General features: G+C 43.9%; 2 protein-coding genes across 5 annotated transcripts; one reads left to right on the top strand and one right to left on the bottom strand.

The window, feature by feature from the left end:
• Positions 1 to 20698: 20698 nt before the first annotated feature.
• On the bottom strand, positions 20699 to 36928 carry ZNF275 (zinc finger protein 275). Of its 4 annotated transcripts, none has more exons than XM_087813481.1 (5): positions 36797 to 36928; positions 33781 to 33948; positions 27807 to 27915; positions 26915 to 27132; positions 20699 to 26700 (listed from the first exon to the last, which is right to left on the bottom strand). In XM_087813481.1, exons 4-5 carry the CDS (start codon positions 26961 to 26963, stop codon positions 25544 to 25546), a joined length of 1206 nt encoding a protein of 401 aa, XP_087669607.1. In that variant the 5' UTR covers positions 26964 to 27132; positions 27807 to 27915; positions 33781 to 33948; positions 36797 to 36928; the 3' UTR covers positions 20699 to 25543. The 4 variants fall into 4 exon arrangements, with proteins under 4 accessions (XP_087669607.1, XP_087669610.1, XP_087669608.1 ...); XM_087813484.1 differs by having other exon boundaries at positions 27037 to 27132; XM_087813482.1 differs by having other exon boundaries at positions 33781 to 33875; positions 36797 to 36827.
• Positions 36929 to 44652: 7724 nt separating this feature from the next.
• On the top strand, positions 44653 to 47032 carry PNMA6F (PNMA family member 6F). Its single transcript, XM_087813381.1, has 7 exons — positions 44653 to 45016; positions 45230 to 45301; positions 45338 to 45427; positions 45608 to 45733; positions 45806 to 46485; positions 46532 to 46745; positions 46878 to 47032. Exons 1-7 carry the CDS (start codon positions 44653 to 44655, stop codon positions 47030 to 47032), a joined length of 1701 nt encoding a protein of 566 aa, XP_087669507.1.
• The last annotated feature ends 19350 nt before the right edge of the window (positions 47033 to 66382 follow it).

The following is a 66382-nucleotide window of genomic DNA, read 5'->3' as shown; positions in this document are numbered from 1 at the left end:
AGGGTACTCAAGGCCAGTCACAGTGTCTGACATTGGCCTGCACCAGAAACCAAACACAACACTGGGAGTCCTAGCAGATCTACCTAATACATAGAAACAAACCCAGACAGGCAGCCAAAATGGGGAGACAAAAAAAGAAGCCTCAAATGAAAGAACAAAAGAATTCTCCAGAAGAAGAGCTAAATGAAATGGAGATAAGCAATCTATCAGATATAGAGTTCAGAATACTGATCATAAGGATGCTCAACAGCATGAGAAAAGAAATGGAAACTATAAAGGAAATTAAGAATGACATAGCAGAAATAAAGAATACATTGGAAGGAATGAACAGCAGATTAGAGGAAGCTGAGGATCAGCTCAACGAATTAGAAGATAGGGTAGAAAAAAAGCCACTCAATTAGAGAACCAAAAAGAAAAAAACAATTAAGAAACAGGAGGACATTTTAATGGCAGAAAACTTTCCTAACCAAGTGACCAAGCAGAAAAAGGGGGAGGGGGGCAAACAATTAAACAATAGTAGGAATGAAAAAGGGTATGTGGCCACAAATACAGTAGGGATTTTTTTAAATCATAAGAGAATACTATGAACAAACTATGATAATATATCTTAAAATCTAAAGAACATGGGAAAATATAGAAAACTATAAATAAGTTACCAAAATTGACTCAAGAAGAAATAGAAAGTCTGAATTAAAAAGTCACAATTAAATACCTTAAAGCAATATTCAGAAATTTCCTAGGAAAAAAATAAGCTCCAAGCATTTAAAAAATTTTTTACCAAGATTTCAAGGATCAGATAATTCCTAAGTTATATGAACTGGTCAACTACTAAGAGAAAAATATATCAAATTAATTTTTATGGACTAGGATAACATAAAAACTAGACAAATATAGCAAAAGCAAGTTTTAGTTAAAAAATCATAAAGAAAATATTAGCAATTGAATTTAGCAACTAAAACCACTGGTTTGTATACTTTTAAAGGGTGAATTTGGCGGTATATGAATTGTATCTTTAATAAAATGGTTATGAAAACATGAATCCAACATATATTAAACCTGCACACACACATTACCTCTAAGTAAGATATATCCATGAGCACAAGGATGGTTCAGCATCAGAAAAATATCTCATTGTCATTCACAGCATAACAGATTCATGGAGAAAAATCATATTACCATCTCAATAGATCTAGAAAAGGGATTAAAAATAAATCAAAACCTGTACATGATGAAAATTCTTATTAAACGAAGACTAGAAGACAACTTCTGTAAACTAATGAAGATTAGCTACCAAAAAATCCTCTAGCACCCATCAGAATTGAGGCAGGATCCATTCCCTCTCCTTGCTATCACCACCACTGTTGGCCTTTCATTGGAAGGACTATGCAAATACCAAAAGAAAAAGAAATGAACAGGATGGGGAATACAAAAAGGAGACTGAATGACTAGCACTTTATGATTATTGGATTATGGATTCTATATTACAAAAAAAGAGAAGAGAATCAATGAACAACTTATTAAAATTAATAAAAAGTGCACCAAGTAGCCAGATAAATGATCAGCATATATGAATCATTAGTATTCTTATGTACTATCAATCATCAAATAGAAAATGAGATAGAGACAAAGGATATATAATTCACAAGAACAATAACAAAGAAAAAATATCTGGGAGTAAAACTAACAAAAAATGTGCAACCCCTTATGGAGATAATTATCAAATTTAAGTGAAGGATATAAAGATTGTACACTCTAAAAGGAGAACAATCATTTCCAGAGGAGTTAAAGATGTAAATGTGAAAACAAAATTCAACTACCATTAAAACAACATACAAGACAAATGACCTTGTAGTAGGACATTTTCTGAAACTTTCTTAAATAAATAAGGCACAAAAAGCACAAAGGCAAAGATATATTTCACTACATCAAAATTAAAAACTATAGAGTAGTATGCAGCTGTAAAAAATAACAAGGAAGCTCTCTGTAAACTGATGTAGCATAATTTACAGAAGTTATTGTTAAGTGGAAAAAGCAAAGAGAATATACAGTGTGGTGCTTCTGAGTAATGAAGAAGGGAAAGTAAGAAAATATACTCACATCTGCTAATCATTAGAAAAAGAAACAGAAGAAGGATAATCCAGAAAACGAAGAAGTTGGTTACTTATAAGGGGTGGGCAAATGGAACAGAAGGGGTACAGGAAGGAGCTCTATTTCTCTGAGTATGCCTTTTTGATTAGTTTTGACTTTTCTGATCATGTTAATGTTCTTCATATTCAGAAAATAAAATCAATAAGAATGGGGAAGAGAAAAACCTAAAACTAAAAACAAATGAACCTAATTGTATGTCAACTGAATACCATAACCACACTGAGGGGGAAATAAAACACCAAAGAACTCGTAAACACTTTTTAAAAAAATTATTTTTAAGCTCATTTGACTACCTATCTGAAGTCTTGGGCAAGGTTTCAGGGGCAAGGGGAATGCCAAGTGATTCCAAGCTCTTAGGTTGGTTTTTGGTAGTGGGAAGTGGGAAACAATTTTGAAACGATCTTTGATGTACTATAAGACTGGGAAAATGAGTAAAGGTGTTGTCAGGAGGCAGGGTTCTCACTGCGGAGCAGGGGAAGCACAAATATGAGATGGGGGAGCAAAAAAAAGTCTGTGGGATAGAGGTAGAATGAAGGTATAGATATGTATGTAGGCATATGTGCACATGGATATGTGTGTGTAAATTTGTATGTGTGTAGACATACAAGTACATGCATATATTTCTTAGCTTCTTTCATTGGAAAATCTGAGTAGCACCAAGTATGCCCAGCACCCAGATCTTGGTCCATAATATCATTCCTCACTAAAATAAAACAGGGTTTCTTGGAGAAATGGCTGATCTCAGAACTGGGGTAGGAAGTTAGGAAGTGCTCAACAGATGATGGCAATATGTCCAAAGGACACTGGAGCTAGCCTGAAAGAGCTTACACTGGCCAAATCTGGGACAATTTGAGCACCAAATAAGTAAGAACAGTAATGAATTGTAAACCAATAAAAAAAGGGAAATCTGTGAGTCCAAACAAATAATAAAGAGATAAATAAATGAGGGAGAAGAGAAGACTCTTGCTTTCAGCAGCAAAGATAGAGAGGATGAGAATGATAAAGGGGGCAAAATGTTCATAATAGTTGAATCTGGTTAAAGTGTATATGGGTGGTTTTTGTACTATTCTTGTTACTTTTCTGTAATTTTAAAATTATTTCCAAATAAAACTATAAAACATTTAATTTATAACAGCATCAAAGATTATAAAATATTTTGACATGATGAAGGTGATGGGTTGTCACTCCCATAAATTTTAAGTATGTATCTCAAAAGACAGACTCTTTATTAACATAACTACAATGCCATTATCACACTAAAAAATAACAATAATTCTTTACCATCAACAAATATCCAGTCAGTGTTTAAATTCTCCATTGTCACACTTTTTCTTTATAGTTTGTTTGAATTAGGAACCAATTCAGGTGATATGCTATTAAGTGTCTTTTCATCTTCAGGTTCTCTCTCTATCTCTTTTTTCCCCCTTGCAATTTATTTGTTCAGAAAACGATGTTGTTTGTACTGTAGAGTTCCCACAATCTGGATGTTGATGATTGCATCCCTGTGGGGTAGTTTAATAAGTTCCTCTGAGCTTCATATTTCCTGTAAATTGGTAGTTGGATCCAAAGGGCTGCTGAGATTTGGGTTTGGAAAAAAAAATTTAAGAAACACTAATTCATATGTGGAGTTGGAAACTTTAACACACCTCTTTCAGCACTTGGCAGATCAAGCTGACAAAAGATCAGTGAAGATACAGGATTGAACCATTGGCAGCTTAATCTAATGGGCATGTATAGAACACCAACTGCAGACTACATATTCTTGTGGGCACACATGGAACCATTACAAAATTTGACCACATACTGGAACCTAAAATAAGTCTTAACAGGTTTCAAGGGATTGAAATTATTCAGAGCATGATCTCTGACCACAGTGTAATTAAGCTAGAAACCCATGAGAAAGTATTAAAAAAAAACAAAACAGCATCCCCTGGCATCTGCAAGCTGGCCTGGCACTCACAGCTAGGCCATGTTGTTCTCTTACTGGACATAAACATTCTCACAGAATACCAACCTCAGACAAGTTTACTTTGAGACTATAATAAAATGAAACAAAGCAAGTCCACTTCATGATTTTTTTTGAGCACAGATAAAACCAAGGTCAATGTTTAAGCTACAAATACCAAACATCTTTCACTTGCTTGGCTAACATAGGGACCTGCTGCTGCTTTCCCAGCCACAGCTTTAGCCTGGCAGTAGTCTGCCCTCTCTATAGAGAAGATAGATTGAGATCCTCAATCAGAGAATTGCTCTTGCTTTCTGACAGCATCTATAGCAAACCCTTGCTTCCTTGGACTCTCCCCAAGATCACCCAAACAAAGCCCAAATGTTACAATAGGTTCTTTCTAATATACTCTTTCTGAGATGCCCCATAGCTCCCCATGGAGTAGGCCCAACTTGTTCACCTACAGATGTGTTCCTGGGGGGCCTTTGGCAGGAGGGTATTAACACTCGCTTGTAACAAAAAGATAATTAGAAAAATCTCTACATAGTTAGAAATGATGAAATACATATTTAAATAACCCTTGGTTCAAAGACAATAATATGACAGAAATTGGGGAATGTTTTATTGAATGATTTAAAAAACTACTACACATCTGAATCAGACAGTAGCCTGACAGGAAACAGATGGTACATGCAAACTAAGTAATTTGAGAGGAGTTAAATAAAGTGACTGGGGAGGCTTTGTTATGTGTCAACTTGGCTATCCTGAACTACACTTTCCAGAATTCTCTTTCCTATGTTTTTCAGTTAGGGTGCACTACCTGAGAGATTCTGATAGGGATTTGGAAGAGAGAAAGGAAACACATACAACTGAAAATGTTCCTGTAACTAGAAGAAAAGGACAAAATAACAAGAAAAAGACAAATGACACAATAGAAAAATGGGCCAAAGCCTTGAACAGACAGATGGTCCACAAACATATGAAAGGCACTCAACTTCATTTGTCCTTACAGAACCGTGAAACCAAAATGTCTGATGAGTCTAAGAGTTGGGAAGGCTGTGGAGCAATGGAAAAACTTTAACATACTGCTGATGGGGATGTGTTAGAAAACAGGTTGGTATTTTGTAAGAAAATTGAAGGCATACTTCTCCTGTGGCCCAGCATTCCACTGCCAAGTAAACAAACTCTGGAGAAACTAGTGTAAATCGTTGCAGTACGTTCAATAGTGGCTCTCCAAAAGATATGTGCACATCCTGACCCCCAGACCCTGTGAATGTGACCTTATTTGGGCAAAGGGTCTTTGCAGATAGGATTAAGTTAAGAATCTTGAGATGAGATCACCCTGGGTTATCTGGGTGGGCCCTAAATCCAATGACAAGTGTCCTTATAAGAGACAAAAAAATTTCCAAAATATACAAAGAACTCATACAATTCAACAGCAGGAAGACAAGCAATCCAATTAAAAAATGGACTAAGGACCTGAATAGACACTTCTCCAAAGAGGACATACAGATGGCCAGGAGACATATGAAAAAATGCTCCACATCGATAATCATCAGAGAGATGCAAATTAGAACTACAATGAGGTATCACTTTACACCTGTCAGAATGGCTACCATCGACGAATCAAAAAATGACATGTGCTGGTGAGGATGTGGAGAAAAGGGGAACCCTAGTACACTGCTGGTGGGAATGCAGACTGGTGCAGCCACTAGGGAAAACAGTATGGAGGTTCCACAAAAAATTTAAAATGGAACTGCCTTTTGACCCAGTGATCCCACTTCTAGGAATATATCTTAAGAATCCCAAAACACCAGTCAGAAAGAACTTATGCCCCCCTATGTTCATAGCAGTGCAATGAACATTCCAGATCTTACAATAGCTAAGATCTGGAAAAAGCCCAAGTACCCATCAGTAGATGAGTGGATAAAAAAGCTGTGGGACATGTACACCATGGAATACTATGCAGCTGTAAAGAAGAAGGATCTTGTACCCTTTGGGACAGCATGGATGGATCTGGAAAACATTACGCTAAGCGAAATAAGCCAGGTAGAGAAAGACAAACATCCCACGATCTCACTTTTATGTGGAATTTAAATGACAAAATAAGCTGATGAGCAAAATGGATCCAGTGACATAGAAGCGTGGACTGATGAATCTCAGAGTGAAGGCGGGGGTGGGTGGGTGGGTAGGAGAGGAGAGATTAACCAAAGAATTTATATGCATAAATGCATAACCTGTGGACACAGACAATATTGTGGTGAAGGTCTGGGGCGGGGGGTGGGTGCGGGGTAGAAGGGGTCAATGTGGAAAAAAATGGGACATCTTTAATACTTTCAATAATAAAGATAATTTTTTTAAGATAAATTTTTTAAAAAGAGACAAGCAGAGGGAGATTTGAGACAGAAGAGGAGAAGGTCATGTTATCAGAGAGGTAGACATAGGAGTGATGTGGCCACAAGCCAAGGGAATGCCTCCTGCAGCCACTAGAAACTGGAAGAAGGAAGGTAAGATTCTCCCCTAGAACCTTCAGAGCAAGTGTGGCCACCTGACACCTTGATCTTGGACTTCTGGCCTCCAGAACTGTGAGAAAAATTTCTGTTTTAAGCCACCAAATTTGTGGTACTTCATTACAGCAGCCTCAGGACACTCATACAATGCTTCATTGAAGCATTTGCGTGCTGAAAACAAACCAGATATCCAGCAGGGATACAATAGATAAATGCTCTGTGGTAAAGCTATACAGTAGAATATCTACCAAAATAAAAAGGAATAAACTAATATACTAAAGCATGGATGAATTTTAAAGACATAGTGTTGAGTGAAAGAACCAAAACACAGAATACATAAATTATACTTCAATTTACATAAAGTTTAAAAACAGGCAAAATTAAATCATATTATTTGTGAATGGATGGATGTTTACGTGGCAAAACTCTGATAAAAGCAAGAAAATGGTTTCTATAAAAATAAGGGAGGGAGAAGGGGGTGATTGTGGGGAGACATGCTGGGGCCAGAGGGTGGGACTCTTAGTTTTTTTTTTTAATTAAAAGAAATATCTTTATTGATTGCAGAGAGGGGAAGGGAGAGGGAGAGAGAGATAGAAACATCAATGATGAGAGAGTCATTGATTGGCTGCCTCCTGCACGCCCCCGACTGGGGACTGAGCCCTCAACCCGGGCATGTGCCCTGGCCGGGAATTGAACCGCCATCTCCTGGATCCTAGGTTGATGCTCAATCACTGAGCTATGCCAGCTGGGCAGGGGCTCTAGTTCTTGACCTGAGGGTGATTTCAAGGGTATGTTCACTTTATATAAAATGTAGAAAATGCATGTAAAACGTATATAATTTACACCTTTCTCTGCATCTGTGCTGTATGTCACAATTTGAAAGGTTAAAACATTAAAATGCAGAATTAAAATGGTGGTTATTTGCAGATGATATGCCTGTATATCTGGAAAAGCCAAGGCATCTACCTTTTAAAATGTTATAAAGAGTAAGGAGAGCCCGGCCAGCATGGCTTAGTGGTTGACCACCCAGGAGATTGAGGTTCGATTCCCAGTCAGGGCACATGCCCAGGTTGTGGGCTCGATCCCTAGCAGGAGGAGTGCAGGAGGCAGCCGATCAATGACTCTCATCATTGATGTTCTATCTCTCTCTCCCTCTCTCTTCCTCTCTCTGAAATTAATAAAAATGTATTTAAAAGAAAAAGAGTAAGGAGAATACAGTAAATTGGCCAGGCACAAAGTCATTTAGACAAACAAAAAGTTAGAAGACATAATAAAAGACTTTATTTAACAAAAAAGATAAAATATCTAGAAATAAACTTAACAAGAAATATGCAAGATCTACGTAAAGAAACTTCAAAATGTTCCTTGGGAACATAAAAAAGGCCTGAATGAATAAAAGGATCTACCATGTTCTCAGACTGGAAAATTTAGCTCTATAAAGATGCAAATTCTCCCTACATTAATCTATCAATTAAATACAATCTCAAAAATACAATGATATAATTTTTTTGGAACTTGTCAAGATGATTCTAACATTAATATGAAAAACCAAAAGGGTAAAAATAACCAGAAATATTCTTTTTTTAAGAAAAATATATCTTTATTGATTTCAGAGAGAGGAAAGGAGAGAGAGAGAGAGAGAGAAACATCAATGATGAGAGAGTCACCGATCGGCTGCCTCCTGCACGCCCCCAACCAGGGATCGAACCCACAACCCAGCATGTGCCCTGACCAGGAATTGGACCCTCATCGCCTGGATCCCAGGTCGATGCTCAACCACTGAGCCACGCCCAGCCGGGCCAGAAATATCCTTAAAGGAAACTTAATGAGAGGGCCACTAGTCCTATAAGGTATTAAAATATAATACAGGTATAATAATTTTAAAAAATGTGGTACTGGTATATGACTAGAGTGACAGAACAATAGAAAAAATAGAAAGTCTAAAGTACACCCAAATACAAACAAGAATTTAGTATATGTTTAAAATATTATTTCTGTTCACTAGAGGAAAAATGGATTACTCAATAAATGGGGTTGGGACACGTAGGTGGTCATCTGGGAAAAATATAAAGTTGAATCCCTACCTCACAATACACAACAAACTAAATTGCAGATGAATCAGGTTACAAAAATGAAAAATAAAAATACTAGAAGCAACCATGATAGATTTAAAATGTAATGTTGGAAGAGGGAAGATCTTTTTAAGTATGACTTAGACTTCAGAAGCTTCCCACCCCACTGCAATAAAGCTTGATTCATTCAATACATAAAACCAAAAAGTTTCTTTAATACAAAAATTACTGTTAGCAAAGTCCAAGCAAAATGATAAATTGGGAAAATTATTTGCAACTCATATTAGAGAGAAAGAAGTACGCGAATTTTCTTATTATGTAACTAGCTCTTACAAAATAGTAAGAAAAATGCCAACAACTCTAGAAAAATGGGCAAAAGCTATGAATGTAGTTCACAGGAAAGAAATACAAATGATTTCTAAATAAGATAAATCAAAATTAAAACTATAGTGAGATGCCTTTTTTTTTCATTCATCAGATTGCCCAAAGTAGAAGAGTTTGCTAGCATGCACTGGTGGCAAAGGTATGGGTAAACAGGCACTCTATTGCATGGCTAATGGGAATTGGAGCTGACACAACTTCTATGCAGGTGCTTCGGTGACATCTATCAAAATTACAAATGTATATACCTTTTGCCCTAGCAATTCCACATCTAGGAATTGATTCTACAGATATATTTGCTTATGTGTGAAATGATAAAAGAATACTAGAGAGACATTAAAAAGAATGAAGAAACTATATACTGATATGGAATCATATCCAGCATACATTTTAATTTTAAAAAGGAAGGTGAAGAAGAGTGTAAATAGTATGCTAGCATTTGTTTAAAACAAGAACATGTGTGGGTGCATGTATATGCACAGAATATTGACTGATAGTTGTTGGAGCTGGGTACATGGAGGTTAATTACACTATTTGTTGTTTTTGTGCATGTCTGAAAATTTCCATGATAAAAAGTCAAAAATATACTTAGAATAATGAAAATAAAAAGAATATCTCTAGAAGGATACACAAAAAATTAACACTGGTTTCCTCCACAGGGCACTAGACCATAGGAATTGTGTTTGATGGAGTAACAGACATGCAACTATAGTTATTTAAACACAAAAAGTTTATTTTTCTCATGTAAAGAACTTTCCAGAAACCAACAATGCCTTTGCCTTCCCTATGACTTCCACTCTCATTTTACTGGCCACTCTTATCTCCAAGGGAAGCTGGGAAATGCAGTTTTGAAGCTTGGCACATTGCTATCTCCAACAAACTCAGGGTCTTATTACAAAACAAATCATTAGAAGGGTCAAAATAAATGGATTTAAAAAATATTCCAGGAAAATGCTAACAGGAAAAAAAGCAGGTAGAGCAATACTATTATCATGTAAAATAGAAACCAAAGCAAAAAAGCTTCCAAAAGGACAAATTTGAATATTCCTATAAATAAAAGACACAAGCCCAAAGAAGTTATAATGGACATAAACCTTTGTGCCAACATAGCTTCATAATATGTGAAGGAAAAAATGATAGAAATTCAAAAAGAAATTGACATTATCAGAGTGGAAGACTTGCTGTACATCTGCCAGGAATTGACAGACCAAGGAGACAAAGAATAAGTAAGAATATAGAGGATTTGGATAAAACAAGTCATGAGCTTGACCTAACAGATATACAGTGTATATATAACTGCACTGGACAATCAGATAGTACAGATTCTTCCCGATGTATATGGAACATTATGACAAGTTGACTATGTGTTTGGTAACAAAGAAAATCCTGATAAGTCCAAAAGCAGAAATCATATTCATGGAATCCAGAGCGCTGAAATTAGAAATTACTAACCAAAGGAAAGCCCCTAATACTGAGAGTAATAATTAATGAAAGAAATAAAAGCATAAAATCCAGGCTAGTTGAAAGACCAAAATAAAAAATGCACAAAATCATGGAAATTTTGGTCAGGAGAAAAGAATGTGAAGAAATGAATAAATATCATAAGAAACAGGGTGCATTATAACTTCATTACAGAGATAATTTTTTAAAAAATTATAAGAGAATATCATATAGGACTTTACATAAATAAATTGGAAAATCTAGATAGAATAGATAATTTACTAGGACAATATGAATTATAATGATTTGTCAAAAAACATAAAATCATAATAAACCAATATCTGTAGAAGAAATGTAAAGATCTATCCTTAAAAACTGCATCAGGCTCAGGTGGTTTTATGATTAATTCTACTAACCCTGAAAAGAAATAAGTAATTCTCATATTGTCCGAACCCTCCCCCACATTGGAAAAGATGGAAAGCATTCAAACCCATTTTATGAGGCTATTAAAATCTTGATAACCAAAATTGGATTAAGATAGCAGAATAGATGCTCTGTGTATACCAATCTTTCTTATAGACAAAAACACAAAGATACTAAATCATATGCTTTATCATGCCCAAGAGAGTTTCTCAAGAATGAAATGATAAATTAATATTAACAGAGTTATTAATGTAATTCACATCATTATTAGTTAAAGGGGAGTTGTAAATATATTATCTCATTTAATGTAGAAAAAGCACTTGATAAAATTTTACATCTATTCAAGCCATCCTTGCCACTCTTCCGTAAAGGATTCATCCTGATCAATATAAGACAAGAAAGAAATACATGATATAAATATAGTGTGTCCCCCAAAAATGTATACACACACTTTGAATATTTTAAAGACAGTGTTTATTAAAATACATTTCATTTTCAAAATTGAGCTGTCAACTTTTTAAGTGTATATACACTTTTGGGGACACTGTTGGAAGAGAAATAAAGTATTCAGAGATGTTGTCTAAATAAACAATCTAAGAAAAATGCTTGGGAAATCATTAGAGCTCATATGAGAGCTTTTCAGAAGCTCTCCCTTTCCAACAATTAGCAACTGGTAAATAGTATATTTATTTTGTATTTATTATTATTTTTAAAAATTTATCTTTGTTATTGAAAGTTTTACAAGTGTCCCATTCCCCCCCCCCCCCCATTGACCTCCTCCACCTGGCTCCCACCCCCTCCCCAGGCCTTCACCCCATTATTGTCTGTGTCCATGGGTTATGCATATATGCATATAACTTCTTTGGTTAATCTCTTCTCACCCCCCACCCCCCCTACCCTCTTTCCTCTGAAATATGACAGTTTGTTGCCTGCTTCAATGTTTCTGGGTCTATTTTGTTTGTCAGATTCTTTTCTTCATTAGCTTCTTCTTAAAGAAGACCCTTCAACATTTCCTGTAGTACTGGTTTGGTGGTGATGAACTCCTTTAGCTTTTTCTTGTCTGGGAAGCTCTTTATCTGACCTTCAATTCTAAATGATAGCTTTGCTGGGTAGAGCAATCTTGGTTGTAGGTTCTTGCTTTTCATCACTTTGAGTATTTCTTGCCACTCCCTTCTGGCCTGCAAAGTTTCTGTTGAGAAATCACCTGATAGTCGTATGGGTGCTCCCTTGTAGGTAACTAACTGCTTTTCTCTTACTGCTTTTAAGATTCTCTCTTTGTCTTTAACCTTTGGCATTTTAATTATGATGTGTCTTGCTGTGGGCCTCTTTGGGTTCCTCTTGTTTGGGACTCTCTGTGCTTCCTGGACTTGTAAGTCTATTTCTTCCCCCAGGTATGGGAAGTTTTCTGTAACTATTTTTTCAAATAGGTTTTCAATTTCTTGCTCTCTTTCTTCTCCTTCTTTCATCCCAATAATACGAATGTTGGGCCTCTTGAAGTTTTCCCAGAGGCTCCTTACACTATCCTCATATTTCTGGATTCTGTTTTCTTTTTGCTCTTCTGGTTGGGTGTTTTTTCCTTCTTCATATTCCAAATTGCTTATTTGATTCTTAGTGTCCTTTACTCTACTGTTGATTCCTTGTAAATTATTCTTCATTTCAGTTAGTGTAGCCTCCCTTTCTCACTGGCACTTTATTATGTCATTGATGATCTCCCTAGTTTTTTTAATAGTCTTACTAAGATCCTTGAGCAATCTTATAACCATTGTTTTGAATTCTGTATCTAGTAGCTTGTTGGCTCCATTTCATTTAGTTCTTTTTCTGGAGATTTCTTCTGTTCTTTCTTTTGTGACATGTTTCTTTGCCTCCACATTTTGGTTGCTTCCTGGTGTTTGTTTCTATGTATTAGGTAGAGCTGCTATGTCTCTTGGAATTGGTAGAGTGGCTTTGTGTAGTAGGTGTCCTGTAGGACCTAGTAGCTCAGTCTCCCAAGTCACCTGAGCTGGGCCTTCTAGGTGCTCCCCTGTGTGGGCTGTTGTGCTGAGCCTTGGTTGCTATTGGCTTTGCTGGGAGGAATTGACCCCCAGGCCAATCAGCTGTGAGGACCAGCTGCAACTACAGCCAAAGAGCTGCTGTGGTGGAGACAGCCCTCTGGAGCAGAATTTACTTCAGTGGAGCTTTGGTGCTCACCAAGTCTGCCCGTTGAGTGTGTCACTTATAGATGTGATAGGGTTGTAATCCAGTGTGGTCAAAGCTGACCACCAGGTGCACTGTCTCTGGGGCCTCCCGGTAGGTGCAAAGTCATCCTCTGCCTGTGCCTTGCGCAGGGCCACCCAGCATGAGCTACACAGCAATCCATAGATGGCTTCTATGTGTGCTGGGCTTGGAGGTGTCCAGGAGAGGCCAAGCTATGAACTTGTTGCTGGCTGCCACTAGTTCCAGGCCTGAGGCCACTTATCAAGAGGTATAGGGAATGCTGAGGCCAGCTGTTGCTTGTTTGAGAGATTTTAGGAAAGTTCTAAGCCTGAGGCTAGAGAGGCCACTTGCATAGAAAAGCAACTGGAAGTGGCTTGGATGAGCTTGCAAGTAGGGAGGGGCAGGGTCTCTGGGAATCACCAGGGTGGGGTGAAAAGTGTGAGTTAGGTTGATGGAGATTCAGAGAAGGCGCCTGCCTGCCTGCCGGCTCTGTGCGGGGAGGACTCACCAAAGGAGCAATGGCCTCTGCCAGCTCCTCTATCTGTGAGAAAGCTGTCTCTCCAGCTGTCTCCCAGAGTCCAGGCAAGTTAGTTCCTCCCCAAATGTCCCAGTTTCCTTCCAAGCTGCTGCCCAGTGCTGGAGCTCAGAGAGAGCGGGTCTGAGTGAGTTCATGCGTGGGCCCTTTAAGAAGAGCTGCCTGGGACTCCAACTGCCTCTGCGTCTCTTAGTGACAGTCCCTGTTGGTTTTCACATCCCAAAGTTGTGGGGACATCTCTTTCCAGGCCTGGAACCCTGGAGCCCTGGGCTGGGGGCCTGATGTGGGGCTGGGATCCCTCACTCCTCTGGGAAACCTCCACCCCAAGATATCCCTCCCGGGTTTAAACCACAGCACCAGGTGTGGGCCTGTGGCTATGTCTCTGAGATTCAGCCCCGATCTGCCCACGTCTCTGCCCCTCCTACCGGTCTGTTGTTCTTTCAGTTCCCTCCTTGTAGGGCTTCTGTTCAGTTCAATGGTTCAATGGTTATAAGGTTGCTCAAGGATCTTAGATCTCAGGAGGTTCTGAGTGATGGTTGTTCTGTATTTTAGTTGTAATTTTGATGTGGTTGTGGGAGGCAGCAGGTACCACGTTTACCTACGCTGCCATCTTGTTGTCCCAGCAAATAGAATATTTAAAAAACACCTGATCCCAAGAGCAACACAAACTATAAAATGCTTCAGACTAAAATGTATTAAAATGTATAAGACCGATGTGAAGAAGAAAAATATAAAAGCAGGCCTGAGTCAATGATGAGCTATATCATGTTCTTGAAGAAAAAGGCTCAATGTTGAAAGATGTCAGTGCCCCTGAAATTAGTCTATAACTTCAATGCAATTGCAATGAAAGTCCTTAGGAGATTTTAATGGAAACTGATGGGATGATTCTTAAATCCATTCTGAAGAAAAATTCACAATATTGGCCAAAAATTTTAAAAGAAAGAATTTACTAGATATCAAATCATATTATAATGTTATAGTAATTGAAACAGTATTGATGCAAGAGTAAGCATAGTTGATAGAATGACAGAAATTCCAGAAACACACCCAAGAAAATTTGGCAATTTAGTGTTCATCCACCCATCCTTTCATTCACTGACAAACAGTGATAGTCTCTGATGTGTCAGATTCTGTTTTAGTGGTGAATGAAACAAAACCTCTGTTATGGAAGCATAGAGCTTCTGTTCCACATAATGAATTTGGTATTTTGATTAATCAAGAAAAGTATGGTGTTGGGACAAGTGACTATGTAAGGAAAATATAACAATAGATTCTAACCAGATATCATAGATGAAAAGATTCCTGAATGGTTAAAAAATCTAAACATGAATATAAACAATAAAACTATAAAAACAAATTTATAAAAAGAAAAATAGAGGCATATATCTTTCTAATCATTGGATTAAGATCTTACTAAATGAGGCCCAAAGTGCACACCATAAAAGAAAATTCTGATACATTTGACAGCATCAAGGTGAAAAAACAACCTATGCATCACAATAAATGCACTAAAAACTAAGTTAAAATAAAGAACAGTGTGGAAGAAAGTATATGAAACATGTGCAATATGACAGATGAAAGGTTAATATCAAGCATATGAAAAGAATTATATGTCAATGGGAAAAACAAAGAATTTCAACAAGAAGTTTGCAGAAAATGCCAATGCTAATTGTCTATAAATATTTAAAAAGATGTTCAATGTGACTACCCTAATAATCAGGAATAATCAGGAAAATGTCAATGAAGTACAGGGCTGGGGAGAGAGGGCATAGATATGACCTTTCGGGAGCTGAACCCGCAGCTGAGGCAATGCCCTGCAGCTGAGCTCCTGGGCATGGTTCCTGGACTACAAGCCATGTATTAGCAGTTCACAATAAGGTGTCAGGAGGGAGCATTGTGAAGCATTTATAGGTATTCAACATCACCATGATATCTTATTGCTTGTTACCAAAGTCTTGTCCTGCAGTGGATTGGGGGATATAAACTGATCTTTTACCATAGATAGTTTGAGAAGCACTACTCTAGAGGAGAGAAGAGAAACCAGATGTAAGGAGCTGGGGTGCCTGAGTGACTGTGTGGAGTGGAACTGCCCCATCAACCTGACTGATCGGCTCTGACTTACATGAGGGAGGAATGATCTTGTCTTCTCTAAGCTGCTGCATTATAGCTGATTTCTGCTGAAGCTTTCCAGTGCTGTGCTACCTAACTCAGCACCAATCCCACTGCAGTGCTTGCACCTGTGTGATGGGGCAAAGCTGCCCATGCAGCATTGTTCCCATTGGCAAAACCCTGCAAGACCCCCAAATGTTTACCAAGGAGGCGAAGTGGGGAAGAAATCAAGCTACATTGGTGCTGTGCTTATCATACTGAGCTGTAGTTAAAATCTCTCTCCCAGGCATGTCTCATTATGTGAAGAGAGCAAGTTTCAGAATAAACATATGATGTGAGTAACTCTCTAGTGTATGTGTACAGACAGTGTATGTGTAAGTGTGTAGAAAATGTTTATACATTTTTAAAAATAGTACAACACAGGATAATAATCTTACTTGGTGGTTTGATATATGGGTACGGCATTTGTAGCACTATGTAATAGCACTTTAAGAGTGGAATTTAGGCCTGGCTGGGTGTGGCTCAGCGGTTGAGCATCGACCTAGGATCCAGGAGCTCAGAGTTCGATTTTACTCAGGGCACATGCCCGGGTTGCTGGCTCGATCCTCAGTTGGGGGCGTGCAGGAGGCAGCCTATCAATGACTCTCTCATCATTGATGTTCCTATCTCTCTCTCTCCCTTCCTCTCTCTGAAATCAATAAAAATGTATTTTTTTAAAAAGAGAAGAATTTAGTATTCAGCTGTTTGATTCCATTTAGGTCGTGAGTGTTTTCAGAAAAAGTCCTACAGGGAATTCTCATTTTGCAAGAATGAAATAAGGCAGAACCTTCAGGAGGAAAATCTCCAAAGTTGTATGCAATTGTGTATTTTATAAATCATCTCTGACCCTGTAATAATAATGTGGACATATGAAGAAAAGAATCAAGTTTTAGAGAAAAGTGAGGTTCTCAAAATACATTTTGACCTCACCTAAACTAACTTCAAGCCAGACTTCACAAAATACTTCAGGAAAACAGTTGCTGAAAAATGTAAAGGAAATCTTGTCACAAGGACTGCTATAGACACCAACTGTTTTCAATAACTAAAGAAAAGGGTTTTTGAGATTTGACCAAACTGTTAATCCAGGGTACAAAGTTCCTTGGAAAACAAGCTACTGAAACCTTTCATCTGAAATGCAGTGGGCTTCCCGAAAAGTGTTAGGTATTGCCACGCAGTGTATGCAAAGTGGGCAAGTGCACAACACAGGGACCCAAGAGTCAGCTGCAGGCTGAGACCACTGTTCCTGCACCAGAAGGTCAACCCTGAAAGTTGGAGGGTGACAGTGGAAAACATTATAATAACAGGTACATTTAGAGATAAATTTCAGACTTATTAAATCTCAGAAACTCACTTCCTGATAGTGAGATTTGGGATTTGGCCTTGGCCATCTAGCATTGGCCAAATGTGTCTTCCATGCTATTCAGTAGCTGGCTTAGTGCTGTGAATCTTCTCGAAGTTCAGGGCCAACAGTCCCCACCTCCACCATTAGGCCCCTTCCATTCAGCTGCCCAGTGTGCAGGCAGCTCCTGGCCTTGAGGGCCTTTCTGAGTCAAGGCTGAGGCTGCACCCCATCCTCCAGGCACCTGCCACCTCCAACCAGGAGATTCTACCACTGTAACCAAAATGGCTGTCCTGTAACATACAGAAGCCTGAAAGGATTTGAGTCTGGGTTTCCTGCTCTCTGCTGTGCCTGGAACCCTCCCTCCTGCCCTCAGCCCCACCCAGCTCCCTCTACCTTGAAGAGGGTCTTGGGCCTTGTCTCTCCCTGACGGAGCCTTCTTATGTCTCCTCATCTGTAAAGGGGACCAGCAGGGCCCAGGTTTATGGGGGTGTAGGCAGAGAAGCCCTGAGGGGTGGGGAGTGGGGGTTGGCCTGCCCCCAGCACTCAGGCCCCATCTGGAAGCTGGCGTCAGCCTCCTGTCCCCCACCTGGACATGCCACAGAATCCTCTGGATGCACCAGTCCCCAGCTCCATGTAGTTGCCCACCAGCTCCTTGTAGACTTCCACCAGGTTGCGCAGCATCATGGGCACTGCCATGGACTCTGAGGCTGGCCCAGCCCTGATGGGTCTTTTTGCCCCCAGTGTACAATCTGATCCATCATATCCACTGCTTTGCTCTTGGTTTGGAGGACGGGAAGGGAGGTGCATGCAAAGTGGGTAAGTGCACAGCACAGGGATCCCCAAGGAGTCAGCTGCCCCACCCTGCCTTAGGGGCTCCCAGTCTTGGGGTTTAGGCCACTCCTAGGCAGTGAGGCTGGGTATGAAAGCACAAGATGTCCCAGGGGGGATGGAGAGGCCCCCTCCCAGCCAAGGTAGAGCATGGAGGTCCTTGGAATGTAAAATCAGCAGAACCTGAGCATGGAAGGAGGGGGATTTGTTTGCTAATATTGTGTGTGTTTGGCTCTGTAGTTTTAAAAATTGAAGTGTAACTGGCACCCACTAAAGCACATAAATCCTAGGAGTCCACTTGTGGTGACATTTTCGCTACATCTGTCTTGTTCTGGCGCTCTGTGCTTGATGGCAGAGGTTGTCATTTGCTTTTGGAGCTTGGTATACAGCAGGTGCTCAATAGATGCTTGTTGAATGAGGGACAGAAAAGGGGTAAGGATGAGAGAACACAGGGTATTTCTGACCTGTCTTGCCTGAAAAAAGGTGGGGGGGTGTGTGTTTTTTATTATATACTTAAGTGTCTTTTAATTAAAGGAATAATAGGCGCTCAGAGGGAAAAATTTCAAACAGCTCACCAATGTGTAAGTAAAACTCATAAACACATAAATCCAAGAGAAGGCCAAGCGCCTTCATCTCTGTCAACAGTGGGCAGGGCATTCTTGCCCACATGTTTCTCTTTTCTTTCTCTCATCACCAGTGTGATGGTTTCAGGCCAAAGGAGCATTTCAATGTGAGGCTAGTGGCAGCCCAGCAGTCAGCCATTTGAATGAAATACATTTCAGCCCAGTATTCCAGTGATGACCTGGGCCACAGCAGATGCTCTTTTTTGTTTTTTTAATCTTCACCCGAGTATATATTTTTTCCCTTGCTTTTCAGAGAGTGGAAGGGAGAGGGAGAAACATTGATGTGTCTCACGCGCCCTGACAGGGGCTGGGGCTGGAGCCTACAACCAAGGTACGTGCCCTTGACCAGAACTGAACCTGAGACCCTTTAGTCTGTGGGCCGATGCGCTAACTACTGTGCCAGACTGGCCAGGGCACAGCAGATACTCTTGAAGGGGTTTGTGATGGTAGAAACTTGAGGATAATGGGTTAGGAGGATACTAGGTTAAAACACAGTGAGCTTCAAAGCAGAAGCCCTCTTTCTATCTACATGCCTGTTATGGACTGAATGTCTGTGTCCCCCCTCAAATTCATACACTGAAATCCTAACTCCCAAGGTGGTGGTATTAGGACTGGGGCCTTTGGGAGGTGATTAAGTCATGAGGGTGGAGCACCCATGAAAGGAATTTGTGCCCTTATAAGAGAGACCTCAGAGAGCTCCTCTGTCTCTTCCATGTGAGGACACAGCAAAATGACATCCATCTATGAATCAGGAAACAGGTCCTCACCAGACACTGGCTTTGCCAGCAACTTGATCTTGGACTTCTAGCCTCCAGAACTGTGAGCAATAAATGTCTGTTGTTTGTAAACTACCTGACTTATGGTATTTTTGTTATAGCAGCCCGAACAGTTTGAGACAATGCCAGTGGTGCCTCCCAGGTGGGCCACAAGCTGGACAGAAGTGGGTTAGGGAAGAGGGTCATGTGGTTGGGAGCTTGGACTAGGGCAACAAGGTGGGGTTCTGGGGACTGAACTCCCAGACCAGCAAGACTTCTGGGGGTGGGGGGGCTCAGAGGGTGATGTTGGAGAGGCTACAGGGCTCCCAAAGGCAGGGGCATAGAACATTCTCAAACCCCTTCTAGAGGCTCACAGGGCCCCAAGAGAAAAGCCCCAGGCTGTCACTACCCTGGGACCTGGTATTAGGTGTCCAAATGGATCTGTGGCCTTGACTTTTGTAAAACCAAAGTTTTCCAGAACAGAGTTTGCACATTTTAAGGAAAAATAGGTGGAATTCTCAGCAGCAAGCACATCACGAAATCAGCAAAGCAAATAAATTGTTTTTTCCAAACTTCTGGCTTGCAAGCAGAAATGGCTGGGCTGCAAGTGGGGCAAGGAGCTATCATACCCCTTGCTTAGAAGTTGTCAATTGACAGTGTGATCTTTGTCTGGGAACCTCCAGGGAGACTGAGCTGGTAGGGGGAGTCATGCTCCTTTCTAATGTTGCTCCCGCCTGTTGGGGTACATCATGGACCACAAAGGCTCAACACAAGCACCCCTGGAACCCACTCGGTGCTTATCCTTCCAGGATCAGATAACTGACTCCACAGCTGAGTTGTTTGCACTTGAGAGGGTCAGGAAGCCAGAGCCCTCTCCTCATTACCTGCCTTTTATGAGACAATGGTCATTAGAGAGAGGGCCAGCCACTGGCTACCAAGAGGACTGACCTCCTCACCCCCATGCCCACCCAGCCCAAAGAGGCTGGCCGATTCTCAAGTCCCAGAAGCTATTTCTGTCACCCCATTCCCAGCCCCTAGGGGAGGAGCTCAGAGTCCAGTCTGGTCTTCTGCTCCCACCTGGAATTCAGACTTGAGGGAGAGCCCCAGCCAGGGTGGGAGAAGGCACCTGGCTGAATCAAAGGCCCCTTCTGCCAAGGGGGAGCTCAAACTTCCAAAAAACAAAACAAAAAACCAGCCCTCCCTCATCAGGACATCTCTTCTCTCCTCTGAGTATCTAGGAAGTGGAAGTCAAGACAGCACCTGGACTTCAGGATAGGGGAGAACTCCAGAGCTTGAAGAAAGCAAGGGAAGAATTGATAAACTAAGCTTTGACAAAATAAGTCAAGGAGACCGAAGCCATTTAACATATATTTATTGAAATCTACTTGATGCAAGGCACTGTGCTAGATCTGGTAGGGGAATCAGACATTAAGGACCACCCCTGTCTTCTAAGAGCGCACAATCTAGCGGGTGGGGGAGGGCAGGGAGGGCGAAGCTCTAGTGCAAGGCTGATTATAGTCAAGTGCCATAAACAGACAAGTTAAGGAGATTGGGAGGAAGGAGAATAGAGTGCCAACAACTGAAATACGAACTGGGGCAGGACATAGCTAGTGTTCTCAGATATGCAAATACCGAGGTCAAGTTTAAAGAGACCATTCCTACTTTTGAAAGTAAACATCCAAACTGATGCAATGACAATTACAGAATGTAAATATACATAGTAATAGAGAAGTTATTAATTCTTCATCTGATGATTTTCTGGAAGTAGGGAGACACTTCCAAAAACAAAAACACGGTGGGTGGGGCAAACTTGGGGTCAGTACAGGAATACCAGACAGAAAAGCATTGGTCAAACTCACTGATATTAGAAGGCATATATTTTTTAACCCATTTTAGTGAACAGAACACGGTACCATATTTAAAATTTGTGTTTACTACAGTCAGGTGGGACTTGGGCCAGGAACTTGGGCAGGGTAGAACACAAGGAAAGCCAGCTACCTGATGCTTCTCAGGAAGCAGCCAAATGATAACTTGGCTTTTGACAGATTGCAAAACACAGAGACCCACTCAAGCTGGCTCAAATCAAGAAAGTCTGTGGTGGAGGGCAGTCCTCAGAAATCCCAGAACATGAGTCTAGGCCTTCCCCAGGGTGCTGGGAATGAGGCAGCTCTGGGGTGCCTAGCAGGAACCCATAGATATTCAAGCCAGTGTTGCCCAACTCTTTTAAATACCATGTGCTCCCTCTTTCTTCCAACACCAAATAGAAACTTCTTAGTTCCTTTCTTTGCAGAACTTCAAAGGCCTGGCCCATCATCTCCAGCCAGCTCTGATGACCAGTTGCTGCCCTTAAGTCAGGTAGTCAGCTGTGGTTTAATTAATGTGGCCTAGGAGGAGGTTGAGGGTCACATGGCACACAACAAGGCCCAAGCCAGGGGCACTCAGAATGCAACACCACATGAGAAGGATGCCCACTGTGATAGGATGAGGCTCATTCTGGAAATTTGAGAATGGGTATGGCACAACTAATCAACACAGTTAATTTCAAGCAGCAAAAATGGTAAACAATTACTTTTTTTGAAAATTTCAGCAAGTGTTCAAAACTTTAATAAAAGCAATGGAGGGTTTCTTTCAGAATATAAAAAAAGGATATATTTCTAATGAGAGCTAGCATTCTATGTACCCAACTGCTCTTTGTTCCCCTTGCAAAAAGGTCCGTGTGATTAGAAAGAAAAATGAAATGAGGTAGATACATGAATGCATAGACAAGCACACATAACAGAAAGCTCAATCACATTTTGCATCTGATGTAGCAGTATACCTAGAGAACCCCAGGAAATCCACCCCCAAGTTACCAGAGGCAAAAACAGGACTGGGCACAACTACAGGACACACGTGAAAGCCACAGACTGATTGTGTTTGGAGCACAGACTTCACCTGCAAACACAGTGATGGAAAAGATGAGGTCTTTAGTGTTAACTCCGGAAAAGGGTTTATTTGAGAGAAAATTATAGAACTGGAAATGGAAAAAAGTAAAGAAGGGCATGATGGGATGGCAGGACACCGTGTCCCAGCTGGAGGAAACAAGGCAGTGATGATGATGCTAAGTTCAGAGTTAATACTGCATCTGGATCCTTCATAAAACCCGACAAATGCCTAGTGAATGGGCAAGAAATGGCAGAGTACTTGCAGGTACAGGTGCCAGACTTGCCCCCCCCCCCCCCCCGTGGACGTTACCATTCCTTACCAAATGACACTTGTATCAAACACGTCATAACAGCTTGAAAAGAGAAAAACTGCTGAGAGAAGGAAGTAGTGATCTCAGACACAGATTCACAACTACTGCAAGAACTGAAGCCCACAGAGCAGAAGGAATTGCTATGTAACAAGTGCTGTTGGTGGCTCTCCAGCCTGAGGCTCAGGATGGAGATGTCACAGAGAGCCATTGGTGTGGCCTGGGGGGCATTCCAGAGTACCTTTTGGCTAAGGTCACAGGAGGCATTGTGGGACCCTGCTTCCCAGGATGGGAGCTTTTGGGAAGCTCTGCCTCAGACTCAGTGGGCCCATCAGAAGGGCACACTTCCTCTCCAGGCCCTCTAGTGCCCTCCGTCCCCACCTCTGACCCCAGGCACAGCTGCTGGGAAGTCACACCACAGCTTGTGTGGCGGCTTCTACCCGTGGGCTCTGCAGGAAGGGCCAGCTCCTGGCCAGCCCTTGCTGCTATTCTTCCTGGAAGAGGCTCCTGGAAGTAACAGCCTAGCCCCAGAATGACCAGCTTCTATTTCTATGCCACACGGGCCATCAGAAGGGCATCATTGCCCTCCTAACCCTTGTTTTACTGCCCCTCCTGGGCACACCTGCTGTAAGTCACAGCCTAGGCCTGTTGTGGCCAGCTTCTATCACCATGACATGCAGGCCATCAGAGGGGCACGGTTTCTCTCTGAGCCTTTGCTCTGTTGTTCCTCTTAGGTGTGGCTACAGGAGGTGACATCAGAACTAGGGTGAATTTCCCCCTAGTTGCCAAAAGTGGAAGCCACCAAACCGACCTCTTTCTTGTTCCAGAGTCACTAAGAGGAGGATACAATTCACGTGACATCATTGTCAGGTGAGTCTTCTTATGTTGGAGGAGATGTCTCTTGGGTGGATCTGCTGCTCATGCACTGAATCCACGCCAGACATGGCCAAGGCTCCCAGGAGCTCAAAGGATGGATGGCTGTTGCCAAGACCAAGTTTGGACCACCCCATTGATCTAGGTGAGGCCCAGCCCTGCTGCTGATGGCTAGGGCTATAATGAGGAACAGTCAGTGTTCTGGCCAATCTTTGATGGAAGTTTCTCTCGCGTGCCTGAGTGGTCAGGTTGGATAGTCAAGTACTGCCCACAGACATGCACAGAGTCTGCATCTTGGATGAGGAGCGAGCCTGTTTCTCTGGCCCATTCCCATCCAGCCTGCCCACTTCAAACATTCACCTTCTGGTGGGGCAGGGCTTTCAACTTTTCATTTATAATTAAAATTCTAGAAGAAAATGTCATATCTAACTACTCAACCAATGAAAATTACAATTTAACGGACAACAGTGAATGCTTGGATACATAAAAATTAAAAGCTTGCATAACAAAAAAATGTAATGAAACTCCTACAAAGAGCTAAGCAATAAAATTGAAAAAGAGATCATCACAATCAATATAGAAAGAACTTCTATAAAAAGTCAATATATTCAAAGGTAACTTGATAACTGGTCAAAGGAGATGAATGTACAATTTGCATGCAAGAAAACGGACAGTATTTAAGTCATCTCATGAGAGAAAAAAGATGAGACTAGGAGTTAGGAGGCCTGGGTCCATCTCCAGTTCTAGTACTAATGACCCATAAAATTATAGCAATAACTATGATGATGACAGCAGATGCCCTTCACTGAGTGTCCCTCCATGCTAGGCATGGTGTCACAGTCCTCACCATAACCTCAGGAAGTAGTCCTGTGATCATCCCTGTTTTACAAAGCCGGAAACGGAGGGTTGGAGAAGTACCATCTAGGTCCCATATGAGGAGAGGCAATTGTTCTCGAAAAGGAGGTGTTACCTTTCACTTGAGTCCTTGATATGTCCCTGTTACTATGGGGATGCTCTTTCAACTACTTAATTTTGAACAAAATAATGCTGCTAAGGATGACTCATTAACCTGAAACAAACCCCAACTGATGCTAGTTTTGTATATTTGTGGGGCTCACTAGACAGAATTGGTTTCAGAAAAAAGGACACTAAAGAAATTTAACCTAGGAGTATGATCTCACAATGACAAATTTTAGATGCTTAAAAAAAGGCTTTTAAAGGTCATTTAAAAAAGCAACACCTTAAGTGGTTATGTTGCAAAGTTATGGGACAAATTTAAAAAACAATTGTCCTAATCTTACATGGACATGTACTTATGGCTTGGGAGGAAATTTCTAGTGAGAGCCTTGTGCAGGGGTTGTCATAATGCTACATGGCACACAGCTCGAATGGATGGAAAACCACTGGATGTGCTTTGAAATTGATGACTCAAAGGGGGCTCCCAGGTTGGTGAAGACGGTGAGGTTAGAAATGCAGGTGAGGAGTTAGAACAAAATGATATGGAACGGAGCACGGGAAAAAAGGAAATTTTCTAAATTAATATATTATTCTATATAATATGTGTTTTACAATATGTATGTATAACTAAATAAATTAAATATTATAACACATTTGAGTATTCTATTTACATCCCTAAAATTTATAGATTCAAGTAGGCCAAAAGACTTTGGGGCAATCTTTTCTTCGGGAAAGTTGGGCTCACATTATATTGAAGCCATTATTGAATAGCTGTGTGTCAGTTTCCCTGAGGTGGGAACTTACAGGGGAGGACCAACAAGCCCCCCTCAACCCCCACATCCAGGTTTCTCTCATTCTCAGATTCAAGGCCTGCAGATTTAAATACCTTGAAAATATTTTATGCGAGCTAAACTAGCCAAAATAAATTAAAACGGAAAAGGCTACTCTCCAGAGGCAAAATGGGAAATGTATACTTACAAATTGCTGGTGGCAGTATAAATTGGTTTCAATCTTTCTGACTATAAAATATATAAGCGCTACAAAACTGTTCATCTCCTTTGACTCTACCATCCCACTCTAGGGCGAGGCAGGGGTGGGGGCAGGGACTCACTGACAGACAAGGGTCTGCGGGCCTCATCTACTCATGGTGGGTTGGCTGATGCTTCTGCAGCGCCGACCGCCTCTTGAACACGCGGCCACATTCACTGCACTCACAGCGTCTTGTTCCACTGTGGGTCCTCCGATGGCGACTCAGGCCCGAGCTCCTCCGGAAGGCCTTCCCGCACTTGTCACACTCATACGGTTTTAGTCCACTGTGGATCCGCCGGTGTTTAATCAGGTCGGAGGGCCCCCGGAAGGCCTTGCCGCAGTCGCCACACGCATAGGGCCGCTCCCCGGTGTGGATGCGCTGGTGCTCCAGGAGGCTGGAGCTCTGCCGGAAGGCCTTTCCACACTGGCCACACTCATATGGCTTCTCGCCCGTGTGAATCCGCCGATGCTTGGTGAGCTCTGAGCTCCTCCGGAACAGCTTGCCGCAGTGGGGACACCCGTAGGGCTTGGCCCCGCTGTGGATGCGCTGGTGCTCGGCCAGGCCATTGACTCCTCGGAAGGACTTGCCGCAATCGTCACAGTCGAAAGGCAGGTGGCCGGTGTGCATTCGCTGGTGCTTGAGAAGTTCCTGGCGATCCAGGAAATCCCTGCTACAGGCCTTGCAGGCAAAGGGTTTTTCCGAAATATGAAGCTTCTGATGGCGAAAGAGGTGGGTGTTCACTTTGAAGGAACGCCCACATTCCTCACAGTCAAAGGGCTTTTCTCTGCTGTGGACACGCAGATGTTGACTGAGACCTGCATTCTTCTTAAACCTTTTCCCACATTCCTCACACTCAAACGGTTTCGCCTCCCTCTCCATTTGCTCCCTCTTCTCCACGGCATCATCGAGGGCCCGGCTTGGGCCAGGACGGGGCTCTACAGCCACATGGTTCTTCCGGTGTTCGTTGAATTCAGAGACAGCCTTGAAGACCTTCCCACAATCCCCACACTCCCAGCCCTTCTCTTCACTGTGAATTCTCTGGTGCTGCACCAGAAGGACCTTAAGCCGAAAGGCATCCCCACACTCTTTACATGCAAAGTGATGTTCTACGGGCAGATTCTGGGGGCTCCCCCCCTTCCCCTCAGAGTTCCCATTCTGTTTGACTTCAGGGCTGGGCTCACTGGCCCTTGGGGAGCTCGTGGATGTCATCTCCTGTGGCTGGGCGTCTTCACCCATCCTCTGGTATTGAGTCACCAAGATGCTTTCTGAAATGAGAAACACAAGACACTGCAGTCTGCAGATGGAAGGAAGGGAGGGAGGGAGGGAAGGAGGTTATTCTCCTTTGTCAAGAATTGCTTTACTCCTGAGACAGCTGATGGACCTGGAGGCCACTGGGTCAGAACAGCTGGTGCCCATCCAACTGGAAGCAAGGACCATAGAGGAAAAGGGCAGAAGGGCCTGATTGATTGAGCTTCCTACCAAAGTGGTCCTGAGGAAGTGTCCCCTTCTGTGACTGAAGAGCAGCCATATCCTTTCTCCAAAGGCTCAGCTGGGCTTCCCCATGATTTCCTCACATTTCTTCAGGATTCTTTTTCACTCACCAGAACACTTAGCTCATCCGTGTTAAGGGTCTGATACCAATAGCACGTGTCCTTGCACCAGGTGAGAAACCAAAGCAGGATTCAAAACAGGGACTCCTGCTTATGGAAAAAGAAATGGGTTATGGCAGCCAGAAATGACATCAGAAGAGTACAGGGCCTTCAAAGGGGAATCTCTTTCAATCTTCAAAGTCTGGGTTGGCTGTGACCTTCAGAAGTCATTCATCCATTTCAAATGCCTTTCCTAAGGGGCGGCTCCTTCCAGGGGCTGGATGAGACAGGCTCTGGGCCCACCTCCGCAGAGTGCCAAGTGGTCGTCCTGAGGAGCTGACCCTCCCTTTCTCTATATCCACCTCCTCAGGGCCCCATACTGAACTCCATGCTCTTCCACAACTCCACACCTGACGACAGCGTCTCTCTTCTAAGAACCCTCCCCACCTCACACATGCAGCATGATGGTGCACAGGAACTTGCTGTTGCCAACCTCTCTCTCAACAGTAAACTAGAATAAAATGGCCACACAATTTGTATCATTTGTGGGTTTAAAAAGTATTCTAGATTATAGTGGCTGGTTTGGTTTAATTTCTTTTCCAATAAAAGTCTGAAGGGGCATCCTTTCCTGCCATTAGATGTTATGGAGGAGCCCTGTGAGAAGTTGAATGTGGCAGACTCTTGTATTTTCTTAGAGCCCATTCCTGGGGCCACAAGCCCTCTCACCCCACTCCTGCTGCGCAGGATCATGAAGCTGATGGAAGGGCTAGGGGTGTCCTTACCCACGGAAGTCAGGTTCCAGTAATACACCAGTGTCCTCTGCTCAGGGTCCAGCCTCAACCACTCCCTTTTTGTGATGTACTGTGCCACATTGCCAAATGTCAGTGAATTCTGAAAGAATTAAAAGGGATAATCAGTTATCTATCCATTCTAGAATGAGGTAGGGGCAGCACAGTAACACCAGGGACATGAGGTGAGGGGCTGGAATGAGTGTGCCTTGCTAACATGGAGATCTAACCACAAGTGTCAAGAAGTCCTGGAAAGAGAACCTGACCAAGTGCTAGGAGACCTGGGCCATGGCACTGGCCTCCCAAGGGACCTCAGTTCAATCACTTTCCTGGATTGAAACTTAGCTCCCCCAATGGTATGATGGGGATTACAAACCCCAGTGGGCATCCATTCCTCGGCAGAGTCCAGGGAGAGAAGCTGAAGAAGGGAGAAATGGAGGGAGGGAAGGCAGCAGCTGAGGCAAGAGGTGAGGCTGAGGCCAGAACAGGGAGTACTGACAGATCCCCAAGCTAGGCAGAGGAAAGCACAGTTCACCTGGGCCTTCAGCATCTCAAGAGGGCCTGCCAGGACCTAGTTTCCTGGGGCTCTATCCTGGAGAAGGACAAGACCTGGGGGAGGGGGGGCGGGAAGCAGGCAGAGTTAAGGAAAGTGAAAAGAGCTGCGAGTGACAGCAGCCCTGCCTTTGGGTCCCCTGGGATGAGACTGACAATTTCCTTTTCCCTGGATTTATATCTTGATGAGTCTTCTCTTCCACAGCAGCTGAGTGACAATCCAGAGCCTGAGTATGTATAAGAAAACATACCCCCAACAGTGGGGAAAGTGGACTGGCAAAGAATGAATACAGGCAGGCGAGAGGGAGCCCTGACAAGACAAGTGAATGTTAGCCCAGGCACAATCAGGAGAAGGCAAAGGCAGAGAGCTGATAGTGGGGAGTCTGGCTCTCAGAGACAGGCCAGCCACAGGCCTCCTAGAAGCTAACCTCTAAGAGGTCAGTGCTCACTCACACTGTACAGGAAGAAAGCATTCCCAAAAGAATATCAAGAAATATTTAGGAAGTGAGAGATTCTTTCCAAATTTGTAAGGGCAACAAAACATCAGATTGGCCATTGGAGAAAAGAGAGGCAACGAAGGGCAGGAGCCAGGACTTTCTGACCAGTAGCAAGGCCCTTTAACGGCCACCCCCCACCCCACTGAAACAATTTGCCAGGTGACAATGAGTCAGCTACAGACAAGACATTTCTGTGATACATTTGACAAAAGGAAAAGTTGAACAAAACAGCTCAAAAAAGAAGCATCAAAGAAAAGATCTTTAAACACTTAGTTGCTAAATAAATGAAAGATCTGAATAATAATATGTATGAGTTACCTTTTTTTTCCAGATTGCAGAATATGTGAAAAATTACAAGATCCTACCATAGACATGTATACATCACAGGCCTTCCACTTTAGTGAGTTTAAAGAAACAGGAGCACAGTTTCTGTTCTGAAGCCGGGTAAAGTCAATTCAATTTATAATTAAATGAAAAGGAAGCATTTTTATACCAGCTCAAGGAGTACAAAACCCAGATACTCCAGCAGAAAGACTTACATAAAATTAGATGCTATGTTAAAAGGATGAATGGTGATTTCCACTTCTGGCCATGATGGGGTAACAAGGAAAGACTTAATGTCCTGCCATAAACAAGCAGAAAACTGTACAAAATAGATGTGAAGCAACAGTTTTTAGACATTGGACAGTAGGCAACACAGGTTCAGGATCCCTGAGAGAAGAGAAACAAATGAGATGAGCCTTATCACCAGTTCTTTGGAAGCAATTTCCAGATTGAGAGTGTAGAGAAGGGGGACCCAAACAGAGCTTAGTGGCTTCAAGACACAAATCAGTGTTCAAGGCAGCTGGAAGTTCCAGAGCAGAGTTCCAGAAAGGAGGGAGCTTTGCAGAAAAAAGAGCTCCAAAAAAATCTTCGTAAGACTACTAAGCCATGCATGCATAGAGTGAAACTCCAAAAGATGGGGAAAGCAGGACCAGGAAGCTGTAACTGGAACAATTCCTAGGACACACAAAGGTAGAGAGATGTTCAGGGCTCAAACAACCAGAGTAGAGAGTCCTCCTCAATGATCACCCGGGACATTCAGTAAAGAAACAAAGGAAAAAGAACAGATGAGACAGATAGAAACAAATAGCAAGATGGTAAATTTAAATCCAACCATATGGATAATTAAGTTCAATGCAAATGGAGTCACAAAGGGTAAGATTTCCTTCTTTTTTACAGCCAAGTAGTATTCCATTGTGTAAATGTACCATAGCTTTTTGGGGGGTGGGTGGGGGAGAGCATTATGCTAAGTGAAATAAGGCAGTCAGAGAAAGACAAGTACCATATGATTTCACTCATGTGGAATCTAATGAACAAAATAAACTAACAAACAAAATAGAAAAAGACTCATAGGTAGAGGTAGAAGAGGGTAAAGGGGGGTAAATGGTGATGGAAGAAGGCTTGGGGTAGAGAACACACAATACAGCATACAGATGATGTGTTGTAGAATGGGGTAGGGGCTGGGCGGAGGGGGGAAGTGGGAGGAAATAGGGGACATCTGTAATACTGTCAACAATAAAAATAAACTTAAAAAATGTAAAAAAAGAATTGTGCACCTGAAACCTATATAATTTTGTTAACCAGTGTCACCCCAATAAATTCAATAAAAAGGAAACATGCAAATAGACTAAACACTCCAAATAAAAGATAGAGATTATAAGACTGTATTTAAAAAATGAGACTCAACTATATGCTGTATACAAGAAACTTTAAATATAAAGACTTTAAATATAAAGACATGGATAGGTTAAAAGTAAAAGGATGGGAAACAATATACTGTCACCAACAGGAAGTGTCTAAATAATCCCCATGTCATAAAAACAAGAGAGTGGGAGAATGCAACTCAGAGCTCTGGAGTTGTTACTGAAGAGTCCTAGAACTCAGAGCAGGCATGAAAACTGGAGAACTTAGGTATAAAATCAACAGGTGGCAGAAAACCAACTAACCAACAAATAGAATAAAAGTAAATAAAAATGGAAAAAAAAAAATCAACAGGTGGCCAATGAAGGATGACATGCAGATTATAAAAATGAGACTCCTTTGCAGAAGATGTAGAGAGGCAGAACTGTTTGTTAAATCATTGAAAGAGGGTAGGTAAAGGGGAGAGAATGGATAAGTATACATTTGCTTTTTGGAGATAAAAGGAATAAACTGAGAGTGACTTGTAGCTAAAATGAGCACACCTATAGTGCAGTGTGTGCCACACTGGGGTGGAGTCTGGGTCTAGAAAGGTCTGCTTTCTGTTTCTGTAATGAGTGAATTATTAGTAACCAAGCTGCATTTCTTTGGTAATCAGAAAAAAACAACCATTTTAAAAGATGTGGGTAGACTTTGGATAAAAAAGGTGGTCAGCATGCAAGAGGACAGGGCTGAGGCCTCGAAGCTGGGCAATGCCCTGAGGTGCCCACATGGGCAAGGCAGGCACAGGGAAGAAGGGCTGGCAGGAATGTGTGGGTAGTCCCAGAAAGCTTAGAGGCAGTACCACAGGGTTGTCCCCCCACAGGCTGTCAGTGCCATGGACAGGTGTGAGCAGGCCTTCTTTGGCCCCAACATCCACAGACGCCCCATTCTCATCTTTAACCAGCTGCCCAGCTCTTGTGTGTGAATTAACCCCAAGTGCCCAGCAGCCAAGACCTCTGTATCCCACCATCACCTGGGCAGGGCCCTCTCTGAGCAGTTGGATTCTTCCTGGTATACATTTGATGTCTGATTTGACATTGGCTTCCAATTCAAAATGAACTGGCCATAGATTACTTATACAATTCATTTATTAAAATTTACTTCCAATTGACACTGAGGTTTTGTTGCTAAGTATAATGGGGGTGAGAACACCTTGCATTCACCGTATGAAAAAGATAGCCTGTTACAAACCCTCAGGCCAGAGAGCTAAGTAAGTCCTTATTAACCCCCTACAAGGCCCTGGCCTAGCCCACCAGACCCATATTCTGCACTCCAAACCTCAGTCATTCCTTCCAGACACTCTGACCTTCATTATTCCTAGATATGCCAAGGCAATACCTTTCAGGGCCTCTGACCATTACACAGGTGGCTTCTTCTAAGAATTCAGACCTCACTTGAGTGTCACCTCCCCAAACATCTTCACTCTCCAGCCCCATCAGGGTTTACTTGTATCACTCTTTACTACCTAAAAATTATCCTCTGAAATTGCTTGGTTTTACCTGACTCTCCCAGGTGAAATGTCACCTCCTACAGGACAAGGGCCTTCTTTTTCTTGGTCACTCCGACCTCCAACATCTGCAGCAGATCCTGGCACTGAGTGGGCAGTGATAAACTGAGGGGGAGGGGCATGCTAAATAGAGAAAATTTCCATTTACAGAGTACCTACTAAGGGTTTGGCAATGTGCTTCTCCCTTCCCCAAATTTAATTTAATTATTGCAACCTGTAGTTATTTCACCCCCATTTTACAGAGAAGGAAGTCATGGATCCAAGAGGTTAAGTAACTTGCTTAAGGTCCAGCTCCCAAGATTTTAGACTTTTTGAACCACAATAGAGAAAAGAGAAATAACATGTGACCCTCTAACACCAGAAGATAGGCAGTCACCAGAAGATAGGTGAGTCCTGATGGTATATATGAATTTGGGGTATTGGCTTTAAATCATCCTATTAATAGGCCCTCACTGCACTATAGATAACACATCAGATACCATACATCATCCCCTCTCTCTCCCTCAGTTCTTCCAAGCCACCCACATTTAACTGAGCAAATCCTCTTGAAGTGTTCCATTTAATTGAGCAGATCCCACCGAAGTGTTCACTTAATTGGCCTGATTAACTGTTGAAATTCTGCAGCCACAACCCCCAAGTGAATCGTTCATTATTCTTTTCCAGGTAGCAACAGGAATGGCCCTTCCTGTACCAGGTTTGCCCAGGGACTTCACCTGAGTGCACTTCAGATCACCACCCACAGAGACAGAGCACACAGACACAGAAATAATTTAGAAGGTGCTCATAAAAACAGGAGGGGAAAAGTGAGCCCTGATTTCACAAAAGGAAGCTAAACTCTGCATAATTAACTAAGTATATCGGGTAAAAGCTTTAGAAGAAGCAAAGATAAAGCATTAAAAAAGATAATACACATTAACTCCCACTGCAGTTAAAAATACAATTATCATCAATCCCAGAGACAATCTGATCATTTAGAAGCCATGATGCACAATGGCTCTATTTTAAAATGGTGGAACTAATCTGGAAAAGAAGCTGGACCCAGTGACCAAAGTGACAAAAACAGGTGTCTGCTGCCTTCCAAAAGTGGACCTTGGGAAATCAAGGTCAAAGCAATTCTAGGCAGAATATGAAAACCATTGTAGTGTACCCAATGGATACAGAGGATGAGGCTGACCTTCGAAGTAAGTCACCGTGGAAAAGCATGCCCCAAATCTCATAAGGCGCACCCCTACACAGCCAGGAAATGCAAGTTCAGAGAAAGATATGAGAAGACAAATCTCTGCCTCTTAATATAAATAATACTACCTTCCTTCTTTAAGCGAGATGTGTAGTGTAGTCTAATGACTATATGCTCCCAGAGACTGAGAGCCCTTAAGTTGACTTCAGATTCCTCCCTGAACCTAGTCAAGTGCCACAGCCACTGCAGCTGTTTCATGAACACAAGGAAATCTTGTCCACACTAACCCACTGCCTGGCAATCAGAAAAACCATGCTTTGTAAAATATGAGAGAGCATCACGTGAACAAGTGGTCCTGATAGTGCTTTAGATAGCAATGTGAATTTTAACCAACTTATTTAAATTTAAATAGACTTTTCAATAGGGAATCAGAAACATTAAGAATCAAAATAATTATTCCACTTAGATCAGAAAGAACAGAAAGAGTTGAATTCAATGAAGACAAAAACCAACCTGTATCACAAAAAGTATCAGGTGTCTTCTGGTCGACTTTGAGCTGAGGATCCCTCTTCTGGATATCTGGCTACTACTAAAGGTCGATTTGTAGCCTAAAAGATGAGTGTTTGACCAATTCCATGGCACAAATAGCCAAGCAACCTCCTCAGCAGGTGCTGCCAGTTCCTGGGCAGTAGGGACAGAGGGCAAGCAGCAAGGCCAACCAAATTAGATCTGACAGCTTCTGGAAATTTCCAAGGGGTGCCAGAAACACCTGGACTCCCTGGAGTATCTAGATAAGGACCTGTAGCAGAATGTCCACAGGCCCCAGAAGACAACAGGTGGCTCATGGTATTCAGTTTGGTTCTGGGCCAGAGCAAAAATGTCTCAGGGGGATGTCTTTTTAGGTCACACAAGAGACCTCTTTTTTCAGCATCTAATTCAGATAGGTGTCTTCAGCTCCCTCTCCCATCCTAATGATCACCTGGATTCCCAGTTTTCCTTACTGAATACATGTTCTTCCTTGAGTTGTGTCACTTAGACTGAGAGAACTGTTTCTGGACAAAGACAGTGCAGCAACACTGGCATATATGAAAATATAGTCACTTCCACAATGGAAACAATACTTCTCACCATCTTGCATCCCCACCTATGGGGTCTTCTAACAGCAAGGCCAGAAGACATGGTCTGTAAACACCCAGACTTACCCAAAAGGGTCACACAGGCATGGCTCACCATGTCTTGGAACAATTCTGAGCAATTAGTCAACCAGATAAGGTTCTACCTGTTGGACTGAAATAATTCAAGGGAACAGAAGGAGACTTGGGAACATATCTTTTGGGGTTGTGAGTGCTCAACCAAAGGACAGGCTGACACTGAACACACCCTGCAAGATCCTGATCCCCCCAAACCAGGAAAGGCCAGGACACTGAGCCCCTGGGCTAAAGCTGGGCCTGCTCTCTACCTGTCTTGCCAGGATGGGGCTCCCAAAGGCCCCATTTGGGCCCACCTTATACTGTGCAAATGTGCTGCTACTAGAAGTGGCAGAATTCTAAAGGGCCAAAAGAGAGGGTGTTTCACCAAGAAAAGTCTGTTTCTCTTGGGATGTTTTTGTCTGTGTGTGTCTTTTTCTGTGTGCGTGGGTGGGAGGCATCTGTCTCTGTCTTCCTCAGTTTTCCTCTCTCACTCTGCCTGGGCACCTGTCCCTCTCTGTTTAGGTTTCCATTTTCTTTCCCTTCTATAAAAAGCCAGAAGGTAGACCAGAAGGGGATTTTGTAGTGTTTGTTGTTCTTAATTGAGGAAAAGTTTATGTTCCCATTTCTCCAAGAAGATGCATGCCATTTTAGTAAAAATAAAAATAAATTGTAAGCATAGCTTCATTTAGGTTACACTGCCCTGGATATGAAAGAATCTAAATGAGGGTGGGGGCAAATCCCAAGGGATCCCTGGGCCATTTGAGGAGCTCAGGCAGGTTAGGGCTAGGGTTGGATCAGTGGGTTAGAAACCTGACTTGGGGTTTGCTAAGAACTCAAGGGGCAGAGTAGCAGGTGTGGGTGGGGCCAAGGAGTCTGCATTTCTAATCAGCACTGGGTTTGGGACACAGAGCTGCTTCTCCTTAGCACTGGGCCATCTAAAATCTGGAGGCTTCCTCACCTCAGCTCAGCAGACAGGATTCTAGCCCATGAGCCTCCTGAGTGGAATCTCACTCTATGCTGTCAGACTTCTGGGAAAACAATTCACATTTTCTAGTGATTTTCCAAGGGGTCTCTCACCCAAAGAAGGCTGGAAATCACTGCTCAATAGGATCCTAAATATAGCTCCAGGGATTTTTTTGGGAATGGACTGGACTGTGCCAGGCACTGTGCAAGCTGCTTCTACTTAAAGGCCCAATGGGGGAGGGAGGATGGAGGATGGGGTGAGGCAGCATTAGTGCCCAGAGGAGGTACTGTTCTAGCAATCCCATCTGAAATCCTTTGGTAAAGGAAAAATGTTGCGTCTGAGGTTGAAGAAATATTTCACTGACCAAGGAGACTGGAGGGGGCTGGCGGCTGGCAGCTGGGCTAGGCAAACGCTGCCTGGAGGGTGTCAGTTGGAACAGGGTGGGACCTCCGGGAAGAGGGCCAGTATTTGGGGGTGGTGGTGATTGAAAGGGACCATGGGCTTTGGGCGGCAGGCGAGTGGGGGGGATGGAAAAAGACATGTAATTAATCACCCAAATATAGACTAAAGGAGGCAGCAAAGGAGCTTAGGAGCGGTGGCACTGGAGCAGGAGATGGTGGCCCCCAGAAGGGCGACAGATAAAGCCCAGATCAGACCGAGGGCCTTGAGCAAGGGCTGCCCCTCCCCCTCCCTCAGAGACCTTGGGCTCTAGTCTACCCGTCCCCATCCTCCCCGCCAAGAAGAGGCTCGACCCCCACCCAAAAGAAAAGGAAGGACTCCACTAGCAGGAACCTTCCCCAGCTCACTCACCTACGCCCCAAACTGCGGCTCAGCCCCTCCCCCAGACTGGAGAAATGTCCTTTAAATACTCACCAAACGCCCCCTACCCCTCGGCCTCCATTACACTTAGGGCAGTCCTTTCCTTCCCACACTGACCAGTTCCCACTCCTTAACGTCTTCCAAAAAGCAGGGTAGGCCTCCGCACGTCGGCGATTCCCGCCCCTGACCACCTTCGCCTGCCCGCCGTGGGAAGGCCTTCGGGCCCCCTCCTACGGGCCACCCCGGACCCGTTTTCCCCTCTGGCGGGCCCCAGGGCAAAACAGCTTATCGCGGGGCCCAAAGACGTCCCCCCAACAAGGCTTGACTGTCCATCCCCCACCTCACAATCCCCGAAACACTCATCCCCAAACCCCACATTCTCCCGGGTCATCCCCCTGCGCATCCTTCCGCGGCCCAAACTATCACCCCGCACATTCACCCGCGGCCCGCGTAATGTCCCGAGCCTCCAGGACATCCCCTTGCGGACCAACCGATCACCCATCTCTGCACACCCTCCAGTGCTCTGAGCATATCCTCCCGTGGTCTGCACGCTCACCCCAGCCCGGCGGTGGTCGACGCACGGCCCTCGGCTAAGCGGCGCTGGGTCGGCCCAGGCAGGCCCGGCGTGGCAGGAAGCGCTACGGAGCCGCCCGCGCCCGTGCGCCGCTGAGCCCAACAGCACCACGGCGCGTTTCCGGAGCCCCGGGCGCAGCCAGGGGTAGTGTGGAAGCGAGGCCCCGCCCAGATCATGGCCCCGCCCGGCCCACCGGCTCCGATTGGCCCAGAAAGGGGGCGGGGAGGGAAAGGAGCTGGGCTGGGGCCCGGGGGGGGAGGGTCAGGTCAGGCTGGAGGAGTGGTGCTCGTCCGACCGAGGCGTGAGGGGGGGAGTGTATTGAATGTAATAATGAACTAATGAATGAGCGAGTGAACGAACTGACAAGCCCACGAAAAAAGGAAAAGAAGGAATGTAAAGGACCCCCCCCCCCCCCCAGGCGCCTTCTGGACCGAGGTGAGGGTGGCGAGAGGAGAACCTCGGGTGAAGTAGAGCGAAGTCAGGCCCCAGTGGAGGGGTCAAAGTGCCTCACTGATTCATTAAAGATGTGAGCCCTGGCTGCGCCAGGCACTGAGAATACATCTGTGAGCAAAACCAGGCCACATCCCTGCCCTTAAGAGCTCCTGTGAACGTATCTGTGTGTGGGCGCACACTTGCGGGGGGCGGGGAAGGTAGGGGTGGAAGAGAAACGCACTTGAATTAATTTCAAAATAGCAGGTTATGCTGTAAAGGAAAAGAACAGGATTCTTGGATCTGGGGTGCTGCAAGTAGTGACAGATAGTTACAAATGAATTTGCTACCAGTCTACCAAAATCTAGGAAACTGCAGCAGCCCGGCAGTGTGCTAAGCCGGTGGATGCCTTTCTGAAGATGCCAGTTTCGAAAGGAAGACGGTAATCAACAAGGATCAACATACAACACTTAAGAGTTATCAGAATTGTGAAGAACATCAATTAGGGTGATGTTTGGGAATGATGGCTTGGGGGACTTAGGTGAGGCTACGGTTGAGATGAGGCTTGAATGACAAGGACGCAACCATGTGAAGGTTGTTGAAGACAGGAAGAGTGTCCACAGGTAGAAGGAACAGCAAATTGGACATGTTCCAGGATCAAAAGGAAAATGGTGGAGTGCCGTAAGTAAGCCAAGGGAAAGAAGACTCATGCTGGAAGGGTGATGCTGGGCACTGAAATTGAGCCTGAAGGACATGGTCTAACTTTTTTCTTCATTTTTTAATTAATAAGCATTTAATGCTTTATTAATAATGATTAGTTAAATGATTACCAACTTCTTAAATATTCTCATAACAATTGTATTCATTAGATGCTAATAACTTTTTAAAAATTTCCCCTCCACATTTTATTATGAAAACTTTACAACATACAGCTCAATTGAAAGATTTGTACCCATGTACCATTATGCTCTACTTGCTTGATTGCATGGTCATCCTTATGTTACTGAGCCATTTCAAAGTAGGTTGCAGACATCAATCAGTACACTTCACCCCTAAACACTTCAACATACACAGCATTAGCTACAAATCAATACCTGCTTACTGTTCTTTTTTGGAGGTAAAAGTTCATACAGTGAAACACACATTTTAAGTGCACCATGCAGTGACTTTTGACAAATATGCACTCCAAGCTCCTGTCAAAATACAGAACACTATCAACACCCCAGAAATTTCCCTTGTGTCTATTCCCAGTCAGTCCCCACCACAAAGGCATATACAAAGGCAACCACTATTCTAATTTTTTCCCACCACAGATTACTTTTTTCTATTTGAGAACTCCGTATGAATGGAATCATATAGTATGTACTATTTTGTGTCTGGATTCTTTCATTCATTATGATGATTTTTAGATTTATCTATATTGTTGAATGTTATTGCTTCTTTCCTTTCATTACTGAGTAGTATTCCATTGTCTGGATATATCCGAGTTGGTTTATTCACTCACTACTTTATGATCTGGGCTGTTTCCAATTTGGACTACTATAAATAAAACTACTATGATCATTTGTGTACAAGTTCATGTAGACCTATGCTTTCATTTTACTTGGGTAAATACCTAGAAAAAGAATTGCCATGTCATAGGATAGTTGTTGTATAAGAAACTGCCAGAATAATCTCCAAAGTAGCTGTGCAATTATGTTCCCATCAGAAATGTATGAGGGTTCCTTTTATTCCAGTCCTCCTCAACATTTGGGGTTGTCAGCCTTTATTTTTAGCCATTTATGTGGGTTCGAAATGGTAACTAATTCTGATTTGAATTCTCATCTCCCTGATGACTAATTATGTTGAGCATGATGTTTTTATGTGCTTACTGGCCATTTCTAAAGTGTCTATTCAAAAGCTTGGCCACTTTTATAGGATTGTTTGTCTTTTTATTATTTACTTGTAGGTGGATTTGTTTGAGAAACAGATCTTTTGAAGTATATTTGACATATGACAACCTGGACATGTTTAAACTGTAAAATCTGGTAAGGTTTGACATGAAACCATGATCACAATCAAGGCAATAAACATATCCATTATTCTCAGCTCATTCATTTCTATTGCTGAATAATATTTCATTGCATCAATGTACTGTAATGGGTTTATCCATTCATTGGTTGATGGGCATTTGGGATGTTTCCAGTTTGGAGCAACTATGAATAAAGCTGCTATAAAACTTGTGTACAAGCCTTTATATGGACATATATTGCCTTTTATCTTGGGTAAGTGCTGAGGAGTAGTATGGCTGATAATATAATAGAGGTATGTTTAGCTTTTTAAAAAACTACCAAACTGTTTTACAAAGTGGTTGCACCATTTTACATTCCCACCAGCAGTGTAAGAGAGTTCCAGTTGTTCCACATTTTTGTCAAGACTTGGTATGGTCAGGCTTTCTTATTTTAACCATAGGTTTGTAGTGTAATCTCATTATGATTTTAAACTGGAGTTCCTTAGCTAGTGATGTTGAGCATGTTTTCATATCCTCATTAACTATCTGTATATCTTTTTTGGTGAAGTGTCTTGCTTATACCTTTTGCCCATTTTATTATTATTGAGTTGTTTGACTTTTTAAGTTGTAAGAACTCTTTATATATTCTAGATACAAGTCTTTTGTCAGGTATATGCTTTGCAAGCATTTTCTCCCAGTCTGTGGCATGTCTTTTTTTTTTTTAATTTTATTTTTGTTTAAAATATTACAGATGCCCCCTTTTCTCCCCAATGACCCATTCCACCCTGTCCTGTGGCATGTCTTTTTATCTCTTAGCAGTGTCTTTTGAAGAACAGAAATTCTAAGTTTTGATGAAGCTAAATTGATCAAGCTGTTCTTTTATGGAGTATATTTTTGGTCCCATACCTAAGACATCTTTGTCTAAGTAAAGGTCACAAGGATCTTAATTCCTTTTAGAAGTTTTATGGTTTTAAGTTTTATATTTATTTAGATTTCTGATCCATTTTGAGTCAATTTTTGTATGTAGTGCAAGATATGGGTCAAAGTTCACTTTTGTGCATGTGGATATCCAGTTATTCCAGAATCATTTGTTGAAAAGACTATCTTTCTCCACTGTACTGTTCTGTGCCTTTGTCAAAGATCAGTTGTCCATAAATGTGTGGATTCAGGATTCTATGCCATTCTTTTGATGTATTGTCTATCTTTACACCAATAACATGCAGTTTTAATTACTGTAGTTTAAAAATAATTGTTGAAATAAGACGATAGTGTAAGTTCTACAACTTTTGTTATTTTCAGCATTGTTTTAACCAGTCTAGGTTTTTTTCATTCCCATATAAATTTTAGAATCATCTTAGTTTCCAGAAAAAAATATCTGATTGGATTTTGAGTGGGACTGGATTAAATTCTGTAGGTCAGTTTGGGAAGAATTGACATCTTAACAATATTGAGACTTTTGACTCATGAATGAGGTCTCTCTCTCTACATTTCTTTTGTTCTTTAATTTCTCTCAGCAATGTTTTGTAGTTTTCAATGTATAAATCTTTCATATCTTTTGTCAGATCTATGCCTAAGTGTTGCATATTTTATGCTATTGTAAGTGTTATTGTTTTTAAATCTTTTAATATCTAGGATTATTCACTTCTAGTATATAGAGATGCAATTGATTTTTGTATGTGGGTCTTAAATCCTGCAACCTGCTAAACTCGTATATTAGTACTAGTAGCTGTTCTGTAGATTCCAATGTATTTTCTACATAAATAATCCTGTAATTTGTGAATAAAGACAGTTTACTTCTTCCTTTCTGATCTGCGTGATGTTTCTTTTCTTTGCCTAATTTCCCAGACTTGAACCTCCAATACAATGTTGAATACAAGGTGAAAGAGTGACATCCCTGTCTTATTTTGATTTGTGGGGGAAAGCACTCAGTCTTTCACTACTAAGGATAATGTTAGTTGTAGGTTTTTTATAGATGTCTTTTTATCAGATTGAGGAAGTTCTTTTCTATTCCTAGTTTTCTGTGATTTTAAAAATAATCAGGAATGGATGTCAGATTCTGTCAAATGCTTTTTCTACATCTATTGAGGGGATTGCTACTATCTGAGTGTGTCCCTCCTCAAAATTTGTATGTTGACGTCCTAACCCTTAAAGGCATTAGGAGATGGGGTCTTTGGGAAGTAATTAGGTCTCAGTGGGATTAATGCTCTTATAAAGAGGCTCCAGAGATGCCTCACCTCTTCACCATGTGAGGACACAGCAGAAAGGTGCTGGGTATAAATCAGGAAGCAGGCCTTCACCAGAACTCAACCATACTGGCACCTTGATCTTGAACTTCCAGCCTCCAGAACTGAGAAATCAATTTCTATTCTTTATAAGCCAGTCCAGTCTGTGATATTTTGTTATACCAGCACAAATGAACTAAGATATAGATTAGAGGGGTTTTATTTTTAGTTTGTGAATATGCTGAATTACATTGATGCATTTTCAAATGTTTAAATGAACCTTGCATTCTCATGATAAAACTACTTAGTCATGTCATGTTATCATTTTTGGATCTTGTCAAACTCAATTTGCTAAAATTGTTTAGAATTTGTGCATGTATGTTCATGAAACATATCAGTCTATAGTTTTCTTTTCATATAAATGTCTTTGTATGGATTTGATATGAAGGTAATACTGACCTCATTGATTCAGTTGGAAGTAGTCTTTCCTCCTCACTTTTCTGGAAGAGTTTGTATAGTGTTGGCATTATTTCTCCCTTAAACAATTGGTAGAATTTGAGTTTCCTGCTTGCATATTTGTTCATGTGTCAGGGTGGGCAACAGAGGATGCCATGCTGGGTGCCTAAAACCCAGAGACCCAGAGGGCAGAGTACAGGGTGACCATGGCAGAGGAAAGCAAGAGGAAATATCCTGGAGAGGAGAGAACCAGAGACAGGGAACCCACACTTGGCATATACGCTCTCCCAAATCTCTGGTGACCCCTTGGCTGGGTATGCACTCCAAGAAAAGAACTGAGCAGAAATTTTAGTTGGTGCCTAATATGGGGGAGACCGAGTCAGGAGTCTTAGTTTAGTTAACTCCCTACTAATCAGGAACACATAAATGTATATGCACTCAGTAACAGAATTTCAAGCTATATGAAATAAAAATTGACAGAATAAAGGGAGAAATAGATATTTACACAATTATAGCTGGAGATTTTAACACCCTTGCCTCAGCAGTTGATATAATCAGACAAGAAATCAGTAAATATATAGAAGGTCTGTATGACATTATCAACCACCTTTACTTCATTGATATTTTCAGAACACTATAGCCAGCAACTGCAGATGATAGATTCTTTACAAGGGCATTCATCTGGATAGATCAAACACTGGGCCAACACATTTAGAAAAAGTGAAAGTTTACATAATAAGTTACCTGAGTCTACAGTGGAGTTCCATTACAAATTAATAACAATAATATATCCCCAAATATTTGGAAATTCAACATCACACTTCTAAGAAAACCTATGGGTCAAAGAAGAAAACACAAAGGAACTTAGTATTTGAAATTGAATGATAATAAAAATAAAACATCAAAATTAGTGAGAGGCAGCCAAAGAAGTGATTAGAGGAAGATTTATTGCTTTAAATCACATTAGAAAAGAAGAAAGGCATAAAATCAATGCCCCAATATTGCATCTAAAGATGATAGAAAAAGAAAAGCAAAGTAAATCCAAAATAAGTAGAAAAAAGACATAAGAGAGATAAGAGCAGAACTAAGTGAAATAGTAAATGAACTATGGAGAAAATGAACAAAGCCATGCATTTTTAGAAGAACAATGAAATATATAACCCCCAGCAAAACTAATCAAGGAGAGCAAGTACACAAATCATCAATATCAAGAATAAAGAGGGAAAAAAGAATGAAAGAGGGATATCACTATAGATCATGCAGGTATTCAAAGAATAAGGAAGGACTATTATGGGCATCTTTATGCCAATAATTTTGATAAATGAAATAAAATTCCTTAATAATAAAACAATTTATCGAAACTGACAACAGGTTAAATATAAAATAGGAATAGCCCTATTTCTTATACATGAATTTAATTTACTATAAAAAAACTTTCCTAAAAACAAAACAACCACAACAAAAGAACAGTCCAAGCCCAGATGATTTCATGGGTGAATTCTAGCAAATATTTAAGGAATGAAAATCGCCAGTCTTACACACTTTCAGGAAATAGAGGAGCAGGGAACAATTCCCAATTCATTTTGTGAAGCTAGGATAAACCTGGCACTAAATCTTGATAAAGTTATGAAAAGAAAATCACAGGAAAATATCCCTCATGAACAGTGTAGCAAAAATCTTTAACTATCAGCCAATCAAATCCAGCAACATATATAGTAAGGAAAGTTTTTCTATTGCCTATTTACAGATGCAGGGTACAGATGTTCAGTGACTTGTATAGACTCTGTTCACCTGACACAAAACTCACAGCTGCATGCCTGGTCAAGAGCTGGTCTCACAGTGTAAAGAGGTATGAGGATTCTGGCATGGGAACAGCTAATCTATGTCTCTTGTGGAGATTCCAGGTTTAACCAGGGCAGGCTGTGAGTGCAGAGGAGCACTGAGGGCCTGCTCTTAAGTTCCTCTGCCCCATGCCTCCACTTTCCAGTCCCTATTGCACCCTCCATATTTGCTATAGTTATTGATGGAGGCCATTTTGTGGCTGGAGGGCCAATGGATGTGCCTGTTGCTTCTGGAGGCTTCAGGCCTTGCCACATGAAGCCCTTGTCAAGCAGACCTCATTGCCAGGGCAACACTGACGCCTCCTCACATGCTCTCCTGATCCAGTCACCTGCCCTGCATCCAGACACAGAGATCTTTCTCTCTCATCTATCTAGGGCTTCTGGGAGCCCTGGGAAGCCAGCCTGGCTTTAACTCCGAGGCAGCTACCTGGGACACCCCTGGACTGCGCAGCCTTAGGCCTCATTTTTCTGACTCTCGGGCTCCAGGGTTCTGTGGTGCCTCTGCAATCAGCTCCGCACCCCACAGGTGGCATTTCCCTGCACGGCAGCACCTGCAGAGGCCGAGAGAGTCACCAGGTGACTAGGGGTTTCCCTGGGGCCACACCCCAGAATTACCGAAGGCCAGTGCCCAGGGTAGGGGCCATATCGCTGCCCAGGCAGGAAGGTCAAAGGGGGTCTCCTCCCTGTGGAGGTGAGGGGTGCAGTGGGGGATTCCGCGGCGGTAGGGGGTGGGGGTGGGCACTGGGCAGGGTGGCGCTCTAGGCCTCCCCTGGGCGGTGGGGTGGGCTGTGTGGCACCAATGTCCCTCTCCCCCCTTTGCACTCTCAGGCCGCCTCAGCAGAGCCTGCGACAGTCTGCACATCCTTTTTGAATCTCGACTGCTCCGCCCTGGTCTGGGTGATGGCACCAATGATGCTGCGGGACTGGTGCAGTTGGATGGGCGTGAATGCGCAGGGCTCCCTGCTCATCCTGGGCATCCCAGACTACTGTAAGTACCAAGAGTTCCAGGATATTATGCAGGCTGCCCTGTGGCCCCTGGGCAGGTACCGAGTGCTGGGCAAGGTCTTCAGAAAGGAGCTTGGGTCCAGAGTCGCCTTGGTAGAGTTTGATGACAATTTAAATCAAAGTGTGATACCTCAGCAAATACCAAGCAAGCAAGGCACCTGGACTGTGGTCTTCCTGCCCCAGGCCCCTGATTCTGAGTCACAGGATAGACCCAATTTTCCTGCACAGACCCAGAAGCAAGCAGTGGCTGGCAGGGCAGGTGAGGCAGGAGCTGCAGATGAGGAAGCTGCAGGTGGGACAGGAGTCCCAGGTGAGAAGGGAGTTGCAGATGTGGCAGCAACTGCAAGTGAGGAAGGAGTTGAAGATATGGCAGGAGTTCCAGGTGAGGCAAGATTTGCAGGTGAAACGGGAACCCCCAATGTGATAAGTTCTCCAGATACAATAGGACCTGCAGATGAGTCAGGGGCCCCAGGTGAGAAGGGAGTTGCAGGTGAGGCAGGAGCTGCAGGTGAGGAGGGAGCTGCAGATGTGTCAGGAACTGCAGGTGAGGCCGCAGCTGAACATGTGGTAGAAACTCCAGGTGAGGAAGAAGCTGCAGGTGTTTCTGGAGGTATAGGTGAGGCAGGAGCTGCAGGTGAGGCAAGAGCTCCAGGTGAGGCAGGAGCTGCAGGTGAGGAGGAAACTCCAGATGTGGCAGGAACCAAGAATGTTGCAGGATTTGCAGGTGAGCCAGGAGCCCCATGTGAGGAAGGAGCTGCATGTGTGGCAGGCACTGCAAGTGAGGCAGCACCTGCAGGTGAGGTGGGAACTGCAGATGTGGCATGAGCTGCAGATGTCACAAGATCTGCAGGTGAAGCAGGAGGTCCAGGTGAGAAGGAAATTGCAGATGAAGCAGGAGCTGCAGGTGAGGAAGGAGCTACAGATGTGGCAGGAATTGCAGGTGAGGAACAAGCTGCAGGTAGAGCAGGAGCTGCTGGTGAGGCAAAAACAGCAGGTGAGGCAGAACCTGAAGATATGTTAGAAGCTCCAGGTGAGGAAGGACCATCAGGTAAGACAGGAGCTACAGGTGAGCCAGGAACAGCAAATGAGACAGGAGCTGCAACTGAGGAAGAATCCTGGATCCAGCAATGGAATCAGGCCCTGAAGCCTGTGCTGGAAATTATGGCCTACCAGGAACTGAGAGCCTTTTCTGGGATAGAAGAGCCAGGCCATGAGGAGTCCTCTGAGAGCTGGCTGGACCATGCCAACGACATGCTGTACCTGTGGCGCCACATATCGGAAAGGGAGAGGAGGAGGAGGCTGGTGGAGAGCTTGCATGGCCCTGCACTGGATCTTGTGAGCGGCCTCCTGGATGAAAATCCCGACATCGCTGCTCAGGACTGCCTGGCCACACTGATTCAGGTGTTTGGGAACAAGGACACCCGAACTACCGCGCGGCTGAAGTTCATGACTTGTGCCCAGCGGCCCCAGGAGACACTCTTTGCCTACGTGATGCGCCTGGAAGGCCTGCTGCAGGCAGCCATGGAGAAGGGGGCCATCCAACCCTCCACGGCAGACCAGATGCGTGCTCGGCAGGTGCTGATGCGGGCCCGCCCCAACGAGACTTTCTGGAACAAGCTGAGGAGGATGCGGCTGGAGAGGAGACCTCCTGGCTTCCTGGGGATGCTTCGGCTCATTAGGGAGTCAGAGGCGTGGGAGGCCACTCCAACTATGAGCCAGCAGTTTCAAGTGGAAGAAGGAGTCTGTGTGGACATGAGACCTGGCTGCTACCCAGACCGTTCCAGCCCATGAAGATGCTGCCCAGGCCGTCCCAGCTCATGAAGATACTGCCCAGGCCGTCCCAGCCCATGAAGATGCTGCTCAGGCTGCCCTTTCTGAGCAAGACAGTGCCGAGGTTGCTCAGGCCAATGCAGCGGCCACTGAGGTGCGTCCTGCCACTGCCAATCCTGATGAGGTTGCTCCTGAAACCCGTGATGCCACCGGGGCAGGTCCTGCCCCTGAGGAGACCACCAAGGCCTTCCCTACTGCTTAGAGAAGTGGAAATGCTCTGACTCCCGCAGGTCTAGGTCAGGTAATACCCTCCCCTGCCCACATGGACAGTGCTTTTGGGGTGGGCCTAGGAGGTCCTGGCAGTGATCTAGAGGTCCTGGCCCAGGAAGGAGACGAGGGGGCTGAGGAGCCCCAAGAGGAGGGGCTCATGCCCATCCTGGAGGAGTCAGGAAGTAAGGATGGGGCTGGGGAGATGAGTTCCTCTGAGCCTTCCTTGGGCAAATAGGTTTGGAAGACCCAGTGGCCTCTTGTCCTCTCAGGCAACAGAGCCCTGGAGGCAGGGGAAGGCCAGGCCAGGGCAGCCACTTCACCCCACATGGGGAGCAGGGCCTAGGGAAGAGTCTGCCCAGCCCAAACCAAGCTGCTGGGCCCCCTGCTATTCTCAAGGGGCCCTGATCACCGCCATCAGCCCTTTCAAGTGACCAATATGACCATGTGTGACACCAATGGGAGGGGGAGAGGTGCCCCCTCATAGTTTCACCACATCCAGCCCCAAACCTTACTCACTCAGGCAGCCACCCTGGGAGCACCCCTGAGCAACCAGTCCCAGCCCACGTGAGGGGCACCTGAATATATCTGCCACGTGTACTGGACTGAGAGACTTTAGGAGCCATCTCAAGGGTGTCAGTCTCTGGGACCCTTATCCTCTGTCCATTTCTCTGTAGGCCCCATACTGACCCTCATGTCAAGTAATCACTGACTGCCCCCCCGCCCCCCCCCCCCACATTAGCCGTGGTTCCTGTGCAAAACTACCAGGTGTGTGTGAACCCGGTGGCTGTCCTCGCCTACCTACCGGGGCAGCCACCTCTCAGCCCCAATACGTGCTGTGAGCCCCACTGCCAGCCAAGGTTCTCTCAGCTATTGTCCAGTGTTGTGAGCTCAACCTCTGCTTTCTCAGTATAGATTTAGGCCAACCGCTGCTTGTTCTTGTAGAGATGTGTGTGTGCTTCTCTGAGTAGTTCCCCACCACAGAGACCCCAAGCTACGAGAAGAATGGGCAAGGGCACTGCTAGCACTCACCCAGTGACCTCAGGAAGGAAGAAGGACAGAAGGCAGCTGCTGGAGGCTCCATGGGGACTGCTCTGATGTGCCACCCTGTTGTTCCCTTGTGACTAAGTTTCCTCAGCTTGGTGGAGTGTCCCCTGCTGTGTTTTCCAGTGTCCTATGTCTGTCCTGTGCAGGCCACTCGGCAGGGCCAGGCTCTAGCATGTTATCCTGAGATGGAGGGGAGCCCTGTAGTAAGTGGACCTCGCCAGTGTCCATAGTCCTCCAAAGTCCAATTAAGTGGCCCTCAGGGAGGGGGACTATGGTGGGGGGGCCAGGACATGGGAAACAGCTGAGGCACCTGGTCAGAAACTCCAGGACGGGGGTCTGCCTTATGAGCTTCTAGTAGCCTGTTAGAAGCTCCTCTCTATGTCGTCATTCCCTTTCCTCAATGGTTTGAGTAAACATTTCTCTTCAATAAAATTCATTGAATGTTACATCAGAGATTCATCTCTGTTGTGAGCAATTGAAAGAAGGGTCTGCTGGGAACTCGGTTGGGGAACAACACTGGCCTGGGACTCCAAGTCAACATTGGGGTATGGTAAGGTTGTGAAGTCCTCTGGGCTGGACGGTGTAGGTGGCAGGAACAATGGATGTTTGGGTCCCCAGGAAACTCTGGGATCCCCCAGCAACAATTGGGTTAAATGTTGAAGTTAGGGGGAGGGACAACAGATAGGATTGGAGGCCCTTGGTTCCCTGGCAGCATTGTGGAGGCTCAGGGTCCCCTAATGCTCAGGGAAGTCATGTGTGCAGTTCCAGAGACCAACTGGCCACAGAATGGCCTGGGAGTGAGGTCAGATGCCCCTGCCAGGAGCTCAGTGCAGGACTCCAGGGCAAGGGAAGTGCCTTCCCACCCTTCTATGATCAGCCAACCCCTGCCAGCTGACAAGTGACCTGCCTTGGTGTTGCCACTGAGAGACCTTAGGGGCTTGGGGTATGTGATGCTGGGGGGATAGAGAGCAGGCCAGGTGGGATTTCACAGAGCTTATACCTTGACAGTGAGGAAGAAAGGCTGGGGTAGTTTTATCACTCTTGGGCCCTGCCCCTTGCCCACCACAAATTGAGGTTGGCTTCTATTCTCTCCATTGGCCATTGAACTGATTCTGAGTCTATGGGAGACATACAGAAGGAAAGAGTGGGTCCTTCCTTGCATATATTCAAGGAGGGCAAAGTATTATTGACCAGGAAATGGTAAGGGACCCTGTGTTGCTCCCTAAGTCTGTGCCCAGAGGTGTCCTCCAGTTATTCTGAAGGGACAGAGTCTCTGACCACCTCCACAGTACAGATGAAAGGTACAGTCTCCAGAGCAGCTGATGAGCCAGGGCTCTGAGGCCTGGACCTGCAACTGCCCAATGTGTCTGCAAGAACCATGCGTCTGGGGAAATTTGGGCCCTGTGGTGAGAGCTGAGGATAGTGGGGCTGCAGGGATAAAGGGGCCCCCGGAAGTGCTAGACACACAGGCAGTCAAAGGGGAGTTGCAGTGAGGGTGTTGGGAAGGAGGTCATGAGGGCCATACCTGCTCTGCCCTCCAAAGATTTCCCCACCCAAAGCCCAAAGCCCAAAGCTGTTATTTGGCGGCCCCTTCTCAAGACCACCATTCTCCTCTAGACCTCACCACCTTCTCCTGGAGCCTGGAGCAGGGCCTGCATCTTGAGCAGCTGTCCCTGCACATGGGAGTTCTTCGCTTGAACACTTTATTATTATTATTATTATTATTATTATTATTATTATTAAAATCCTCACTGGGGGGTATGTTTTTATTGATTTTAGAGAGAGAAGAGGGAGAGGGAAAGAGAGACAGAGAAATATCTATGCGAGAGAGAAACGTCGATCGATTGCCTCCTGTACACACCCTGACTGGGGAATGAACTCAGATCAAACCTGAAACCTGGGTATGTGTCCTGACAGGGAATCGAATCCACGACACTTTGGTGCATGAGGTGATGTCCAACCAACTGAGTCACACTGACCAGGGCGTTGCCTTGAACACTTTAGCCTCCTGTACCTCTGGCTGTCCTGCTCCTTCCCCAGCTCTCCAACTGGGCTCAAACTCCTGGCTCCCATTCTCACACTAGAAAGCCTTAGGTCCCTATCTCCTTAGCACCTCTTGGAAGCCATGATCTCCATCACAAAGAGGGAAGATCAGCCCCCTAAGCAGATCACTTTCTTATTCCAGGATGTGGCTGGGCAGATTTCTTTCCAGCAGGGCTGACAGCCTGCCCAGATTACCACTGAGTACCTTTGGGGCCTGTGGCCCTGTTCCAAGGCAGGTTGTGCTGCTTAAGACTGGGCCCTAATCTCCCTGAGCCCAGATCCAGGTGTCCTAACACACGCCCACCTGGGATATGCAAAGGCTCATTCCTGTGCTGCATGCCCTCCATGCCTGGCTTTCTGTGGCACTGCTTGTGGCAATGTCTCCCATAACACCCCCACACCTTGCTTCCAGTTCTGCATGGCAGTCTGAGAGCCATGATCCCACCTAGCCAAACAAGGGACAGCAGACCTGGCATTAATAACCCTGCAACCACCAGCCATGCACCCAAAAGGTGCTGAAGGTTTGGGTCCTGAGAAGAGTGAGTCCCTGCTTAAGAACTTCCATCTCTGAACATTGACTATCCACCAGGCAGTGGGCTGAGCAACTGGGCCTGCACCTCTCTTTGTGAGTCCTCAGAGGAGCCTTGGGGGGACATGGGCACAGTTATGACTCCTCTGCTCCAGATGAGGACACCAGGCATGGGAAGGTTCAGGGACTTGCCCAAAGCCCCACAGCTCCTTAGTGGAGGTGCTGTGATTCCAGGTCAAGCCAGCAGACCTCACAGCCTGGGCCCTGGAAACATGGTTGAAGGACACTTGAGGCATGTGGGTAGCAGTCACACTCTGGAAACACAGAGCAGGGGCATGCATGGGGGCTGGTGGAGCTGCCAAGGCCAGAAGGACCTGAAGGGAGAGCAGGAAAGAGGGAGGGAGGGAGGGAGGGAGGGAGGGAGGGAGGGAGGGAGGGAGGGAGGGACTGAGAGTCAAGCATCATCCTGCTCCTGCTTCAGGTGATTCAGGGCCCTAGCAGACCTAATGATGAAACAACCTTCCACCTCTGTAAGACACACCTGCTCAGAGGAAGGGCCAAGGACACATCTGGAGGTCTTTGCTTTCATTGTTTACCAAGAAGGGCCCCAGGCCCACTGTATTCCCCTTCAGGAGATGGGTCCTGGGGGTGGGAGGGGGCATTCCATGGGTTTCGTTGCTAGCCTGTTCATTCACACCTCAAGGTGGCAGTTCTGTTTGTCAGGATCAGTCTCTTGCCAGCAGCTGGGCACACAGAGGGGTAGGGGCCAACGCCAGAGGAGAGAGGCACCCTGATGTTGGTAGTGGTGGCAGGGATGAAAACAGCCCTCGTTGAGGACTTGCTAAGTGTTGGACACCACCTTAGAACTTTGTTGCATGGGTGCTGCCTCACCTGTGGAGTCTCGTGTCCTCTGTTGGAGTGACACAGGCTGAGTACTTGGCATGGGGTATGTGCTAGGGCCAGAGGGTAATCAACTTTGATTACATGGAACTCAGTCTGGGATTCACAGAGGCTCCCTGGAGGAGATGTGTTCTGAGCTCAGTCTTAAAGGCCCAGCTAGTTCTAAAGGTGGAGGAAGGACAGGGGAGAAAGTGTCATTTGTTCTATCAGAGAAGAGAGGCATGGGTGCCATGATGCCCATGTACCTGGAGTGCCAGGAATGCCCAGAGAGAGGGCAGTAGGGAGGCATGAGGCTGGAGAAGCAAACAGGGACCTATACTGAGGTTTCTCATGATAGGTAGAGAGCTCTGTCTCTCTTTTTAAAATTTAATTTAATTTAATTTTTTCCATTACCTTTTATCCCCTCTATGCCCTCTACCACCTCCACCCATCCCCTGCACTCCTACAATCACCACATTGTTGTACATGTCCATGAGCTCTCTTTCTTTTTTTCCTCTCAATCCCTCTACCCCCAGTGCCCTCCCCACCAAGAGCTGTCTGCCTGCTCTCCAAGAGTCTGTCTCTCCCTCTCTTGAAATCTGCTATGGACAGCATTCTGTGGAAAAATACTCAAGGGTGGTCTGCATCAGGAAAGAGGTTGGCCAGCTCCAGTTGTTGCTAAGGAAACTGCTGTAATTACAAATCAAGAGTGGCTAGAAAGCAATTTGGAAGGATGGAGAGTTTTTGATAGAACAGAAATAATCCTTTGGTGAGTGAAAAAGACAGTCACAGAATATAGTTTTTCCAAGACACGGACTGGCCCTCCTGTGCTAGGCAGGCTTCTGGTCTCATGACCTTTGCCTCCTGGTGTCACCTCAAAGAATATGTAAAGTTACATGGCAGATGTAATTAGGGCTACTAATTGGTTGCCCTTATAAGAGGGAGATTATCTTGGATTCTCTGGTGGGTTCTGTACAAGCAGAGCTTTCTCCTCACTGAAGGTACAAGGGGAAGCCGGAGAGATTTGCAGCTTGTTTGCAGAGGGAGGGAATGAATATGAGAAGGAATGTAGGTGACAGCAGCCCTCTAGGAGCAGAAAGAATAGCCCCCATATGACAGCCAAACAGAGAATGGGGACTCCAGACTGACAGCTGCCTGGAACTTGATTCTGCTGACCGACAACCTTGGTGAGCCAGAAAGGATTCTGCTCTAAATCGCCAGAGAAAACCCTGGCAAACCAACATTCTGATTGTAGCCTTGGGAGTTCGGCCACGCTTGGACTCCTAATCCAGGGCAACTGTGTGTACTAGCTGGGAATTATCGTAAGCTGCTAAACTAGTAGCCGGCATAACACTCCCCCTGTAAGTGCAGTTTCTTCCCATGGGTGTGGCCTTCTCCTCGCTGCCTAGGCCCCAAAGCATGGTGGGTGGTGGGCTCAGTGTCCCTCAGTCCCCTGGCTCCCTTTGGTCAACTTCCAACTGTTTTCCTGGCTCAACTGACTACTGTGTTTGCAACAATGCAATGTTTTCTTCCTTGTTTGTCTTTCTTTACAAGGTATCCCTCTCTAAATTCACTAACCAAATTTATTTCATTCCTAGCAACATCTCTCATCATCACAAGCTGCATCTTTAAATGTCTGTGAGGTGCCAAGTTTTAGAAGATTTTAGAGTTTTAGAAGACTCCAATTTTCTTCTTTTTTCTTCTCCTCCACATCCCCTCCTCTTCTGGACTTTGGGTGCAAGGGTACTGGAATTGATTCTAAAACTTGCAGGTCCAGATCATTCTCCCCTCCCGCATCATCTGAACAGGACTGACTTAAAAGAATGTGAACTCACTCCCCCAGCCCAGCAAGAAACTTAACAATAGAAGAACATTTTTCATGTACGTGTTGACAAATAGCAAGGATACAACAAGGAAATTTAAGGTTTGGGCCTGGAAACCTCTTCAGTTCTTTATTGCTATGGACCAAAATATGAAATTGGCTTCCTTGATTTGAGCCCCATGATTTTAACTCATACCTCTTTCCCTTATAATTTCTCTAACTTGTATCATTGTCCATTGTTATGGGTTGAATTATGTTCCCTTCAAAGAATGTGTTGGAGTCCTTACCCCCAGTACTTCAGAATGTGACCTTATTTGGAGATAGGAGATTCACAGAGATAATCGAGTCATCATGAGGTCATTAGGTTGGTCCCTAATGCAATAGGTTGGGTGGAAATTTGGAAACACATACACATGCACACAAGGAAAACACTCTGAAGATTGGAGTGATGCTGCCACAAGCCAAGGAAGTTCTAGAAGCTAGGTGAGAAGCCTGGAGCAGATCTTCCCTTAGTGCCCTCACTAAGGGAGCATGGCCTTGCTGATACCTTGATCTCAGAATTCTGGCCTTCAGACTGTGAGACAATAAATTTCTGTTATTTTGACCACTCAGTTTGTGGTACATTGTTACAGCAACCCTAGCAAACGAATACAACCCATTTCTTTATCTCAGGCAATTTTCAAGCTGAAGCCATAATTCCTTATTTGTACTGTCATTTGCTGCTTAATGACAGAAATACATTCTGAGAAGTTTGTAGTTAGGTGATTTTGTCATTGTGCAAACATCAGAGTGCATCTACACAAACCTAGATGGCACAGCCTACTACACACCAAGGCTGCATGGTATAGCCTATTGCTCCTAGGCTACAAATCTGTACAGCACGGTTAGCGTACAAAACAACGTAAGATTAAATCAAGAACTGGAGAAAATGATGCAGTATGAGATTACATCAAATATAAGAAAAACCTATGCAATCAAAAGATGAAGTAGCCCAGCCAGGCGTGGCTCAGCGGTTGAGCATCGACCTAGGATCCAGGCGATCGGGGTTTGATTCCCTGTTGGGGCACATGCCTGGGTTGTGGGCTCCATCCCCAGTCGGGGGCGTGCAGGAGGCAGCCGGATCAATGACTCTCTCATCATTGATGTTTCTATCTCTCTCTCCCTCTCTCTTCCTCTCTCTGAAATCAATAAAGATATATTAAAAAAAAAAAAAAAGGATGAAGTAAATACCAGATGTATGAGGCTTCTGCTGGTGTAACAGGGCAAGCTGTTTCACAGCAAACTGTTTTATAATGAGAAAGAGTGCACTGTAAAATCACAATAAAAGTTTAGTATAATAAATACACAGGCCACTAACATGTTTATTATCATTATCAAGTAGTATGTACTGTACTTGATTGTATCTGCTATACTTTTATACAACCAGCAGTGCAGTAGGTTTGTCTACACCAGCATCATCACAAACACATGAGAAATGCATTTCACTACGACGTTATGACAGCCATGATGTTACTGGGTGATAGGATTTTTTCAGCTCCTTTATAATCTTATGGGACCACTGTTGTATATGTGGTCCATCATTGACCAAAACATCATTATGCAGCACATGATTGTATTCCATTTATATAGCCTTCCCATATGAAAACAAAGAGAATTTTAAAAGTAAGGCATAGAAATTGTTAGTGCAAATATCTGGTGTTTTGCATGGATTATAAAAATCTTCCATGTTTGCCCTCCTAAATTCACATTCTGTGGTACCTGCATCATCATCAAGAGGAAAAAAAATATAAAGTCATTTTTGAAAGAGGAAGGACCCCCTAATCTAATACACTATGAAATATTTTTTCTTCATTCCACTGTGGAGCATCAGATTAAGCAGGTCTTTAAAATTTTTGGTCTCAGGATCCTTTGCACACTTAAAATTTGTTGAGGACCCCCAAGAACTTTTGCTTATGTGGGTTATACATATCAGAATTTTCTATATTAAAATTAAAAATGAGAAATTTAAAAAATATTTCTTCATTTATTTAAAAATGACAGTAATAAAATCATTACTTGTTAACATGAACAACATATTTTATGAAAACAATCTATACTTTACCAAACAAATAACACTTAGTGGGAAAAGTGGCGCCACCCCACACTTCAGTAACTCCCTCTAATGCCTGGCTTAATAGGGACTGTATGTTTGGCTAAGTAATCATATCTGTTTCTGACTTCAGTCTGCCACGGTATCACACTTGGGTGAGCTCTGAAAAACTCCATGCGGCCCTTGGGAATGAGAGTGTAAAAGGCAAAAACATCTTAGTATCATTATGAAAAGAGATTTGGTCTTGTGGATCCCTGCTTCAAAGGGTCTCAAGGACCCCTTAGGGTTTCCCAGAATTTGCTTTGAGAACTGAAGTGTTATTCTGTACTTCTTGGGTCCTGGAGATATATTTGTTGCACTGACCCCAGCCACTGTTAGCATTAATCATACAGTTTATGTTTATGGATGCTCGTTGTTACACCATCATCTTGTCCTATGTTGTTACCGCATGGAAAGCCATTTGGAGCAGCATGAGTGAGCCAAAAGATAAGAATGAAACAGTGCTTAAGCCAGGGCTATGGAGGGACCTGACACTTGGGCGGGATAGAGTCATGCATTCGTCAACAAGCATTTCTTTGAGCCTGTATTTGCTGCTGAGCATAACAAGATAAATAGGACAAGGTCATTTCCCTTGAAAAAGTAAAACCACAGCACAGGGAACAGATAAAGATGAAAGTAAGTATGCACAAGACCATGAGATCATTGTTACATGGACTAGCAGCAGAACAGGCAGATTATTGCAGGGAGGATGGGTCAGAGAATGCCATCTCCTAGGGTGGGTCTGGAGGATTTTCCTAGGGCAACTCAGGAAGGAGACATTATTCCAGATAGAGCAAAGGACATGCTACAAAGCATGCAGGCAGGACAGAATCTCCAGTGTTGAGGGCACTGCCAGCTCAAGGGGGTGGGGGGCTGTGAGATAGATGGAGGCCTGGGAACTGCATCAGCACTCCCTGGAAACTTTCAGAAATACAAATTCTCAGGGCTCACCCCACTCTAGACACTTTGGGAATGGAGTCCAGCACTCTGAATTTTAATAAGCTCTTTAAATAGTTCTGACAAAGAAGAAAGTTCTAGAACCTTTGCAGCCCAGCATTGGGCCAAGACTACAGGGTTTTGGGTGACCGTCTGGATTCTAAGTCCAGTTTCAATGTTTAGCAGTCTTGTTATCCCCAGCAATACTCAACCTTCTTGAAGATGATTTTCTGAAACTATGAAATGACCATAATAAAGATATCTCCCTGATAGGTGTGTAGGATGGGACCGTGTATATACAGCACTCAGGCTGGTCCTCAGGCGCAGTTCTTAGCAGATGCCACTGGCTGCTTCTGGAGTACTGTCAGCTTGGGAGCTGATGGACTGGGGAGCCCACTCTTGCTTGCTCTTGGCCATATGACTGCCTTTGATATGAAACTGGGAGCACTCAAGCATGTCCTGTTGCTCAGTTGACTTGCTTTTGGTGATTACCCATTTCACCCCAATAAACACCATTGCCTTTCCCTCTTGGGTCCACAGTTACCTCATCTGCAGAATGGGGATCATGAAATGCACTCTCATTGTGGAGTGAGGAAGTGAGATTTCTTCCTTCCTGCTGGGATTATCCTTCTTCAGCACCATCCCACAGCAGGGGCACTTTTGCTGGCTGGGCACTGTGTCCACCCCTCCTTTGCACCCCGTACCATGCCAGCAACTCACAGCACTGTAATGGGAAGGAGCCCTGAGGTTTTCCCAGATGGGCAGCTGAATCCCTGCTCCTCTTTGCCTCTGCCTAATCCCTGGATGTGCTGCCCCAGCCTGGCTTTCTGAGGCCCCTCCAGCTCCTGTGAGGGTGGATCATAACCAACGCATACCTGAGAGGGCTGGATGGCCTGTTGCCACTTGGGTGAAAAGGTGGAGTCTGGAGCCCTTGGACAGTACAACCCAGGGTGTTTTGGAGGTCTGATGAACTCCTACACTTTCCCAGTGCCAAGGCTCTGATGTAGGGCAGGGCTGGATTTCCACGGAGGAGAGCTTCAGCCCAGATCCCCAAATCAGACTTGCAGAGATGGGGCCTTGGAGCTTGCATTTTAGTCACAAGGGTGGGGTAATGCTGAAAAACAAGGATGAAACCCCCACAGGTCAGCACTGGCAGACTTCCCCAGCAAGCTGTCATTCCAAGGTCATGGGGCAGCACACACAAGGTTAAGGCCTTGGAAGATGGCCTTTGAAAGCTCCAGACAACTTTGGAATCGACTCCAAACTTTTGAGTATAATTTTAGAGCACAATTTTGCTGTTTGATCAGATTCAAATCCTTTAGAATTAGAAATCTGTAAGTGATGTGTTCAGTAGTCAGGTAACCAGAAGCCATTCTTGGTAACTGAGTATGCAGAACCCTTGGTGTGGATGTGAGTGGTTTAGCACTGGAATCAAATAACCTGTGTTGAGAATGGACAAGTAAATAAATATTCCTGTGTGCTAAGGAGAAACAGGGAGGAGTCATTGGATGATAGATTCATTGCTACTGAGTATGTGAGGTGATATAGTTGGATAAGGGCAGGTCCACTGGGCCAGAATGAAGTTGAACTCCATGACCAAACTGCACAGTAATTACAATAACAGAGAATACTGAGTGATCCTGAGGCAACAGGCAACATGTGAAATATTCTGTGTAGGGTATTTGATCAACACCTCACAATAACCAGTATGACCATTTTTTTCAGGTGAAGAAATTGAGACAGACAATTTGGGTGATTTCCCAAGGTCACACAGCTGGTCTTTGGGAGGGCCAGAAATTCAACTCATGTCCCCTTCCTCTTTACCTGTGCTATGTCACCATAATTTTCCTTTGTAGACATTACTTCTTGAGGTTATTTGCACTGGAGCCATTTTAGAATATATAATTTAACAAGCTCAACTTCATGAGTGTCTACTTAATGAGTGCATCTTTTAATGCTCAGAATATGGGAGATCTAAAACTAATAGATGATGTTGCCTGATCACTCTTTCATTTATCAGCAAGAGTTTATTATTTAGCTCCTACTGTGTGCCAGGTAGTGTTGTGTTAGGCTCTGAGGATCATGCAGTGAGCACAAATCCACAGTCTCTTGCCTCTCTCAGTCTGCAGGCTAGTAACCCCAAAATGCAATGTATAGTTATAGCCCTGAAATGAAGAGGTTCTCAGGGCAATGGAGGTGTACGAAGGGGAACTGATCTAATGCAAGCAGTCTAGAAAGCTCCCCCAGGGCAGATTTGTACACACATATAAACAGTGCATGCACATAAAGGGAAGAACCAACTTTTTATCTGTTCAGGGCTGGCAGAAACTGTGCATTCCAAAGGCCCTCTTGGTGTCCCAGGGGGACTCAACTGATACCTTCTTCCTAAATATGTACATACTTAGCTATTTCTAAATCACATACGTGGTACTACTATAATATAGCATGTCTTACATTATAAAATAAGCACAAATTAGACACTTAAAAATGATGTAAGAGCCTGGTCAGGTGTGGCTCGATGGTTGAGCATTGACCTAGGATCCAGGAGATCGTAGTTTGATTCCTGGTCAGGGCACATGCCTGGGTTGCAGGCTCAATCCCCAGTAGGGGGCATGCAGGAGGCAGCCGATCAATGACTCTCTCATCATTGATGTTTCTCTTTCTCTCTCTCTCTCTCCTTCTCTCTCCCCCTCCCAAATCAATTAAGATATATATATTTTTAAATGATGTAAGAACAATAGAAATATGCCATTTCCACTTCTTCTGCCCCCACCAACTTGGGGCCCACCACCAGGTTTGTAAACTGCTGACCTTGAAGATTGGTCATAGATCGAGTGAGTGGCATTTGGAGCTGGGGAAGCATGTTGAGAAAAGCAGGCCAAGGACAGAAACCTGGGGCATTGAAAGGGCTCCTCTCTGCCAAATACTTCATTCATTCATTCATTCATTCATTCATTCATTCATTCATTCATTCTCCAACCTTAGCCTTGCATATGGGCTTATAGTACCAACTCCAGAGCTTTTGTCCTACCCTCTGGGTTGTTGTTAACAATGACTTAGATTGATCCTTCCCTCACTTGCTTTCTTACTTAGGTTAAACATTTTTTTGAGCATTTATTTGGTGCATCATCCCTCCTTGGCCTGTGTAACTCCTACTTTTATGTCCATTTCAGTTTAAAGAGTTCTCACCGGAGGCCTTCCTTATCTGCTGACTAAGGGGAAGTGCCCTTGCTGTCCCCCCTCCTATAATCCCCTGGCTTTCCTTATCTTGGATCTTAGCAGCAAACATCCTGTGCCTGTTTCAGATTTCCACGTGCCTGTTTCAGCATCTCCTCCACTGGGCGGACTTTGGTTTGCATGTGTTATGCTGGGGGGTGCTGTAATCCCAGCTTCCAGCCTAGTCATTGGCATGGTGAAGGAGTTCCAAAAATGCTTGTTGAATGAATAAATGTGTCTCTGTGCTGAAATTAAATAGGCTTTCCATAACAGAAACACCAGAACTCAATTTGGTGGCCTACTGGAATTACTCGGTTTACATTCCCACTTCTTCAGAGGCTGGAAAAGATATACCAATTCTCTTACTGATCTGAACCCCGCTTTTTTTCCCAATCCAAAAAACAAATTTTTTTTTTCTCCCTGTGTGCATATATTTTTACTCAATACAGAGCACTGATTGGGGGGTGGGGGTTTGTTAATGCTTTCTGGCCATTTGAAGAAGAGGGGAGGTCCATGGAGGCACACTCAAGAGAGCAAGGGGCAGGAGGTGCTGCTGCTGCTGGTGGTGGTGGTGGGAGTTGATAGTGGGCCTGTGAGCTGGGGTTGCAAAAGAAACCAGTCCCTGGAGGTTCCCAGTACATGCACTGTGGTTGGACACTGGTTGGCCACAACAGGTCAGGTTGCTTGGGCTAAGCATTTCTGGGTACACTAGAAGAAAAGACTTTTCTTTCAGTAATTGCAAAGTGACTATATTTGCTTAAGTGACTTCTAGCAGGTCAGTGAAGTGACTTTATAAAACAGCAGTAACTGAGCTTCTTCTTCAGGCTTCTTCCTCTTGTTCTGGACCTTCTTTCCATGGTTTCAGGATTCTGTTGTGGGGCTGCAGGTCCAGCTGGTACTTCATCCACAAACATGGCTAGATATTGAGAATCTCACCTCCTAGATGGCTGCTGATCAGAAATGTTGGCTCAAGGTGGTTCTAACTGGCTGTCAGCAGCTTCAGAGTTTCTCAAATCCCTGTGGTTGAAACCGCTCATTTTTACTTGTAATGTGGAGTATTGGTGTGCTGAGATTAAAATGCTTAGCTAGCTTTCCTTTTTCTTTTTAAAACATTTTTAATGGTGGTAAAATATATGTAAAATTTACCACCTTAACTATTTAAAGTGTACAGTTCAGTAGTGTTCAGCACATTCACATTGTTGTATAACTTAATCTCCAGAACTTTTTCATCTTGCATGACTGAAACTTTAGCCCCATTAAACACTAACTCCTCATCTTCCACCTCCAGCCCCTAGTACCCACCACTCTACTTTCTATTTCTATGAATTTGACTACTCCAGGGACCTCATATAAGTGGTATCATACACTATTTGTCCTTTTGTGTCTGGCTTATTTCACTCAGCATAATGTCCTCAAGCTTCATCTGTGTTGTAACACATGTCAGATTTTCCTTTCTAAGGCTGAATAATATCCCACTGTATGGACAGACCATATTTTGTTCATCCATTCCTTGTTGATCGACACTTGGGTTGCTTCCACCTTTGGCAACTGTGAGTACTGCTGCTATGAACGTGGGTGTGCAAATCTCTTAGAGACACTGCTTACAATTTTTTTGGGTAGATACCCTGATGTGGGATCGCTGGGTCCTATGGACCCCTTCAGTTATTTTGGTTGTCTGAATCTCATTCTCTAACAGATTTGTAAGAAAGGAGTCATGGCAACACCATTCTCCAGGTTTTCACATGTTGGTGAGAGTTTGCTGCATTTACACTTCAAAGTGAGCTTGGTTAGATATAAAATCCTTGGCTCAGATGTTTTTCCCTTGGTGATTATCTTTCATTTTCTTCCAGCGGAAAGCATTGCTGTTGAAAATTTTGAAGAGAGCCTCTTTATCTTTCCATTGTACACTTATTATTTTTGCCTATATATCCAAAGAAATTTTCTTTATTTAATCAATTCAATAATTTTACTAGAATATGTTTTGGTTTTGCTTGTTTGGAGGTGCTTTTCCTAGGCACATGGCACACTCCAATTTGTAGTTTTGACTCTTCTTTTTTGCCAGAAAATTTTCTTGAATTATACACTTTATTATTTGTTCTTTCCTTGGTTTGGTTTTAACCTTTGGGGACCCCTATTATACGTATTAGTTTGGTTGTTGTTGTTTTGCTTGTCTTCTGTGTTAGTCATTTTCTATCAAATCCTCTTCATCTCTTTACTCGTCTTTATTCCTTACAAATTCTCTTATTTTCTCTTCTTCTATTTCTCTCAATGCATTATCTATTGTATTTCATCATTCTGGGGCTCCTTTTAAATTAGTCTTAATGTCAGAAATTAAAAAAATCTTTTATCTTTAATTGTTTCATGAGTTTATCATCTCATTTTTGAGTTTTCCTAATTCTGATTTATGTTGTTCTATAATTTTCTTAATGCCTTTAGCTTGCTTTACAAATGAAGGATTGTAGTTCCATCTGTTTTGTGCACATTTTTTTCTGGGATACTTTCAGTGTCTAGAGGAACATTATTCTATTTTGTATTCTCTGTTTTATTTTAATAACTTTGTGTGAGATACGCCTTTGATCTTCTGTTACTCATTTTCTCCCAAAATTAGTTTTCCTGCCCTTGTAGAAAGGAAGTAAACGATAGATTTTCTAATTTTATGTATGAAGAGTGCCCTCTTCTGTTGATTTTGAGAACTGTTAAATTATGTCAGCTTACTCCTAAGAGCTTTCTTTTTTTGTTGTTTTTTTGTTTGTTTGTTTTTAAATTTTATTTTTGTTTAAAATATTACAGATGTCCTTAACTCCCTAAGATCTTGATTTGTTCTCTTCCTTCACGTTTATCTGGAACTTCTCTTTTCTTTGACCCTATTGTTTCTGTGTTGTGCTATCTGTATTCTATTCCCAGTAGTTTCTCCTCGGTGGAAGTTTTTGTCCTGGAAGGGAGTTTTGAGAGATAATTGGGCCCAGTCTGTCCCAGTTTCTTTAGACCTTCATGGTGATGGCAAGCCCTCCCTTGCTCTATGGGCTCCTGGAACACAGGCCATTTGTCCCTCCCTCTCTGTGTGCCCAGCTGCTGACAAAGGGCTGGCACCACTGAAAAGGAGATCCATCCCAGGTGTGAGTGAATAGGTCAGCAACAAACCCAACTTAATGCCCCCTCCCAGGACCCATCTCCTAGGGGGTGGGGAATGCAGTGGGCCTGGGGCCCTTCTTGGTAAACAATGAAAGCAACAGACTTTCTGATATGTCCTTGGCCCTCCCTCCGAGCAGGTGTGTCCTACAGAGGTGGAAAGTGGTTTCATCACTAAGTCTGCTGGGGCCCTGAATCACCTGGAGGGGCAGGATGATATTTGACTCTCAGTCGTTCTCTCCCTCCCTCCCTTCAGGTTCTTCTGGCCTTGGCAGCTCCACTGGCCGCCAAGCATCCCCCTTCTTTGGGGGGCATCTAGAGACCTGTATCAGCAGGCACTTTCCTACAGTCAGAGCCCAGGGCTCTGCGGTCACTGGGGCTCGCCCTCCATCCTCAGGTACCAGGGTTCTTTGTCTCTACCCATTGTGGCGAGGCTCTTCCTCCACCTGTTCCCACTATTGCCCCTGCCAGAGCCTCCCAAAGGCCACTTGAACCACTCTACCTGTGCTTCTGTTAATCCAGGGGATTTTCCTGGCACAGTTGTGGAGAGAGAGGGAGAGACACATATCTCCTGCTCCTCTCAGGGGCACTTTCCCACATGGCTAGGCTGTTCCTCCATCCATTCCCCCGCAGCCTTCCTTCCTAACAGAGTTTCCCTCTAGGAAGATCAGGGCCTGGCTCTGGAACTGGAACCCCTACCCTGGGCACTTTGTCAGTCAGACCCAGGGGTGCAGAAACACAAATGAATACATCCGTGCACCAGCCCACCAGCACCAGGGAAAGGGTCTGCTGGGGGCATGGAGCAACTGGCCTGCCTGTCCTTCCTCCAGTGCCATCTCAACCCCAGGGCATCCCTCCATGCTCGGTGCCTCACAACAATTCTGAATGTGTCTCCTGGGTGCTATCCTCACTCCTGATATGTGACCTTTCTGGCATCTTGGTTGGATGTCTGGGTTTAACGAGAGGTCCAGGCAGATCTTCTCTCACTGCTATGCCTCAGGTTTTCCTGTTTTACTCTCAACCCTGCAGCAGCTATGTCTTCTTGCCTAGTGTCTGCTGTCCCTTTGCATATGGAGCATTGCCGCCCTCAGGCCAAAAACTCATCAATAATTTCCATACAGACTTTAGGGTTCCCTGCTCCTGCATAGCTCCTTCCTCATGTGCCTGCCTCACTCATTCCAAGCCCTTGTCAGGCAGAGGGTCACAGCAATGGTGGGGCTTACCTGGGCAGTGGTGCAGTGTGGGCTGCTGATTCCAATGGGGAAAGCAGTCACTTGATCTCCTTGGTCCCACTTTATAGTGGTGGGTGATGGGGAGCCGATCACTCTGTAAGAGTTGGAAACCGAAGTCCAGCTCTTCTCTTTTGAGCCACAGCTACCCGCATCTTCTCTTCCAGGGTAGATATTCCATCCTCATTCGGCTTGGCTTTGTGACTCTAGTTGGTGCCCCTTTGCTATTCTGGTCACTCTTTTATAGGAAGTGGTTTTTATCTGGATTCCTTTTAAAATCTACCTAAGGCAAGATGTGACACTCCAGGTCTGGTTCAACCACAGTCAAGGGAAGTGGAACAATGCTCTTCCTCCTTGCTTATGGCCTTTACTTCCAAGGATTAGAGGGTTGCTAATACCCAGGTGAGGGTTCAGGGGATTCTAGGTATCTGATGTTCTCACGCTCATCACCTTACCAGGTCTTGGGGTTCCACTATTTTTTTGTGAGATCCACAAACGGATTTGGAGACTTATACATGCTGTGCATGCCTACTCTGTGCAACGAAGTTGTCTCCCTTCACCCCAAGCCAACAGACACCCATGATCTCACAAACATGGGGAAACCTGGGGTTCTGGTGTCACAAATAAGCCATCAGTCCATGACTCTGATAAACATTTCCCACTAAGAAGATGAAGTAGGGCATCTCAATCATCTTAGAAATTTGATTGTCACCTGGAGCACAAGATTGTGATTTCCTTTCTATGGCACCTGAAATTTATCCTCAGAGCAGAGTATTAAACCACATCTTATTTGCTCTACTGGCTCACAATGCTATGAATGAGTGAGTGAGTGAGTGAGTGAGTGAGTGAGTGAGTGAATGCATGAAGTAGAGAAGAAGAGATTAGAATGTAGAGATAAATATGGCTCCATGAGAAAGCTGAAGTTCAGTGATACATTTTACTGAGAGAGACATGGTGTTATAGCAGAACTAAAGTGTACTATTCCAGTGTACAAGGTCAACAAAGAACATAGAGGTGGTGTGTTTCCAAGTACTTCCTGTGACCATGAGGATGTCATGTGGATTGGCCTAGGAAGAATGTGCCAGGAGTCTTGGCGTCTCTTAGGAAGTGTCTTAAAGGATTCTGTTGGGCCTGAAACTTCTGCAATCTGGAAGGCCCTCTTTGAAAATTATAAAAATGAGAATGAAAGCAAATATTTATTCAGAATGAGAAGAAATTCATAATGAACTTTAAAAGATGACAACTAAACCACCAAAGTTCCAAAATGTATATATATTACATATATATACATGTATGTGTATTTAGACATTCCAACTATATAGTTGTACGGTCTGAAGTTGGATGAAGCAGAGGCTCTAGGTGAATGATACAGTGGTTTTATGGTGAGTCAAAACAGCTCACTTCTGCAAATTTTACCCCCAAAAATTCACATGGCCATTTGAACACATAACATGGGCTGATGAGTGACAGTTGATTTTCCCTAAGAATAAAAATGCACCCAGGTTCATGTTAAACTTTCACTGTTTATTTACACAACAAATTTTAAAAGTAAACTATATTTTCTAACATTTTTTCTCAAAAAAATAAAAATAAAAAAAATCTTGTTCCAAGTGAAGATAACACTTCATGGGCTTCAGAATTGATCTTTTAATGTTTCATTGTATCCCAACAACAGCCACATTTAGCCAGAGCATTTTGCACAGCCCTGCCCCGGTTGCCAGATTCTGGCGCACTTGCTCCTCGCACAGCCAAGACTGGCTACAGGTCTGCAGTTCACGCTGCTGGAGCCTGTGAGAGTGGGCCAGGGAATAATTCAAATGGTGCAGTTTGCCCGCTGCAAGGCACATGGATCCTTTTCAGGGGACACAGTTCCGGAACAAAGCACTCGATTTCCTCCAATTCATGCTAACAAGATGAGCCCCCCGTGATCAGCCTGCACTCCTAGGCCTAAAGCAGCTGGACTGTGTATATGATGACTCTCATTTCTTTCTACATGGGGAGAGACAGCTTATATGTAGAGGACCAAGTCACTTTCAGTGAGGCAAGCAGCCAGACAGACCGTGTGTTTAAGTATCTCATTCCGCAGCTGAAGAACTACTCACATAAGCTGAATCTCATGGAAACAAAGAATTAACACCACTGCACAGGCTGACCACATGTTTACTGCACACCGAGATTTCATTCACCCACATGTGGGCTACAGGCAGATGATCCAATCACTTGGTCTGGATTTCCAAGCACCATCTGACAGTAGTAATAATATATAGAAAATGACCCTGTCGTTGGTGTCACCTCTCAGGGCTGTTTTCCCCCCCAAACAAATAAACATAGCAGGAAGACTCAGGAATTATCTTAGGAAGGAATTCAGTCGTTTATATGAATGTATCACAAAAACAAAGAGCAGCCCATGTGATGTTTCTGTAAAATACACATCAGATTTTAAAAATGATTGTTGCTAAATACCTGTTACCAGGGGTCTTTCATGTAATGCAAGAGCTTGTGTCTTATATTAAAATATGAACCATATACAGTCAAAAACAACTTTATGAAAATGTCTGGGCAGTTACACATCTGAGCAAGCAGAGAGAAGTATAACCATTGGCAATATTTTAACAAGTTAGTTTGTGAAG

The sequence above is a fragment of the Miniopterus natalensis genome, chromosome X (genome assembly GCF_054644295.1).
Source record: "Miniopterus natalensis isolate mMinNat1 chromosome X, mMinNat1.hap1, whole genome shotgun sequence".
Taxonomy (NCBI): domain Eukaryota; kingdom Metazoa; phylum Chordata; class Mammalia; order Chiroptera; family Miniopteridae; genus Miniopterus; species Miniopterus natalensis.
This window is presented reverse-complemented; position numbering and strand designations above follow the sequence as displayed.

Bases quoted from the DNA above. Each gene is read 5' to 3' on its own strand.
- ZNF275 (XM_087813481.1), bottom strand. From the start codon at position 26,963: ATGGCTGCTCTTCAGTCACAGAAGGGGACACTTCCTCAGGACCACTTT. The intron at 26,701-26,914 runs GTAGGAAGCTCA...TTCTCATTTCAG, and splicing joins ACTTCCTCAGGACCACTTTG to AAAGCATCTTGGTGACTCAA.
- PNMA6F (XM_087813381.1), top strand. From the start codon at position 44,653: ATGGCACCAATGATGCTGCGGGACTGGTGCAGTTGGATGGGCGTGAAT. The intron at 45,734-45,805 runs GTGAGGCAAAAA...AAGGACCATCAG, and splicing joins AGGTAGAGCAGGAGCTGCTG to GTAAGACAGGAGCTACAGGT. The intron at 46,486-46,531 runs GTGGAAGAAGGA...GCTGCTACCCAG, and splicing joins CTATGAGCCAGCAGTTTCAA to ACCGTTCCAGCCCATGAAGA.